This window comes from Oculina patagonica, chromosome 12, assembly GCF_052425735.1.
Source record: "Oculina patagonica isolate OP01 chromosome 12, crgOcupat, whole genome shotgun sequence".
Lineage (NCBI taxonomy): Eukaryota > Metazoa > Cnidaria > Anthozoa > Scleractinia > Oculinidae > Oculina > Oculina patagonica.
This window is the reverse complement of record NC_135769.1, coordinates 9,990,731-10,061,830: the sequence shown is the minus strand read 5'-3', so window position 1 is coordinate 10,061,830 and position 71,100 is coordinate 9,990,731. Positions and strand designations below refer to the sequence as shown.

At 38.7% G+C, this 71,100-nt stretch overlaps 5 protein-coding genes, 1 long non-coding RNA gene and 3 pseudogenes across 9 annotated transcripts in view; all 9 read left to right on the top strand.

The window, feature by feature from the left end:
- Nucleotides 1-1,379, top strand: part of LOC144633297 (isatin hydrolase-like) — a 2,554-nt pseudogene extending 1,175 nt beyond the window's left edge. Inside the window, exon 3 of the transcript XR_013567019.1 lies at nt 768-1,379. The product of XR_013567019.1 is annotated as an isatin hydrolase-like (transcript). The remainder of the gene's footprint in view (nt 1-767) is intronic.
- A 10,717-nt stretch (nt 1,380-12,096) lies between these two features.
- On the top strand, nt 12,097-13,287 carry LOC144633390 (uncharacterized). The gene has a single exon (XM_078492267.1). The coding sequence runs from the start codon at nt 12,097-12,099 to the stop codon at nt 13,285-13,287; it is 1,191 nt and encodes a 396-aa protein (XP_078348393.1).
- A 361-nt stretch (nt 13,288-13,648) lies between these two features.
- Nucleotides 13,649-14,266, top strand: LOC144633389 (uncharacterized). The gene has a single exon (XM_078492266.1). It carries the CDS (start codon nt 13,649-13,651, stop codon nt 14,264-14,266), a length of 618 nt encoding a protein of 205 aa, XP_078348392.1.
- Nucleotides 14,267-15,108: 842 nt separating this feature from the next.
- On the top strand, nt 15,109-18,925 carry LOC144633306 (isatin hydrolase-like). Its single transcript, XM_078492171.1, has 4 exons — nt 15,109-15,346; nt 15,677-16,026; nt 17,462-17,633; nt 18,320-18,925. The coding sequence occupies exons 2-4, from the start codon at nt 15,877-15,879 to the stop codon at nt 18,676-18,678; spliced, it is 681 nt and encodes a 226-aa protein (XP_078348297.1). The 5' UTR covers nt 15,109-15,346; nt 15,677-15,876; the 3' UTR covers nt 18,679-18,925.
- A 904-nt stretch (nt 18,926-19,829) lies between these two features.
- On the top strand, nt 19,830-34,540 carry LOC144631999 (beta-1,4-N-acetylgalactosaminyltransferase 3-like; annotated as a pseudogene). Its single transcript, XR_013566845.1, has 5 exons — nt 19,830-21,177; nt 21,676-21,816; nt 31,685-32,205; nt 33,730-33,874; nt 34,367-34,540. The product of XR_013566845.1 is annotated as a beta-1,4-N-acetylgalactosaminyltransferase 3-like (transcript).
- On the top strand, nt 24,707-25,570 carry LOC144632000 (uncharacterized). The gene is made up of 3 exons (XR_013566846.1): nt 24,707-24,801; nt 25,064-25,200; nt 25,337-25,570. It is a non-coding gene; the product is annotated as an uncharacterized LOC144632000 (long non-coding RNA).
- On the top strand, nt 25,687-30,253 carry LOC144632089 (uncharacterized). Its single transcript, XM_078490690.1, has 4 exons — nt 25,687-25,828; nt 26,241-26,380; nt 26,805-27,798; nt 28,325-30,253. The coding sequence occupies exons 1-4, from the start codon at nt 25,687-25,689 to the stop codon at nt 29,233-29,235; spliced, it is 2,187 nt and encodes a 728-aa protein (XP_078346816.1). The 3' UTR covers nt 29,236-30,253.
- Nucleotides 34,541-37,596: 3,056 nt separating the features above from the next.
- LOC144633388 (plasminogen pseudogene) lies at nt 37,597-40,124 on the top strand (annotated as a pseudogene). Its single transcript, XR_013567056.1, has 2 exons — nt 37,597-38,295; nt 39,856-40,124. The product of XR_013567056.1 is annotated as a plasminogen pseudogene (transcript).
- A 14,924-nt stretch (nt 40,125-55,048) lies between these two features.
- LOC144633387 (ovochymase-1-like) overlaps nt 55,049-71,100 on the top strand; it is a 30,534-nt gene continuing 14,482 nt past the window's right edge. The window contains exons 1-9 of the mRNA XM_078492265.1: nt 55,049-55,187; nt 57,138-57,375; nt 57,733-58,010; nt 58,310-58,547; nt 64,208-64,485; nt 67,014-67,220; nt 68,066-68,278; nt 69,628-69,954; nt 70,714-70,835. Coding sequence (XP_078348391.1) covers nt 55,097-55,187; nt 57,138-57,375; nt 57,733-58,010; nt 58,310-58,547; nt 64,208-64,485; nt 67,014-67,220; nt 68,066-68,278; nt 69,628-69,954; nt 70,714-70,835 — 1,992 coding nt within the window. The 5' untranslated portion in view covers nt 55,049-55,096. The remainder of the gene's footprint in view (nt 55,188-57,137; nt 57,376-57,732; nt 58,011-58,309; nt 58,548-64,207; nt 64,486-67,013; nt 67,221-68,065; nt 68,279-69,627; nt 69,955-70,713; nt 70,836-71,100) is intronic.

Sequence of the window (71,100 nt, the reverse complement as noted above, 5' to 3'; positions counted from 1 at the left end):
GTATGCTCTTGAAAGAATAAATGCAATTGATTGCTGATTATAAAACAGAACGGGTTGCGCAACTTTAAACTCATTTTTTGTTAAGAAAGTGACGGTATACTTGTATCCCGATGGGAAAATGGGCCGGGGGAAAATGACGGTACCAAGAAAATATTACTGAGAACAGAGATTTTTTTTTATCAGAAAATTATTATCAGGATCGGTTTCCCTTGTAAAGGATCATCTTTATTGACCACTTCTCAATGGGTCTTTTCAGGGTTAATGTAAACAAACCTAAAACTATTCAAAATAGATAAGATAGATAACTTTATTGCTTACTAAAAACAAATCTGAAGGCCTCAACAACCCGAAAGTAAACTTTACTTAATTTTAAGAATCCCAACTGGTAGGAGGCCATCCTAGGAGACCAAAGGGCGGTTAATCGGTGCGATGCGAAGTACGCCGAGAGGGAAAAAGGGTCGCCCACTTCCTTTCGGAACGAGTTAATTCATTGGTTCTTAAAACAATAGATAACAGGTGACAACAATGCTCCTAGCCCTGAATAACAATAGAGGTAGTGTTTACGGCGGGCGAATGAAAATAGAGATTCCAGAGGGGTAGTGTCTTACTGGGGAAAATTGGTGCGAACGGTGCTCGGTTTACATTTTCGTCGACTCCACTTAACGCCACTGGGTTCAGTCCTATTTTACAGGCATGACTCAGGACATTATAAAATATAAAAGAGTTTCTACGACTCATTTCTGATAGAGAGCTGTTTCTCTTCACAGGGATACACCCTAACGCTTCCCGCTGGTTGGTCAACAATCGTAAAGTTAAACTAGTGGGGATAGACACAGCATCCATCGATTACGGTCAGTCAACGATGTATGAAACTCATCAAGTACTCTTTAAAGAAAACATCCCTGCCCTGGAAAATGTCGCCCACATGGACAAGCTGCCTGCAAAAGGATTTACATTGTATGCGGCACCGATGTTCATCACTGACGGAAGTGGTGGGCCGTGCAGAATATTTGCCCGTTTGGATGAAAACGACAAGAAAGATTGCGTTGTGAGTGTTGCTGTCAGGTTCCAGAGCAAGGTTTTGGTATTGGGAATAGCTTTGCCCATGTTGTTCGTATTTCTGTAAACTAGAAAACACGTAAGCATCGCAAGTTTGCACACAAGATCCGGCTAGTAAAAGGATGGATAGTGCGATCCACTGCATTAAACCTTAATCCTTTGGATAGTGACTTTTCCAGTTGATATTGTCATCCATCCACGAATTTAGTTTTGTGTAACATTATTAAACTACTGTTAAACGTAGGAGTATCGCTCGTGGTTTCCATTCGCTTGCAACAAATTAAATGAATGCCGTTAACAGCTTTGCACCAAAATATCCATTCCAATAAAGTTATTGTATGGATGATTAATTTTGACTCTTATGCATTTAGTGTATGGAATTTTTACTCAAAGCGAATCTCCCTTTAACATAGTACTTTACACGCCGAAATAATGTCAGTCAACCATTTCAGTGTAACCGGAAGTTCTTAATATACCATATTCGTATTCTCGGTATTGGACTGTAACTAGCTTGCAATGGAGGATGATGTGTGTGTGTGTGTGTGTGTGTGTGTAGGGGGGGGGGGGGGATATCTTAAAAAAAGCTTTATGTCAATTTGCATTTGAAAAGATTACCCGCATTAGCCTCCATACACGACTTTCATAATGGCCGACGGCGCGCAGACCTGGTAACGATTTTGTATGAAAACGAGGCAGAAAGGCCTCTCGCTCACGAAAACTAAAACACGCTGCAGTAAATATTTGGGCTTTTAATATTTGATCGAACTACGACGGTCTACTATCATTATGTTTTAATACATCTAACAAATCACAGTTCTGAAGTAATTGTTTTAAAATAATTCACCACAGCTTTCATATCGATAGTTTCTCGATCACTACTGTCACTAGAATATTTAATACGAGAGTAGAGGTCAATAGGCACTTTCTCAGATTTGTTTGTTACGTAAACGGACACAATATTATATTACCATAGTGGGAAAGACGATCATGACATGTATTCCCCTAAAGCTTGGGCGCGATCCGCAGTGGCTAAATTCTCCTACAGAGGGGTATTCGGCAAGCGCACGTGTTGTTTATCACGCGTGGTCAAATCAGGTTTAAAAAATACAATATATATTCGTCGCACACTCATAAAAGGTCGAGCTGAAGGCCTAAATGTACTCCCAAAACATTTTATCTGATCGGTTAGAAGCAAAACATGAACGCTGTGTAATGTTGTAAAATATAAAAACAGTTAAACATACCTCGCGATCGAGCAATCCGTTTGAAGAGCAGCCGAGAAATTCGTCGTATATATCGACCTAAAAGCTGAAAAATACTCACGAAACCTTTCATCTGTTCGGTTAGAAACAAAATATGAAAGCTATGAGAAGTAAATGTTGTGAAATATAAAACACAGACCTCGCAATCGATCAACAGAAGCTCACAAAACCGTACCAAGTTGTTCGTTTGTCATCGTAGACCATCGGTAGGCCATCGTTGATACAAACTGTTACCGAAGAGACTCACATGTCTATATTTCTTTGCGCTGATTGGCTCCAAAGTAATATTCTATTTAACAATTAGACTACGAGCCCAAGTTTTCTATGAGCAAATAGTCAACGAGGCGCAGCCGAGTTGACTATCGCTCATAGAAAACGAGGGCGAGTAGTCTAATTGTTTTAGTAGAAACTCTATAGGATTGCAGTCCAAAACCTACAATATTGTGCACTTTGAAGACAAAAATCAAGAAAATTTACCGCTTAAAGAGCTACGCGAGCGCGCGACTGTCTTCTATCGGCGAATAAAAAATCAGTGGGAGAACCAATCAGATTCGCGGATTTCCATTAGAACACAGCTGAGTTTCTACTAAATGCGTAGTCACAAAAAATAAATACGTCAGTTATCTGGGATGGAATCAATCAAAGGCGTTTGATATATTTTCCGGTTTTTCCAAGTTCATTCAGGAAGGTTGGAATGGAAAACTGGCATGGTTGGTCTACGTTACTTGAGGTCAGTGGAAATTCAGATAAAATATGATTTAGTCCATGTCTTAACATGTCTTAAGGAAAACAACTCCCGAGTTGCGTGAGTAACGCTACCGTTGAACAAGTGGAGCACACGTACAGTTTACACTTTCGCTTAAAGGTGAGAAAACTTTCATTTTATTTCATTTTGAGTGATTTATTAACAAATGTAAGTGTATCCATGGCGTCTCGCATAAATAGTTTTAAGCGACAGACCTTCATTGTCTTCATTGTCTACAGAAATGCACAAATCCATTGCCTGTCAATGGTCAATGTTCGAGAGATACAGACCCGGGAATGGGACACGGCCAGTGCGGTACTACCATGCCACTATCCATACGAACTGAGAAAGTGTTTTATAAAAAAGTAAAGATGTTTGTTTATAATCAGGTTGTTTAAAGACAGATTTGGTCGGATCATAGTCTAGGAAAACGCTTTAGGACCTTTAGTACCGTATTTATTCGATGCGTGAGAGGGTGCATGTTGTGTTTCACCAATGACATGCAAATGTATGTAGGCGTTGGTGATTTAATTTATGTATTTCCGTCCGATGGAGGAGCTTGGTTTGTCTTCACGCATCAATCCATATCTAAACATACGTCTGCAGACCGCATATAAAATGATTGTGTCACGCAATCGGAGTTCATCATCTGCCAAGGGGAGGCGATTTCTCTAAAAAGAGTCACCTGGAAATGAATGTCCCCGAAATGAACCGCGGAGAGGCGGCTGTGATCCCTTTTAGATTTCACGGTAGTGTCAAGAAGTGTCACTTGACTTATGAGGTAAAAAAATGGCGAAATTTCGGCCATCCCCCGAACACGGCTTATGGTGCTTTTAAAACCAATTCCCGATACCCTTCATCCTAATGGAGTATATGAAAACACCAAGAAAGATTTATTGCTGACCGACATTTCGGGGTCATCGCAGGCCCGTAGGGTGGGGGGGGGGGGGGATGCGATGGATGCGTAGCTTGTTTTGCAAAGTAATCCCACAGTTTCCCCAAACAGTACTGCAGTAGTCAAAATGCGGTTGTATTAAAGCTCTATATATTAGGTGTAAGGTTGCTTGAGGGACCAGGTGCGTTACTCGTTTTAACCCTTTCAGTGCTAAATTTCTCCAAAAGCAAGGGGTTTTTTACCGTTAAACTGAATTTTTGATGCTACGATCCTGAATTTCCCTTACCTTTGCTTAAAAAGCACTTTTCCACGATGCAGCAAGATTTTGACGAAGATTCCATGGAAAATGTACAAAATTGTACTTTGACGCACGCGCATAAGCCATTTTGCAAAATCGTTTTTTTTTTCTTGCTCCTTTTCCTTTCGTTTTTTTCGGCTTTGTTATTTCCGCTTCTTTCTACTGTATCCGTCCTTCCTTTAGACCAAAAAAGTTTTGATTAAAACACTGGTAAACCCTGAAAAGTGGACCTCGATCTTTTACAGGTGTTTTGGCCTGTTTAAGCACCGATTTTGCACTAAAAAGTGATTGACTTTTTTTCTCGATTAGCTCTGTCAGGATGAGACCGATACGCAAAATGAATAGTTCTTTGAAAAGGTCAAACCTAGCTCTATCAGATGCTTATCGCCAAAATCTGCTGACTTTCAAATTGATGACGTCACAAGTGGTTCATTGACTGCTCCTTCAAATGTCGACAAAAGTCGACTTTGTATACGTAATTGGACTACATGCTGTCCAATTTGGAAATAATTTGATGAAAAAAATTCCGAGGGCAGCCAAAATTGGACGAGGCCGTAGGCTGCGTCCAATTTGGCTGTCAGAGGAATTTTTTTAATCTAATTATTTCCAAATCGGACAAGCATGTAGTCCGGTTACATATTAATTATATAGCTTGTAGTCAGTTAATCCCACACTGGAAAGTTCGTATTTGATACGCCGAAGTTCTGGAGTCAATCCAGCGTAAACAATAAACTTTTTTATATGTCCAGAACGGAAAAAACATTCAACAAGTAGGCATAACACAGCACATGCAACTCACTCAAAGCATTGTCTTCACAAATAAAACTTAAACAAAACAGTGCAATTTTATTCACCTGAGTTTGCGAAGCTTGCTACAAAGTGGTGAAAACACTGCATCCATCAATGAAAGTCGTAAACAAAGTGTCTGAAGAGCTTTACAACTTCTTGGATCTGACATACTCCTTTCCACTATTTCGTTCATACTTCATGGCCGTCTTTTCTTTTCGAATTTCAGCATAAACGACAAAGAATTGCATCTAGCTCGTGGCGATGAATATCTGACAGATGTCTTGCTTCGCTTCGCTGCACTTACGTTCACCCACTAGTTTTGTACTATTAGAGGCGTTTTGCTCTTAGTTTTTGCTTCTTAGTGTAGCTAGCTCCTCTTCTGACAACGTAGAAAATTTCTCTTTGTTGTTACTATTGCTGAAAAGCCCAAAAGGAATGGAAAAACGTAGCAAACTTGCCTTAAAATTTCCGCCATTGTCAACTAACAATGCGACAAGTTTACCGGGCTGACGCTTTGTTATGCTTAATGCCAATTGGCTGATATCCGTCACATGTCGTTTTTCCTTTGATTTGATTGGCTGGGACAAAACTGTCCAATTTTTCTTAAATTGGACAGTTTGAGCATTTTACCTGAAAGTCCTAATCGAAACTATCCAAATTTAATCCCAAATTGGACAGTTCTCAGAAATTAAGGAAAAATAGCTGCGCTGACAATATAGGATTTACTGACAGCTATATAATTAAGCACTGAAAGAGTTAAGGCCCCAATCCCAGAAGCAATTTTCTTTGTTAGTTTCTCGATATGACTACTCCAATCAAGTCTGTCGTCGATGATCACTCCAAGGACTCCAAGTGATTTTGCAGACTTGACCAAGTAACTTGAAAATCATTTATTGTAACTTTCGGGTAACCTGTAAGATTACTAAGCCTCTGCCTAGATCCAATAAGTATAAACTCGGTTTTAGTCATATTTAGAGTAAGTTTGCTTGCTCTCAGCCAGTTGTAAACGTTTTCTAGATCTTGGTTTAGGCGTAACTAAATATTACAATTTGTCTGTGTTGTCACTCGCGTATGTAAGGTGGGTGTCATCTGCGTACATCCTTGGCTCACAATTTGAGAGACAATTCGGAAGATCGTTTATATATAATAGAAATTGTAGTGGCCCTAAAATCGTTCCCTGGGAGACACCGCAACATAATAAACAACTATTGGAGAGCGAACCATTGATAGAGCACATCTGTGTGCGGTTTTCTAAATATGACTTAAACCATTGGTGTGAATTACCATATATACCGTAATGACTTAATTTAGACAAAAGGATCTCATGGTCAACTGTGTCGAAGGCCTTTTTAAGTCTAGGAAAACAACAGCATTGATTTTGTCGTGATCGATATTATCCCGAGAGGGGTGGTACTCCCATAAATTTCGGATAGGGGTGTGCCGCCAAGGTTCTTAAGAGTGTATCCATAAGAGGACCAGGCAACATGTGATACAGCTCATATCACCGATTTCGCCCAAACTTAGCATAAATGTTGGGTATGGTGAGCTATTTACTGTGACAAAACATCAGCTCAAATTATTTTATTCCCTTCAAGTTATGGCACCTTTTGCAAAAATGGCCATTTTTCACTAATTTATGCATATTTAATTAGCTGACTTTGATTAACCAGTTCCACAAGAAAAAAAGACTTCTGAAAATAAAATTCACTGCATTATATTCTGTGGTTATTAGGCTTTAAGTACAATAATTCACTTCAACCGTCTGATTTGATTTCTTCTCCTCAAACGGTCTTTTGGAAGGTACACATTTCGTACTGTTGGAAATAGCCTTTAACTAGTGCCCAATATCTCCCATGAGCAACAACTTATATACATTATTCTTACATGGGTAATGAAATCCATCATTAAACTTCACAAAAATGCCACAAAATGTCTGGGGAATTCCATATTCTATTATTATTGAGGAACTAAACACACGTGACTTAACGATTTCTTGCTATTTCATCAAAATTCACCGAAACACAGAAGCCATTTATTTGCCTCAATTTGGCACAAAATCGGTACGAAATAGCTAATCAAGCATAAATTTATAGATAACAATCAAAATATTGGCGAAGATTGGCAATTAGGACATTTTTCGGAGCGTTTGCAGAGCCATATAATTCGGCAATGTTGTGATAGTAAATGTAAAAATAGCAGCGACAGATTTTCTTCACAAGCTCGCTCAATTCAACATGTAGGCACATCAAAGTTAAGAAACAAGAAAGTAATACTACATACATGCCACTTATCGACACACAGATGCTTTCTTTTGAAGAATTTGTTCTTCCTCGCTGCACTTCGATCCTTCGATCGATCTCAATTGGCATGTACTGTTGCTTTGAGGCGCGATGAACTTAGCCAATACATCGTGGTTCATTCTTCGTGAAAGGTGTAAACAGGTTGTCAATAAAGTCATTCAAAGAGCTGTTAAAAGTTCACGGAAGGACACTTGTCTCAGCCAGTTTGAATGAAATAAATTTAACTGGAAAATAAACAGCCGCCATGTTGTATTTGTACCTTTGAGCCTGCCGTTTCAGTCAGCGGTAAAGCCGTACACTTAAGCAAGTACGTAGTGTAGTCATCATATAGTTGTTTGACTAAATCCTATATAGGGATATTCATAGAGGGGATACCACAGGTAACCAAAGCGTACTATGAGAGTTTGTATGGATGTACTATAAGAGCTTGTATGGATTTGAAATAAAGTTGAGAAAAATATCTCTTTTTACCGGGGAAAAGTTATAATGAAACTTTAAACCTTACCTGGTGTCACGTTTTTGTATTTCTAGTGCTTTAGAAAGTCATATGCATACGCGCGATTTTCGTCTTAACCCTCCTGTTGCGTACTAAAAGAAAGACTTTCTTTTATAGTACGCAACAGACGGTTGACTTTCTTTTAGTACGCAACAGACGGTTAAGACGAAAATCGCGCGTATGACTTTCTAAAGCACTAGAAATACAAAAACGTAACACCAGGTAAGGTTTAAAGTTTCATTATAACTTTTCACCGGTAAAAAGGGATATTTTTCTCAACTTTATTTCAAATCCGTACAAGCCTTCTTAGTACATCCACACAAACTCTCATAGTACGCTGTGGTTACCTGTGGGGATACATAGCCTAGCCCTACACAGCTATACACGCCTATACATAGCCCAACACAGCTATACACAGCTATACACAGCTATACACACGCGTGTTCATTTGCTTTTCCTCGGCAAATGTTTATTTTCGTCGGAATAAGTAGCGGATGGTGTTATCTACCCTCTGAACAACCGGGGCTTGATCTTAGCCTTATAAGTTGTGTGCGTTTCTTGTAAAAGTGAGAATTTTTTTCAACTTCTCCATTGAATTTTTTTGATAAATAGTTGAAGAGAAATACACTGGATGCAGTGTAATGTATGCGATGCAATCAGTTTTGATGCTCTGAAATTGAGCTCTGAAATGTCGGAAACCATTAAATAATCAGAGCAAGTTTTTCCATCTTATATCAAACTAGTATGTTTATTTTAAAGTGTCCCCATTTAGTGGTTTTATTACTGCTATTTTAGTTTTTGACACTCAAATAAAGGTTTTTGTTCGTCATTTTGGAACATAAACAATTATTTTGATTTGGTTGCCGTGCATGCCGACCGTTGAACAGAAAAATCAAGAACTCTGTTTCGGTGAAAATCAAATGGAACAGTATTTTTTCTGGAAAATCGCTTCGGAGATTGACGGAACGTCAGAAATTTTCTTACCATTTGTAAGGTTTCCCAGTTCTAGTCTCCCATCCTTCAGGTCTCCCACCAACGGAAAGAAATAACAGGAAACTGAGCTACAAATGGTAAGCGACATCTATTTCGGTTAGTTTGCTAATTTTGGAAAGAAGCCTTTCCATTTTTCAGTGGTCATTCCAACCGGTTCTCTCCAACAAATGGTAAGCACCCTAGAGTTCGTTCAGCATCACATTGCGGTAAACACGTCAAGCTGTAGCGGAGGAAATTGTTTTCCCTGCGACAATTTGAAAATATTCTCATTTTCATCACAAACTTATGATCGCGCGTGTGGTCACGCGTGATGGACGCGTGATGCCCAGTGAACGGCCGTACCGCTGACTGAAACGGCAGGCTCAAAGGTACAAATACAACATGGCGGCTGTTTATTTTCCAGTTAAATTTATTTCATGCAAACTGGCTGAGACAAGTGTCCTTCCGTGAACTTTTAACAGCCCTTTAAATGACTTTATTGACAACCTGTTTACACCTTTCACGAAGGATGAACCACGATGTATTGGCTAAGTTCATCGCGCCTCAAAGCAACAGTACGTCAATTGAGATCGATCGAAGAATCGAAGTGCAGCGAGGAAGAACAAATTCTTCAAAAGAAAGCATCTGTGTGTCGATAAGTGGCATGTATGTAGTATTACTTTCTTGTTTCTTAACTTTGATGTGCCTACATGTTGAATTGAGCGAGCTTGTGAAGAAAATCTTTCGCTGCTATTTTTACATTTGCTATCACAACATTGCCGAATTATATGGCTCTGCAAACGCTCCGAAAAATGTCCCAACTGCCTTTTCTTCGCCAATATTTTGATTGTTATCTATAGATTTATGCTTGATTAGCTATTTCGTACCGATTTTGTGCCAAATTGAGGCAAATAAATGGCTTCTGTGTTTCGGTGAATTTTGATGAAATAGCAAGAAATCGTTAAGTCACGTGTGTTTAGTTCCTCAATACTAATAAAATATTGAAGTCCCCAGACATTTTGTGGCATTTTTGTGAAGTTTAATGATGGACTTCATTACCCATGTAAGAATAATGTATATAAGTTGTTGCTCATGGGAGATATTGGGCACTAGTTAAAGGCTATTTCCAACAGTACGAAATGTGTATCTTTCAAAAGACCGTTTGAGGAGAAGAAATCAAATCAGACGGTTGAAGTGGATTATTGTAATTAAAGCCTAATAACCACAGAATATAATGCAGTGAATTTTATTTTCAGAAGTCTTTTTTTCTTGTGGAACTGGTTAATCAAAGTCAGCTAATTAAATATGCATAAATTAGTGAAAAATGGCCATTTTTGCAAAAGGTGCCATAACTTGAAGGGAATAAAATAATTTGAGTTGATGTTTTGCCACAGTAAATAGCTCACCATACCCAACATTTATGCTAAGTTTGGGCGAAATCGGTGACATGAGCTGTATCACCTGTTGCATGGTTCTGCCCTGTTCTCTCACGGGCACACTCTTAAACCCTGACCCTATTTAAGGATAAAAAAGCGAAAATTGATACCCTTTTTAAGGCCCAAAACCGAAAAATGACACCCTATTCAAGGGGAAGAGAAGCGTTCCGTGACGACCCAAATAACGGCTAACTGCGCACGGCAAGACACAAATCTTTATAAATTCGCTTTTCTAATACCTGAACAGAAATTTCAGTTTTAAGATATCTTTTTTTCGTTTAGCTGGGCGTTTATTTTAGCTAATAGAATTTAGGTACCCTATCTAAGGATCACACCGGGAACACATTGCCAAAAGGAGCAAAAATGATACCCTATTTAAAGACCGAGAACCTCAAAAACCATACCCTATCGGGCGGCACATACCTATATAGGCCACATATGGGAGTACCCCCCCCCCCCCCGGGGGGATATAATATGCCCAAGTGTCTGTGGCCTCGAGGAGAGCAGTTACAGTTGGGTGAATGGCACGAAAACCCGATTGGTGTTTACAAATGATATCGTGTTCTTGTAAATAAGCATATAGTTGGTCATAAATAATTCTTTCAAACACCTTGGCCACAATGGAGATCACAGAAATTGGGCGATAGTTGTTAAGGTCGTTTCGATCGCCTTGTTTAAATAGTGGGGTAACCCTCGCGCATTTCCGATCTACCCCGGAAGTCGTTGTTGAAGCTGAGAGTGGAACAGATAGGTCCCAGAGTAATATCAACCAGTCCAACACTGGGCAGAGAAGCGCGGATCACATTTGTGCCCTGACTACTATAGAAGGCTCCGTGACTGCGTTACCCATTGTTGCTGTTAAGATAAGAGTCGTAGGAAGTCCTCTATGCATCTAGACTTATGCTTTGTTGGATAACGGATCTAACGCCACCTATTGTTCGGCTAGCCTTTTGCAATTGGAACGCCATGGAATCAATGGCAAGAAAACGAGACTCAAGCTAACCACCATGGATAGCAGTAAAAATGTGGACAGTTTCATTGTTACGGACCTGTAGGTGACTGATTTGGACGAGAATGTTGTCATTACCTTACCGGAAGTTCTTTCCAGGCCAGCCTTGCCCGTAGCGAAGGACGAAATCCCTACATAGGAGGATGTGGAACGATAGCCGCACCTTCAAAGTTATGTGTACCTGTCTGAGTTGAATTCTGAAGTGGATCTGTTAATTGGAGCTAATGTTCCTGAAGCCCTGCAGCCCAGAGAAGTTATTCCTGCTTGTCATGGTGGTCCTTATGCAACTAGAGTTGACCTTGGCTGGGTCATCAATGGTCCAACAGGAAGGAAACAGAAGTATGTACCCTCCTCCAGTTTCCTCATCAAGTGTACGGAGACGCATCCTATGTGTGCAGCATGTGCTGATTTTGCGGATGCATCCCCGGCCCTTCAAATGGTTTAAGTATGTCAAGGGATGACTTTAAGTTTATGAACATTATGGAGGATTCAGTTGTACAGTGTGAAGATGGTCATTACCAGGTATCTCCACCGTTCAAGAATCCTAACTTACAGATGCCAGCAAACAGGAGTCAAGCAGAACGCAGGACACTCTACCTCAAACGTAAATTCGCCAAGGATGTAAATGTTCGTGAGGACTATGTCGGTTTTTTGGAAGAGGTAATAAGTAAAGGTTTTCCTGAAGAGGTCCCCCCGGATGTCCTTGAGAGATCGGATGGATTGTCCCGCCCAGTTTCACGGCACGTCGTTGAACAATGAATTGTTTCAAGGTCCAGACCTAACAAACAATCTGGTGGGTGTCTTGATTCGTTTTCGCCAGGAGCCAATTGCAGTGATGGGTGACGTACAAGCTATGTTCCATCAAGTGCGTGTCCCAGAGGTAGAACGAGACCTACTTCGTTTCCTTTGGTGGCCCAAGGGTGACTTTTCCAAGGAATTAGAAGAGTACCGAATGACCGTGCATCTGTTTGGCGCGGTTTCGTCGCCGAGCTGCGCCAATTTTGCCATGCGGCGAAATGCTGAGGACCACAAGCATTTTTTTCCCAATTTGGTTAGTACCGTCTATAAGAACTTTTACGTCGACGATTGTTTGAAGTATCTTCCTTCAGCTGCTGTTGCAGTGAGACATGTCGAAAAATTATGTGACCTAATGCTGCAAGGGGCCTTAAATTTAACCAAATGGACCAGCAACGATCGAGAAGTTTTGGAATCGATTCCAGTGGAAGCTAGAGCAAAGGATGTCAAAGAGTCTGATCTCGATAACGACGCGCTTCCCACAGAGAGAGCCTTAGGCGTATCGTGGTTTGTCGAGTCAGATACGTTCGGTTTTAAAGTGAAAATTAATGAGAAACCTTGTACGAGGCGTGGAATCTTATCTGTTGTGAGTTCAGTGTACGATCCTCTCGGTATGGCAGCGCCTTTCGTCCTTTCAGCGAAACTGCTTCTCCTGGATTTGTGCAGAAAGGGCCTGGGTTGGGTCGACGAGATTCCCAGTAATTACTTATCTCGGTGGCAAGTATGGCTTAACGGGTTGCCGAAGCTTTTCGAGGTCTCTGTTGATCGTTGCTTAAAGCGTGGAGTTGCCGGAAGAATTGTTTCGAGTGAGATCCACCATTTCTGCGATGCCTCACAGTCTGCTTATGGTGCTGTTTCATATCTTCGCGTGGTTGATTCTAATGGTCAGACTCACTACTCTTTCCTGCTAGGCAAGTCTCGTCTCGCCCCTATAAAACAAGTGACCATCAGGCGATTGGAGCTTGCAGCGGCCACTTTAGCCATCCGTCTAAACATGGTATTGAAACAAGAATTAAAGATTCCTATCGATAACATCACCTTTTGTTCTGACAGTATGACTGTGTTGCGTTACATTGGAAATGAATCCAAAAGTTTCCACACTTATGTTGCCAATCGTGTCGCCTTCATTAGAGATGATCCAAGCCCTTCACAGTGGAGATACATCGACACAAAGTCTAATCCTGCTGATGACGCGTCCCGAGGTGCTTCTGCAGTCTTTCATTTAGAATGACCGCTGGTTAAAGGGGCCGGCGTTCCTCTTGAAGCAGAAATCCGAATGGGAGAAATCTCCTCAATGCAGTGCAGAATTAGAAGAAGACGAGCCTGAGGTGAAGCGAGAACCGAAGTACTTGGTTGTTCATGTGAATAACGCGTATTGTGGTTTCACTTCTATCGTCCAGCGGATCTCGTACTGGTTCAAATTGCTGAAGTTTATCGCGCTGTGTCTTCGCTGTCAGTCGAGATTCCTAACAAGGAAGAAAGAGAGACGACAACGAGATATCCACCAAGATGACAAAATTGATGTAGAAGAATTGGAGAATGCAGAGCGATAATTTCTTAAGTTTTACTAGAATGACGCTTTCTCAGAAGAGATGGAAGCTGTTAAAAGCGGGAAATGCGTCAAGAAATCGAGTGCACTTGCAAGTCTTGATCCGATCCTTATTGATGGTCTTCTCCGTGTTGGTGGACGACTCAAGAGAGCGCCTTTACCTGAAGATTCAAAGCATCAGATTATCATTCCTAAAGGGTTCCACCTTGCTCGATTACTTATCATGCATTTTCATGAAAATAGTGGCCACTCAGGCAGAGAATATGTCCTATCCCTGTTGAGAGAAAGGTTCTGGTTGATTCGTGCCAATTTAAGTGTACGTGGTGTGCTTTCGACCTGCTTTGCGTGTAAACGGCGTCATAGTTCTGCTGGAGAACAAAAGATGGCGCAACTGCCATCTCCTCAAGTCACTCCAGGTCAACCTCCTTTTACATGCGTGGGAGTAGACTATTTCGATCCGTTCCTTGTTCGTCAGAAGAGAAGTCTCGTGAAACGTTACGGTGTAATCTTCACCTGTCTGGCTGTGCGAGCTGTGGATTTGAAAGTATCTCACACGCTGGACACTGATTCTTTCATTCTTGCTTTGAGGCGTTTCATCTCTCACAGAGGACAGGTCAAAGAAATACGCTCTGATAATGGCACAAATTTCGTAGGAGGTTAAAAGGAGTTGCGTACCTCGATTGAAGAGTAGAATCAAGCAAAGATTCACGAAGCCCTTTTGCAGAAAGGCATCAAATGGGTCTTCAATGCACCAGGAGCGTCTCACCATGGTAGTGTCTGGGAGAGACTCATCAGGTCTACACGTAAGGTCCTGGGAGCCTTGTGTAAAGACCAGAATTTAGATGATGAGAGCCTTCAAACCTTGCTATGCGAATCACAGAGCATAATCAACGGAAGACCTCTTACAACCGTTTCTGATGATCCTAAGAATTCTTTTCTCTCCCATACGCTCTTCCTCTGGTATGTTTGAAAAGGACGACCTGTACTCAAGAAGAAGATGGCGTCAGGTGTAATATTTATCTGATGTTTTCTGGTCTCGCTGGAAGAAGGAGTATCTTCCCCTGCTACAATCGCGCCAAAAGTGGCTTCGTCCAAAGAAGAATTTTGCCGTTGGAGATGCAGTTATAGCCGTCGATGAATGTACACCTAGGAATGTCTGGTCGATCGGTCGATTTACGGAGGTGTTTTCTGACAAATATGGTCTTGTCCGCCGTGTGAAAGTTAAAACGAAGACATCTACATTGGAACGACCTATCAGCAAACTGTGTTTGCTTGAGGAGCAGAGTACGGATGTTGAGAACTGAGATGTCGTGACTATTTTATTTGCGTGACAGCACAGGATTGCGTGTCTGACAGAAACATTGAGTGACAATCATGACTTTAATTGACAGTAACTTAAGTAATTCTGAGCCTTGAATCAATTTGTTAGTAAATACAAGGTTTTCACCCTCGTATTTAGGGGCCGGAATGTAGGCGTCAGAATTTTATTTTCGTTTATTTTTTTTGTGTCATAGTTTCGTGTTAGTTTTTTGTTAATTAGTTTTCTTTATTTTTTAGTCTATTTCTGTACATGTTACTTTTATTTGCATATTGGTATATATTCTGTTGCGTGTAATTTATTCAATCAGTTTTGTTTGCGAGTATTGAGTCCAGTATCGAGTTAACGGTTTATTTCGAGTCTACTGTGTCAAGTTCTAGTTCACGGTTCGTCTTTGGTTTTCCTGTCGTCACATTCGTCTTTGTAAGTTTCTTGTTCATTTCGCTTTGTCGCTTTCCTGTTTTCCTCATGTCGTTCGTTGTAGTTAACGCTATTTTTTATGCTCATTCCTGTGTTTGTAATTTCGTTATTTTCAGTTATCGTATCTATCTCGATATTTAATGTGTGTACTGCAAGATGGACTAGGTGTGATTTTGCAGTAGCTTGAAAGCGTTTGCGACTACATTATTAAAGCCCTTATTTGTAATATTTCAGTTAACTATATTACCAGTTGGTCAGTGCCAAAACTGCCTAAAATTGCGTGAAATAGCGCCTTTAATTGATCGTCTACATTTTTCTTTGGTATTCTTTCAGCAGGAAACATGAACACCATTGTGGTACGACTAGCGTTCTGTGCACTTGTTTGGTTTCCGTTGCTAGGAGAGTCGCTAGACTCACCATGGATTGAGCTCTCTTACCCATTTAACAACGAAACCATCTAATGGCCCATATCAGAGAATTTCAAACATATCAAACTGTTTGACAATTATACGGCTGATGGTTATTACCTCTTAATGTATGCCATCAGCGCTCCTGAACACGGAGGCACTCATCTTGATGCCCCGAGGCATGTTTCTGCGGGGAAATGGACAACTGATCAAATTCCTCTTGATCGCCTCATTGGACCTGCAATCAAGATAGATATATCCTCTAAAGCTGCCAAGGTAAAATGTATTTTCTTTAGTAGTAAAAAAACAGACCAAGTGTAATTAGCCAAACGGAATCAAACCAAAAGCAGAAAAAAAAGAAACATTAAAAAGAAGATAAAAAAAAACAATTTAACTTTAGAAGTAGCCTTTAATCTTCTTGTTAGTTAGCACTGGGATAGCCTGCATTACAGACGAACAAACCCCGGGGTTTTTTTCGTCTGCAACGCAGGCTAGCACGGGGATTATTGCAGCTGTTTTTGGCAAACTGAGGCGAACATATACGCTTAGACAACTTTCTCATTCCCGTCTTCAGAACTCTCTCCACCTGCACATCCATTAACGGTGTACAGCGCGCAGTTCCCGCCAAAACTGTTATTTTTATATAAAAAACGTCTGTTGTTCTTAAACTTTAGGAATATTTAACAATTATTCGCCGAAGGCGAAGTGATTATTGTAATAATCCCGGGGGGGAGGTGGGGGGGATTTTAACAATAATCACTGAGCCTGAGGCGAATAATTGTTTTAGTATAATTTTCAGAGGTGAATATCAAAAACTGCAAATAACAACAAAAAAACACGAAAACAACAAACACAAGTTCTCGCTTGCATACGTGTAAATCAGTTTAATTCATCGATTGAAATCGTAATTTACACTCAAGTTTTAGCAATAAAACGGAACAAAACAAACACTACGAAAACGATAGATATCTGGTACCTTTGTTTAATCCTTGGTGACTGCTGAGCAATTGTGTGAATCCTCTCGAAATTACTAGCTCCAGTGAGAAGAGAACCAAACAATGTTTTGCCAGTCGATCTGACTGAGTACATGGCCGTTTACGAACTCCAAAACCACCATGTTTACGATCAATTCTAATGCCTTGAAAACCATCTCTTGAAAATATTTTCGGTCCAAAAGCCTTGGTAGTCAATTTGCAAAATTCCCAATGTTTTAAATATCCAGGACTTGGAGTGATTTCTTTTAAATGAGAGAAATTTTCATTCAGCAAATGCCGCCATGTTCACTGGCCTGGATGGCAAACGAGGCATGGCTTAGTAGCCAAACCTTGGGATGCCATATTCACCGCCTAGCGCGGTGAATATTGCGACATAGTCCGAGCTTCTCGACCAATCAGAATTCAATTCACCTCTGGAAATTATACTAACAGACAATATAAGTTTTGTACGCCGTCGCTGCATAAAGATTTAATAACTGTTATCCACACAGTATATCAGCTCAGCCTAAATTTGTGTTATCGACTGCTTTCTACATACCTTTCACAAACGTCTTGCATAGTTTCGTATCGGGGGTTACGTATAGTTTTAGGGTTTAACAGCTGAAAACTCTGTGCGGAGTAGTGCTACGATTCAGCCTTGTACTAGGTCTAATTTAGCCTTATATCCAGAGACGGCCCGGAACCTTTATTTTTTATTGTCAATTTTTGTTTCAAAGAATCCTGACTACCAGATGACAATGAGTGATTTCCAAGCATGGGAAGAGAAAAACGGAAAGATCCCGGATGATGTGATACTGCTGGTATTTACTGGTTGGGGAAGACATTGGCCTAACAGGAAATCGTATTTGGGAACTGATACCAAGAACACTTCACTGCTACATTTCCCAGGTATGCTCTTGAAAGAATGAATGCAATATATTGCTCAGTGTGAAACAGAACGGGTTTTGCAACTTAAAACTCATTTTTCGTTAAGAAAACGACAGTATGCTTTTATGGCGATGGGGAAATGGGCCGGGAGAAGATGACGGTACCAAGAACCCATTGCTGATAACAAATATTTTTTTATCAGAAAATTACTGCCAGGATCGATTTTCCTTGTAAAGGATCATCTTTATTGACCACTTCTCAATGGGTCTTATATAAACAAACCTTAAACTATTAAAAGTGAACATAATTTAACTGGTAGGAGGCCCTCTAGCCGGCAAAGTAAACCCAACTGGTAGGAGGCCCTCTAGCCGGCAAAGTAAACCCAACTGGTAGGAGGCCCTCTAGCCGGCAAAGTAAACCCAACTGGTAGGAGGCCCTCTAGCTTGCGAAGTGGCCCTGTAGCCTGCGAGGAAAACCCAGCAGGAAAAATCGGTGCGAACGGAAGTTTACAGCTCGGTTTGCTTTTTGTCGCTCCGACTAACCGTCCGCGCCACTGGGCCTCTGAGAACGATAGAAAGCAAACCAGTTGACTAAGCGGCATTCAATTGCGTTTCGTAAGACCAAACCCAAAGTAATTACTACCGGATTACTTTCGATAAACAAGTTTCTAATACTCATCTCTGATGGGAAGCTGTTTTTGTTCACAGGGATACACCCTAACGCTTCTCGCTGGTTGGTCAACAATCGAAAGGTTAAGCTACTGGGGATAGACACAGCATCCATCGATTACGGTCAGTCAACGTTGTTTGAAACTCATCAGATTCTCTTCAAAGAAAACATCCCTGCCCTGGAAAATGTCGCCCACATGGACAAGCTGCCTGCAAAAGGGTTTACATTGTACGCAGCACCGATGTTTATCACTGACGGAAGTGGTGGGCCGTGCCGAATATTTGCTCGTTTGGATGAAGAAGAAAAGAAAGATTGCGTTGAGAGTGGTGCTGTCAGGTTTCAGAGTAAGGTTATGCTTTTTGGAATAGCTTTGGTCATGCTGTTCGTATTTCTGTAGTCTAGCAAGCATGTAAGCATCGAAAGCTAGGTTGTACACTAGATCCAGCTGTTAAAAAAGTTGAAAAGCGCTATCTACCGTATAAATCGCTATCCAGTGCACAGTGACTTTTCCAGTGGATAGGTGGATCCATATATAAAAAAACCGAGGCTTTTTGTTTAGTTTTGTGCAACATTATCAAACCACTGTTAAGCGTAGGAGCATCGGTGATAGTTATCACGTGCTTGAAACAAATGAATGTAACAACTTTGCACCCGGGTAAAATGTGGTAAAGATTCCAATAAAGCCACTCTATTGATGATAAATTCCGTCTCTTATTCATTTTGTGTTTGGAATTTTTACGCTGAAAGTGAATCTCCCTCTAATACCGTACTTCACACGTTAAAATAGTGCTAAGTACGCCATTTTAGGTTAAACTTAACGGGCGGGTTCTTAATTGTCGAGGTGAGTTAGTCTCGTGGTGGATTGGGAACAGCTTTAAAGGAATGCCAACTAACATTACCGTGGGTTAAAAACGGATGACGTGGCGCGAAACAAAAACGTGCTGTTGAACTCGTGTTTTTCCAGTGAGCTGAAACGTTTATTAAATCATGTCGGCATGGCAAGCGAAACTATATGTACCTCATACCTGCTATCTGCAAGTCACAATCTCACTTCATTTGCCTCTTTGAATGTTTTCTCTTTTTCATGGGAGTTGCGAAAATGAGTCATTGATAGCTTCTGCTTTCAGGCTTTGTAGAGTGTAATAACCTTTGATCTGCTTTTGTATTTAGAAAAATTACTTTGGAAGGTAATCAACCTCGTTCCCTGGAAGAGAGAGACCCTGGGAATAAGGTTGGAAAATAATTTGTTTCTGATTGACGGGTGCTAAATGTTTGTTAAGGACCTTTCTGTCAGCACGTTTACTGTTAAATGCATTAATTAATTGTGGTTTGATATCAGAATGAAGTGAGTGAAGTCAAGTATTTGGCGCCCCATTTGGAAACAGCTTTAAAGGAATGCCAATATTAAAAACAAATAGTAAAGCAATACAATATGGTGGATACTAATCATCAACTTTAGCTTTTATTTAAATAAAGTGTTGTATTGCCTTCATCTTTTCCACCCAAGCAATTTCGTTTTTATTCGTTCGCTGATGTCAACAGTATACGTTCAGTTGTGGTTTCGTCCGTTTTACGTTTCTGTTCATTGATTAGTGGATTTCAAGTAGACGATCGCGAACAAAGATAAGCTTCCGTCTTGTTTCTGTTCGGGAGGAATATTTACGTTAGTCTTTCGAGAACTCAATCGTTCCCAAAATATCTTGCCTCGTTTAATTTTTCGTGGTTTCCAAGTTACACTGGCAGTGATGGCTCTTTGGCGCATTCCTCCTTTCAGACGACGATTATTTCGCAAGCGACGTTTAACTTTTGGCATAGTGGTAGGAGTCTTGCCTTTCATTGCATATTTATTGCTTTTCACTCCTGATGAACAAATAGTGATCGAATACCCACACTCGATGAACACTACGCCAGATTGCCCTTGTGCAAAAAGGCAACAAACCGAGTATAACATCGAGGAACAAGCCAGAAGTTTCGTCGCACCGACAGCAAGAACGTTCGTAGCTCAGCGAAGGGTCGTTCACAATTCCTCAATGTCCTTGGGACGTTTGAACGTTCATTTGTGGTCCGAAATATGTGGAACTAAAGTTGTTAATTTAAGAAACTGGCCTCACTTTCCTTACTTTCCAGACAAGCGTTCTTTTATTTCTGAATTTTATAAAACTCAAGTTCCTAATTCAATGAATAACGGAGAAAGGATTTTTGGATTTATCCATCCAGAAAGAAGCGGAAATTATAAGTTTGCCATCACATCAGATGATACATCAGAGTTATGGCTGAGTCCGAACCAAGATCCCGCTTCCAGCGAGATGATTGCGCGTGTTTATTCTCCTGATGGATCGGCTTGGACTGAAGAAGGAGACTACAATAAATATCCTGATCAAATATCAAAAGAAATCACTCTTCACGCCGGGAAGAAATATTACATCGAGTCATTGAGTAAACAAGGTTCTGGATTGGCCCATGTGGCTGTATATTGGTCTTATAGCTCTTCCAATTCACCATTTAAAATTATTTCTTCAGAGTATTTATCGAGTGTTTCTGAAAATAATCGCCGTGTAGCCATCCCTCTTCACGCGGGCAAACAATCCAACATTTTAATTCAAAGCAAGAGAAAACAATATCATTTTAATCGTCTTCCATTTGTAAACAGAAAAGAATATATTGACCAGATTCCAACTTGTCTTTATATTCCGAGCTTTTTGGTGCGAAAACAGCTTCAACGATATCAGGGCATTTTGCTGACAACTGAGTCACAAGTCTTCCCACAGGATGGCACAGACATGTTTAAAAGTACCTGGAAACATCAATATTCAAAGCCTAATCCAAGTGCTGATAAGAACATAGTTGAATCCGCCGTGAATAAGCTCATCAACTATTTCAAGTCTCTGCAAGCTAGGTAGGTCCTTCTCAAGTTACAGTAAAGGTCGTGTTCACACTTAGTGCCCGAGCACTGGTAGCTGAACACCGGCAAAAAAAACGTCGTGTTCAGACACAGAAAACCAAAGTACCCAAATACCATTAAGTGCCCGAGTACAAGGTTCGAATTATGGCCCGAATTATGGCGTGGGTACTTGAAAAAAAAGTGTGTTCACATAAGTGCCCAGCGAGAATCGTACTCGGGCACCGTGCCCAGCACCAAGAAAAAAAAAAAAAATAAAGAAAAAAAAGAAAAAAAAAAGGGGGAGAAAGAAAAAAAAAAATTCCCAAAAAAAAAAAACCGCCCCCCGCCACAACCGGGGCACGGAGCAGCGCGCTAACCATTAGGCCACTGCGCCTCCTAAACCAAGTGTGAACACAACCTTAACCTTACTATTCCTAAACAAAGAATTCAGAAGCGATGTAATTATATAATGTGAGTAACTTGGGTTTTTCTCTCATCATCGTAAATAAACAGGTTACTATCCCTACAGCGTGAACTGAAAGACATGTTTGGCAAAAGAACCTGGAGATATCAATGGGCAAAACCTAATCCACCTGTTGATAGGAACCTAGCTGAATCCGTCGTGAACAAGCTCATGAACTGTTTGGGTTCTGGGTAAGTTTGAAAACGCTGATGTAAGAAAACAATACTGTTGTTGTTACGTTGTTGTTGTTGTTGTTGTTGTTGCTGTTGTTTGCAAAGAGGTTAACCTGAGTGAGGGCATTACGTTTAGCAATCGAATACACAACTTTTTTTTTCATCGATTTTTTTTTATTGTCATGGCAATCAATATCGATTTAAGATTGATATCAATCAGTCATCGCTTGTTGTCAATTAACGGATCATCGATTGGCATACGCCAGGATAATATCGTAGAAAACAATTTTAAATGGACGAAATCTCGATAACATTATTATTTGATAGAATAAGAAACTATATAAAGCTCCCAGGCTACATAAAAACCGGAGGCTTCTCACTTTGACAACGCACATTTGAAACAAGACATATAAGCATTCACTGCAAAGTTTTTACTTGCAATAGTCAAACTGTCTTTAATTTAACATAGAGTCGACAAAGGTCTCACATAATACTGCACAGGCATAACCATACACAGTTAGGCCAATCAAAAAAAAGCTTTTTTATCCAGTTGAAATCCAACATTACCATCGAACCAATATAGAATTTAAATTAACCTTGCTTGTAAAAAATAAAAATAAACATAAGTAGTTTACTCGTAAAGTAGACTTAATTGTAGTTTTGAATTTTACATTGCGTGACATGGAGATATTGAGTGGACCCTTAAAGTGCTAGTACTTATTGTTGAATTGGATATTACGCAGAGACCGAAATAATTTTTTCAGAGGTAACAAATAATGTGCAATGTTTAATTAGAGAAAGTTCAAGCATTTTATCAACTACTTTATAAAATACCCAGTTAGAAAAAGCACCCCCAAAAGCCGTGTTTCTATAAATTTAGATTTACATGTTGGTAATCGCAATATATGTTTTTCTGTTGTTGTTGTTGTTTTACTCAGGTAGTTTCTTAAGAGACAGATTCTGAATTTTTCGAGAATCGTCCGACAGAAAGGGAATTTCAATTTTATTTTTATTTGCCCCAAATAAACCTTTTAGTAAACTATTTTCGAAAATGACATTAAACGGTTCAGTTTCCTTTAACTTTTTTTAAAATTAAGAAAAGTTAAAAATTCGAAAAGCAAATCCACCGTGGCGACCATTTTGGATGAAATTTAAGGTGTTTTCACGACACTCGTGTATACATACCAAACAACTACTCAGTATACCCTTTACACAGCTGTTTGGGTATCTCTTGAAGTTTATTTTCAGATATATTTTGTTTGAAAATATCACGTTTAAGAAAAGTTACGATCTTCGACAACCGACCCATTTCTAGAACATAAACGACAGGGCGAATATTAGCTAACTTCAAGATTGTCAAAAGCGGTCTGGTATATTGTTTTGGAGTTAAAAAACAACACCAAATTGAAGCTAAACCTTTCTTCTCTCTGTCTGAAAAATATTACTGGTGGCCCGTAAAAACTGTTCCGCTGAGAGAATTAACCATAAAGGCTGTTTTTCGCTCTGACTCTCTCTATTTATAGTAACTATTTGTGAATTTGTCCCGAAATATAATTCTTCCTAGTGGCTTTTGTACCGTAAAGATCCCGATTAATGCCACGAAAGAACTTGAACGTTTAAACGGGTTTTAAAATTCAGTGTGCATCGGTCTTGGTAGTTGCCCTAGTATGAAAGAACAGCTTTCGTTGCGGGATTAGTAATTAGGAAGATGTACGTTTCGGTCTCGACATTCTGTCTGGATGTGAACGGCGTGGTATAAATTAAATTAAAGGCAAATCACGCTTCTCATAGATAGAACAAAATAAAACATAATCCGACCCAATTTACTTAAAACATGTTCATGCTACAAAATCCTTACTTGTGAGAGCGTGATATGATGGATAAATTTATAGAAAAGAGCCACAACTAATCATGAAACAGGAAATATTATCTGTTTGTTTATTTCCGCTTCAAGTCCTTCAATAACTTGAGAATTAGTTAAGGCATTTGATACTGCGAAGCCGTCCTGCTTTCTTTTCACATCGGTCAAAAGAATGATCATTTATGCTAAAAAAAAAGTTGAATCGATCGATTTTATATGAAGAAAAAGAAAGTGACAAAATCCTTCGATACAACGATTTTCCGTAAACATATTCATCACGCAAAATTTGTCATTCACAAACATCGTCTTCATTTCCTCGACTTTAATTTAAATACTTCATTTTCGGACACGAGATGATTATAAAGCTTTAACACGTACCTTAATTCTTCCGCAGTGTATAAAATGAAAAGGACCCGCTTCTCGCCGATTAATAATTAGAGAGAAGGGACTTTTACACCTAAAAGTTTTTTGTGTTGCGTGACAAAAACGCCAAAATACATGCATAGTTAATTAGATTCAGGAAAACAGTACGCAATGTTTTTACGCTGTGGTCACATTTCGCAGAATTTTTACTCTTTTTTGTGATCTACTTGTGAATGTTTTTTAACAACAAATACTTTTCGATATTATTTCTCGCTGGCTGCTGTCTCGAATTGGTGAGTGGGGATTGTGGATCAAGCCTTGATAACCCAACTAACATCAAATGTGTTACTTTACGCGAGTGCACGAAGGAAGTCTACAGTCACCTAGTTTTTTGCAAAGTTAGCGACGACAGCGAGATTGATACTGAATGGAAGTTATTGCTTGCAAGAGCAGGTAATGTGCAAAATTCGATGTATAATGAGACTCATTTTTACAATATTTCACACTAACAATAATTCCGCCGGCAACAACAAGGAAATAATACCAAGTTTGTTGTTGTTTAGGTGTATTTGAAGTTGATGAATCTCACCAAGCAATGAACATATGCCCTCGTCATCGGGACTTGTTTGGTGTGCGCTGGAGGTCTTCTAAGACAAACTGCACCATACCAGATGAAATAGCCTCCCACAAATCAAAAGCGAAAGGCCTTTGTGGTTTACGGAGAAAGCAGTCACAATTTGTCTACCACAGAACCCAAAAGCTTATTCCAGTAGGGTCCAGTGAGTACCATGATGTTTTAAAGAAAACCATATATACGTACTAATTCAGTGGTGTTGTTTTAAAGTTAACCATATACACGTGCTAATTCAGTGGTTCAGTTGACCTGTTGACGGTTTAATTAAAATCCGGACAACAGACGATACAGCGCCTGATCATTGTAGTCCAGTCTTAACTCCTGTCACCCTGGCAATGTTATTATCACACCAATAGGAGAATTTAAATATCCGTTATATATCTAAAATTGTTTTTGTACTCTATTAGAAATTTGCAAGCGATGTAAAGAGCATCTCACAGGAAGTTTGAGCATTGACGCAAGCTTTCAAAGTTTTCACGATCAGCCAGAGCTAGTGACACCAAATGTGATAGAGGAGCCCACTCCAAAGTCTTTAACAATTAAGGTAAGAATTTGAACAAACGGAATAATCATGCCTAACAGAATGATAGTTGTTATCTTAAGGCCATTTTCAGTGACACATTAATATATCAACCATGATAATAAAAAGAGGAGCTTAACGCGGTTTTCTTTCTTTGCAGGCACGTAAAGAAGTCTCAAGCTCGTCATCTGATGAATTAACCGAAGGCATCAGGGGCATTAAAATTACTGACGAGAGCTACTTACTTTCCTCTGATGCTGGAAGCGAGGTGTCATCAACAACCGATGCGAGTGGGGCCTCTTCTGACGATTGCGCTCGCCGTCAGAAATTAAACGTGTTCTTAGAGGAGTGTGGAATCCAACCACTTGGAAGGGCGTGGCTTGCATGGCGTGAAATTAGCGAGAGAACAAAAAAGAGATATCTGAAGCAGACATCAGAGATCGTGTTCTCAGTGCTTAGGGTAATTTCTTCAGAAAACTCTCCTAATCTGTGGAAAGAACTGCAATCTTCATGCATTGTGAACGATATGCTGGGCATAAGTCAAACAACTCTTCCCTCCGAGGTGGCCTACTTGGAAGCTCTTGCGGAGGCGTACAAATTGGCGAAGAGCTGGGATACCCGCCGACAAGTATTGTCTACCATGGCTGGTGTGGCAAGTTTTAAGTCTATTTCAGAATATATCCCAGGGCTCACACGATACCGTTTTACTATGGCTAACCTGCATGGCCTTCAGCATGGCCGGGGCGCCCAAGTCCCAAAGAAGAGCACTCCACATTTTCGAATAGACAGACAGCAGCTTGACCACTTTCTAAGTTTCATCACGAGCCCACATTTAATTCAGGATCTGCCTTTTGGGGAGAAGCACTTACAGCTGTCGAATGGGAAAGTGCTAACAGTGCCGAACGTAATCCGCACTATGATTCCCAATCGAATTGTGTTGCAGTATAAGCGTTTTTGCGCCGAAAGCAATTTCAAGCCATTTAGCGATAGCACTATGCTTCGAGTGTTATCCGAATGCAGTGCATAAGTGCGAAAGTCGCTACAGGGTCTCGATTATTTAGCAGCTGATGGTTCACGCGCCTTTGATACCCTGGCAGAGATAATAGAGGTAGTCTCCTCCAAAGCAGATGGGGGCAAAAAGTGGGCAGATGAGATGCGAGAGACTCTAAAAGAGGGAAAATTTTATTTGAAAGGAGATTATAAGGTAAGGTTTGGCCTAGTCAGTTCCGGACTCTTTCTAGTAAGGGCGAGCGAAAAAGCGAACTTTTCCCAACCTCGCATCTTCGCTCACCACCAACTATCGATAGCCTGGAATAGACTATTTTCCAGGTAAATACACATCTCATACATATATGTTTGGATTTATCAAAACCAGGTCAAGGAAATTTTCACCGTTTTAAGTGCAAATCGCTGTAAACGCGTTTTTTCTCGCCAGAATCTCCAAACTCGATGATATAAAAACTAAAGGGAATGTCAGTCTTTTTTTCTCTTCTCCTCTCTCTTCTCTACCTTTCAGCGCTGTATTTCTTTTTTCCCTTTCCTGTTGCGTTTTAAGCCAATTCCCGCAGTAACGTACTTTTTCAAGAATACTGACGTCAGACATATATATATCCATTGTTTGACTGTAGGTTCATGTTAATGATCAGGCACATGTGGCAGACCATTGTACTGTGTTCGCTTTGAGTGACAAATCTGATGCAGACTTCAGAAAGGAGTGTGACCACAGTCACGACGAGGTATGTGACCAATGTGAGGCCCTCAGTGCTGCAATAGAAGATGTCAAGAAAGTTGTTCAGAATGCTGCTTTTGATTCAATTGACGACAAAGAGGAGTATTTATACCTGTGTCACACCGCTGCGCATGCAATACAAGCGTGGAAATGCCACCAGTTAAGATCCGTCCGTCAAGACCAGGCTCGCCTAGATGTAATTGAAAGTTTAAATGAAGAAAGAGTGTTTATAGTGAGTGATTGGGCGATGAAATTTCTTCCACAAATGTTTCGAGAATCCCAGCAAGATTGGTTTGGTAAAAGGGGGATATCTTGGCATATCTCTGTTGTGTTTCGTCGCCTAAGTGGTGTTCTACAGTCACAAGCGTTTGTTCATGTAATCCAATCTTGTTCACAAGAAAGCCACGCTGCTGTGATGATAATGCAGCACGTTCTGCAAACGCTGAAAAGTGAACACCCAGAGGTAACCCAGGCATTCTTCCGCCAAGATAATGCCGGGTGTTACCACTGCTCCAACACAGTCTCGTCTCTAGCACAAATGGAAAGGGAGGTTGGCATCAAAGTTATAGGCGTGGATTTCAGCGATCCTCAGGGTGGCAAGGGGCCAGCTGACAGGCTTGCTGCCACCTGCAAATGCCACATCAGAATTCATATTAACGAGGGTCACAATGTAACAACCGCACAAGAAATGAAAGAAGCTTTGCTCTCACATGGAGGAATTGCAGGCGTAAGAGTAGCTGTAATACCTTGTATAGAGGAGCCCTCGGTGCTGGAGCAGAAGATACCTGGGATAAACAAGCTTAACAATTTTGCATTCACTGACGATGGGCTCCTGGTCTATCGCGCTTACGGCATTGGGCCAGGTAAAAGCCTCAGTTTGCACACCGACTCAGGTAAATGGTTTACATAGTTCGTATTATTATTTAAAGAACAAGGACGGCAGCAATCATTTTACATTTATTCTGTAACAAATTAGATACACATTTACGGCACTGTGGACAGTCGTTTTTCACCCTTGTGTAAACACGTGTTCTTACGCAGGGACCGCGCAAGAAAAATTTGAGGTGGGGGGGGGGGGGGTGGCTGAAGGTCGAACCCTGGAGTGACTCAACTTAGGGGAGTCGGTTGGAGGACAGGGGCATGCTCCCCCGGGAAAAAAATAAAAAAAATAACGCTACTCACTGACCTTCAGGGTCAGCATTAACTTTTTTTTATGTTAGTAACTGCTGTTACTTTCGTCCTTCACAAACTAAATCAATAATATGGCTTCCAGAAACAAAATATTTTCAGTGATTTTTCGTTTGTTTTTTATTCATTATATTTTTTTTCTGTTACTGTAAAAAAGTGGGGGGGGGGGGGAAGCCCCCTAGCCCCTCCCTTTGAGCGGTCCCTGTTACGTTTGCTGTTCTTTGTTGACAGGCGCTGTTACATCCATCTCCACTCCATTTTCTGCTGGTGACTTCAAAGAAGTGGCGCAGAAGCCAGTTAATACGCAAACCCATTGCTCTACATCTGAGGCGGCCGAAAATGTCCAGGAGTCAGATTCAGAAGGATCTGGAGAAGCTGCTGTGTTTTCCTGCCCGCAAGAGGGGTGTGTTCGCGTTTTTCAGCGACTTTCCTCGCTTGAAAAACATCTTTCACTTGAATCTTGCACCAAAACACTGGAGAGACAGTCTTTATCAGACATCGCTAAGATAACGTATGCTTCTCTGCTGCAAGAAGGCGCGGCACCAATTCCAAGTACGTGTCCCACGTCTACTGAACACCGCGTTGTTTCCTCGTCTATTCTTTCAGAAGGTTGGGCCCTTAGAGCCCCCAAAAAATCCTACAGATTTAATACAAAACAGAAGGAATATTTGGAGGCCAAGTTCAATGTTGGTCAAGTTACTGGAAGAAAAGTGAATCCCGATGTTGTCGCTAAAGACATGCGACGCGCAAGAGACGAGGGCGGAGAGAAACTTTTTTCTAGTTCCGAATTCCTAACGTTCCAACAAGTCACTTCGTTCTTTTCCCGTCTTGCTGCAAAAAGGCGACAGCAATTAGCCACTGAAGAAGACGTATGTGCAGCAACAGAAGAGGAAAACTTTTGTACGGCAAGAGAATCTGTTCTGTCGTCCTTAGATCTGCAACATCCGATAACATATGACCAATTCAACATTTGTGCATTGGTCCGGGAGAGCAAGCTCAATAAGTTAAAAGTTGCTATGCTTCAAGTAATTTGCGAAGCTCTCAATTTGGAAACACCTGTACCAGCCGTCAAGAGAAAAGCTCCTTACACAGCTTTGCTGGTTGATGCCGTAAGCAAGTGTTCCTGTAGCGACACTGGTTGAGTTGACGTCATCCATGTCATGATTGTTATCATAATAGTCGTCCCTAGAAATTAACTGTTTTGTTGTGTTATATGACACTGTGTCATCTGACAAGATTTAGTAGAATACGTGTTTGCATATTATGAGGCCCGAAGTATTACTTTTTCAAACCTATTTTATACCCCACCTGTTTCTCCACGGATCTGCCTATTTTTATGCCTTATTTTTATCGAGAAGGTGGTGGTGAGAGTGGAGGGTGATCGCCTTTTGTATGAATTTTACCAACTGGTGCACCCTCTCATTGGGAGATTAAAATGTAATTTAGATTCCAATCGCTTTGCCCCGCCGCACCTCCCCTGAGGGAAGTTTGTAGGGTGATCAGACGCAAGGGAAATTACCGTGACTGGGGCTGTGTCACGTAATTGCATTCCGTGAGTTTGCGCGCGAACAAACGGTTGGTAACAATATCACACACCAGGTGCTGTTTATAGAAATGTTATATAGTGCAGAATCGTTTCACTTGTTAAAACGTCGAGTTTGGAAACATTTCTGCCGCCCAGTTGATCATTTCTAGCGGTTGTTTAGTTTGGTTGGTTAGGAACATTGTAGACATTTATGTAAGTATATTGTGTGTACATTTAAGAAGTAATATTTATAATTTATGATCACAAACAAGCCGCAGTTTCGTTACTATTTATGTTAACACCGAGGTTATCTTTGCAACTATCGTGATGGTTAATTCAGTTATTTTTAAACAGCAAAGGTTCAGGACGAGACAAATGCAAATATTAGCCGTCACGAAACTGGAAGTTTTAAATTCGTTTGAGTCACTTCCAGTAGGGTCAGCAATGTTCAAATAAATACGTTCCCCCTTAAAGAAAATAATGTTAAACATTAATAGATTTAAGCACATAAAAGGTGATTTTAACATCACACAACCGTAGTTTTGCACAATAAGACAACCTGAACTATCATTGAAGGGACGCAAATGTTTACTTTTCTCTTTTCCTTCTGTAAACACGCCGACGGTTTGATTTATTCCCGGGTAGTTTTTCTGTGATTTAATAAAGATAAAGAAATACTTACGCTCCCATCATTAAGGACTTTATACCATGAACATGTTTTAAGTAAATTGGGTCGGATTATGTTTTATTTTGTTCTATCTATGAGAAGCGTGATTTGCCTTTAATTTAATTTATACCACGCCGTTCACATCCAGACAGAATGTCGAGACCGAAACGTACATCTTCCTAATTACTAATCCCGCAACGAAAGCTGTTCTTTCATGCTAGGGCAACTACCAAGACCGATGCACACTGAATTTTAAAACCTGTTTAAACGTTCAAGTTCTTTCGTGGCATTAATCGGGATCTTTACGGTACAAAAGCCGCTAGGAAGAATTATATTTCGGGACAAATTCACAAATAGTTACTATAAATAGAGAGAGTCAGAGCGAAAAACAGCCTTTATGGTTAATTCTCTCAGCGGAACAGTTTTTACGGGCCACCAGTAATATTTTTCAGACAGAGAGAAGAAAGGTTTAGCTTCAATTTGGTGTTGTTTTTTAACTCCAAAACAATATACCAGACCGCTTTTGACAATCTTGAAGTTAGCTAATATTCGCCCTGTCGTTTATGTTCTAGAAATGGGTCGGTTGTCGAAGATCGTAACTTTTCTTAAACGTGATATTTTCAAACAAAATATATCTGAAAATAAACTTCAAGAGATACCCAAACAGCTGTGTAAAGGGTATACTGAGTAGTTGTTTGGTATGTATACACGAGTGTCGTGAAAACACCTTAAATTTCATCCAAAATGGTCGCCACGGTGGATGTGCTTTTCGAATTTTTAACTTTTCTTAATTTTAAAAAAAGTTAAAGGAAACTGAACCGTTTAATGTCATTTTTGAAAATAGTTTACTAAAAGGTTTATTTGGGGCAAATAAAAATAAAATTGAAATTCCCTTTCTGTCGGACGATTCTCGAAAAATTCAGAATCTGTCTCTTAAAGGACTGAGAAAACCTTTTCCCGTTCAGGTATCTTTATAATCAGTCGTGAAAGTTTGGGAGTACTCGAAAAAGCTGTGAAAATACTATTCTCCGACTTGTGCTTCCACAGCATTTTCCGTTGTCCTAAATTCACAGGAAATGCTTTCAATTTCAAACATTGAGACAACAATTTTTACACTGTCCATTTGTTACCCAACAGATTTTTTGATGTTTTCGGATTTTTTTGGACAAGGTCCAACTGCTTAAAGACCTTTAGTTACTTATCGGAATCACAGTTGTGTTCATTAGGGCTGTCCATAATTCATATTGTAGTTAGATCGTAGGCAGTTTACTGGCTTAATATGAAGAGTGTCGCAAGGAGAGTTCAATGTATCATAGTCTATTGTTTTAGCCACTTTCAGATCTTGACCACTTAAGATACTTTGCTTTATTGTAGTTAAACCTGTTCTTGTTCTTTTAAGGAAATACTTCTTAAAGAAAATTCACAAAGTGATTCGCAAGCCAGACCCCAAGTATGGCGATCGCTTTCTGGTGAACCTTGAACTCGGCTTGGAAAATACAAGTCAATCATATCGGCTGTCAGAACACGTGTATCTTAAAAAACGAAATGACACCTTGTGCCTTCCTGAGGGAATCAACTGGAATAGCAGCGCCACGGTGTACTTCATTCTCCCTGTCAAGGATCAAGGAAAATGGGTGCATCATTTTATCAATCAGCTCACTGATGCCAGCTTATTAACTGGTGATACGAACTTTCACGTCATAATTGTTGATTTTCAAAGTAAAGATATCGATATGAAGAAGGCGTTTAACACAACCCTTCTTCAGAAATAGACATACCGTTGTCTCATTAACAGGTAAATTCTACAAGACCCTCGCTTTAAACAAGGCCACTAAACTTGTCCCAAATGCGCATGACATAATCTTCCTATTTGATTTGCATATTGATGTGCCAGCAGACATCATGGACAGCGTTCGTATGGTAAGTAATCTTTCCCCCCCCCCCTTTTCCCCCTAAAAAAAAAAAAAAATTAATTAAAAAAACCATTCTAAATGTTCCACGAGACCTTTTAAACAGAGCAAAGGTTAACTCGAAATGCCTATTCAAATGATTTAATATAGATACAGTTGAATCCCGAAAACTCGAACCCTCAATAACTCGAACCTCCCGCTAACTCGAACCTTTTTCGATTCCCCTTCAGGTCATTGTCTTACTAATTTTACTCTCGACAACTCTAACCCCCGATACCTCGAACCTTATCGGGATTCAACTGTAGTTACAATAGTATACAGGCATAACAGAAAAGATTCTAAAAGCGCGTCGAAAAAAATGTTTATTATATAATTAAGTTGTGAAATTTCTAAAACTAAAAATCTTGCTAGGACTAGCACGTATTGTTCTCATGTTCCTTTTAGTCTTTCCTCGCTGCGTCTTTTTTCTTTTATACCTGTATTTTTCTTCTCTCTATTTTTTGTATATCTTAAGTCGATATTGTGCAGTGAAAATACATTAAATTAAATAAAAGATAGTGAAAGGCTCCGGGGACCTAGAATCCTCTGCCTACTGCACTGTCGTTCTCTGTAGGGCCCCAGACACAAGGCCTTCCAGGCGATTGAAAACAGCTTTCCGTCCCTTTGTATTTTCCTTCGATCATTTGATGATTCTGATAGGCCAAACATAACCCAAAATGGTATGTGAGAACAACAATGCTTTTTTGGTGTCAAGTAGACGTACAGTGTAATACAAGTCTTGAAACACTTTCGTCGATTACTCATTTTTGTCTTCCTCTAATTACAATGTTGGGTTATACAGTTTCAACCTACTCACAATATTTCAATGTTGTTACTTGCTTTTTGTATTTTACTTCTTTTAATAATGGTCTTATCCTTAATAAAATTAACTGGATGCTAATAAGCACTTGCCTGGTCTGGGTACTCTTCTCACAATTTACCTATCAGCTTGTACTAAGTTTACGTCATGCGTTGCTTATGACGTCAATGGGACGTCATTGTCCTGCACTGCTCGTCCCCGTCGTCTTCATACAGCGCAGGGAGAGATGGGAACCGAGATAGGGAGCGCAAGGTGAGGTGGGAAGGGAGAAGACATCATCACCTGCTCCCCCAACTCGCGTGCTTCTCCCTTTGCCGCGTGCTATATGAAGACGACTGGGGACGAATCAGGTCCTGCAAGTTCATTACCTCGTTGATTGGCGAATGATTGCTATGTGAAGAAAGGCTTCTTTAAAATTTCTCTTTCATCGTGGCTGTCGACTTTTAACATAATGATTACTTTCCGTTCCACGGAACAAAAAGGCAATTTTGGTACTGTTTTGCAAAGGACACTGAAGGACATAAAATTTTGTTATCAAGCAACCGACTTGTATTGCACGAGCCAACTTTGGTTACAAATAAGAAAATTTCATTCTTATTAACGAGTGTGTAAAACACATACTAATGTAGACAAAAGAATGCTCATCGTCATAATTTTACTTATTCTTCCCCTCAGAACACCATAGCTGGTCGAATGGCTTATTTCCCTATAGTTGGTCGCCTGGAATGTGGAAGTTCCTCTGTGGAACGCGAAGGCTTTTGGGAAAAGAATGGCTATGGAATTTTGTCGATTTACAAATCAGACTGGGACAAATTTGGTGGTAAGTTTAGGATTTGGGCAAATTTTCGCCTAAAAAAGTGGGATTTTTTTACAAATACATTACAATACACGACCTATCTTACCTTACCAACATACACAAATATTTAAATAGCAGACAGAACATTTAAGACTAAAGTAAGACGAGATATAAAATGAAAAAAATGAGAAAAAAAAAAAAAAAAAAAAAAGAGCTAACACCCTGTTTGACTAGGACCCAGTTTGCGGATTTGGGATTTGGGTCACTGAGACTAGAAATCACAACAAAATAATTGGGACTGGGACTGGGATTTGGGCAAAAAATAGGAAAATATTTGGGCAAAATCTGGCACAGGAAATGAGATTTGCACCTCCGCGCCCAAATAGTGACCCCTAAAGGGCTTAAAACCAGACGGTTTTATGCACTGTATCCTAGCTACTATAGACCGCAACCGGCGGGGTCTCCTTTATCCTACGTGGTTCTGTTCTTATTAAATTTCTCTTTTAACTCCGCCAGGAATGAACACGGAAGAATTCAAATACAACTGGGGCGGGGAAGACTGGGATCTACTTGACCGAGTGCTGATGTTACCTTTGGAAGTGGAACGAATTAGGCATCCAGGCCTCTATCATCATTATCACAACAAACAAAATATGTGGGATTAGAGTTTCATAATCCGGGTTACCGCCGCCGGAAAAAATTGCCAGCATCTAGTTTCGCATTTGATTTCGGTTTATTATAAACTGTTTTATAGGTAAACAACCCTAACTCAGCTACAAAGCTCGTTCTAAATCCGGTTTCTTATGGACTAGTTGTTTTCTTTTGCTTTTTCCCTGACTAAGACAAGACTAAATAATCTCCCCAAACCGATCGTTAGACTGAATAATCCTTATACTGGTGGAAAGAAATATATAAAAGTTAAGTACAAACAAAAAGAAATACTCTAAAAACTACGCATTTGCCATTAAGACGATTGATCAAACAAGACGATTTTAGCAAGCTTCTTTTTTGTCAATAAATTAAAAGAATTTTATAGTTTTTGGCCGGCCACTATGTAAAGGGAACGCGAAAAGGGCGTCATCTACGATGAGCTATAGGCTAAGTTGATTTCAACAAAATAAAAGCAAATAACTTACAATAAAGTCGTCGTTTTACTTTTTCGCGTTCAAACAACACTTGGGCTACACTTCGCGCTATAACACCAAATACAAATCAGTTTAGCATCCAGGACTTCACGGTTCAAAGCTTGGTTACCCATGCGAGTGTTGTGTACCTTCGTAACCTTTGTCGATTTTTTTTTATGCATTTCTTTTTTTTATCGTTCAGCAATTTTTCAATTTCTTGCTTGGTTTAAAGGAGAATCGACGAGCCATATTTTTACTTCGCTGTGTGCAAGACCCATCAGTGAACTTGGTTTTGTTCTTGGAATCCGAAAATCGTGCATGACGCGCGCAACCTACAGATTATTGAAGATAGTGAATAATCTGTAGTAGCTGTCTGACTGGGTGAGCCGATTGACAAGTTAACCATTCAGCGATAACATAGTTTTTTTCGCGACAGAAATTCTGCTTTGGCGCTCTCACGCCTGAAAAATACAGCTAAATTGTGAAACCGCAGTGCAAATGTAATATTTAAAGAAAAAAAACCTCAATTTCTTTGCCTTTACACTGTGATAAACACGTCATTTCATTTTCATTTCGCTCCTGAGATGACTGAAAGAACCTGAGCCACGTGCACAGCCGAGAGTTCTATTCGCCATAAGGAAAACGGGAAATAATTTGTGGAACACATTCAAAATACGAATAAACTGCAAACTTAAAAAAATTTATCCAGTGCAATGCAGTAACCAATAACCCCCCTTACCCCCCCCCCCCCCTTTACATCAATAGTGTTAATAAACACAAACTACTTAAAAAGCTAAACAAATACCCTCCACTGATTGGCGATGAAATCTAACACGTTTTCAAATACTGACTCTATACCTCGTTTATACACAAGCACCCTTACAAGTTATAACCCAGAGTCAGGTTACGTAATCCACTAGAGAATAATACAATTATATATAAAAAAGAAAAAAATAGAGAGAGAAAAAAAAAAATATAACATAAAAAAAAAAAAATTTAATATAAAAAAAAAAAAAAAAAATATAAAAAAATGCATTTTTTAATTAAAAAAAAAAAAAAAAAAAAAAAAAAAAAAAAACCCCCCGCCCCCCCCCCCCCCACCGGCAAACACAAAAAAAAAAAAAAAAAAAAACCACACACAAAAAAAAAAAAAAAAAAAAAAAAAAAAAAAAAAAAAAAAAAAAAAAAAAATATTTATAAAAAAAAAAAAAAAAAAAATTAAAAAAAAATATTTTTTCTTCTCAAAAAAAAAACCCCCCCCCCCCCCCCCCCCCCCCCTAATAAAAATTTAACACACAAAAAAAAATACATTTCTCCGCGCAACCATGTAATATCCTCTATGACATAATGGGCGCTCGAGTACAATTAAAATCACAGTAAAAAGAAGGTAAGCTGTTATAATACGACAACACCCAGCACTCGATCTTAAAACAATAATGCAAAATAGCAGGAAAACATGTATTCAAGATGAGATGATATTTTAGATAAATAGTTTATTCAAAATCACAACAAGCAACTGATAGCTGAATTCAGTGTGTTATGTACATTTGGATTAATGTCAAAGGGTTAGGGTTAAAAAATTCCTAACTATATCATAATAAAAAAAACTATTATATTCAAAAAAACTCTAGTTATTTCAAGTTTAAAACCTTGGAATATTCATAAAAAAAAATCAGTATTTGGTGAGAGCGAAACAAGGGTGATTTTATTCAATCTGCGAAATAGTCACTATGCAATTAGTTACTATTGCACACTGATTGCATTGTTTTCTTTTGTTTAGTTTTGGCTATTTTACTCTAATTGTTAGATATTGTTTCTTTGGTTAAATAAAACACGAAACAAAGTAAATCAGTTCGGTTCTTATTTAAATAAATTTTGATTGAATAAAAGGAATTGGATGCAAAGTAAAGCCGACTGCTTCGCACCTCTGAGCTGAATTGGATCATTTTTGTATAAAGTGCGAACGCAGTTTTACCAAATTCATTTCATCAATTGGAAGCCATGTTGCTCGTTTTCGTTGTAGCTGCTGTGCTTTGTGTCGCTTCCCTTACTGAAGGTATGGTGTTATTCCTGTGTTTCTTACAACATTACATTGAGTAAATTGTTAACTTGGTGTGGTGTTACAGATGCATTTGTCCGAACCTTTTACACATCAAGGTTCTTCGTCAAATTTTTCATTATAATTGCCTTTTTATTTGAAAACGCGGGTCCTTTTTCTCTTTACTTAAAAACCTCATTAATAATTCATAAAAAACGATGTGGGTCTTGCCGCTCTCGTCTTCCCACCCATCGTGTACTCATCGGGATGCGTTCATAAGTCCGTCCTCGCTGCCCTATCACTCTCATATAAACATTACTTATTTCGTGTTTCCTCTGGTAGTAATAAGGAGATGCCGATACAATTCTATTTGCATATCAAGTTACGTTTTTGCTCGCAGCGATGCATCATTTAAAATGAATGCCGCTTCGCTTAAAACAGTAAGCATTACAAAATTTGCAGCATTTTCTACTCAAAGTACACTGTATTAATTTGTTTCGACTGATAAATAGAGATAAAATAGATTTACGACGGCTTTGTAAAATTCGCTATCTGTATGGAAAATTTTGCATGGTATTGTTTCGCGTAAGCAACATTTTGTGTAGAAAGAAATTCAACGTACTCGTAACTAATCCTGAATGTGAATGGCTTACAGACCAAATATTGACCATGGGTGTGTACATAAAGGCTAATATACGCAAATGAACGTCCATTTTCGAACAAGGGAATTAGTGATTCCTCTGTATTAGGTGGCAAGTACGATGTAAAGAGCATTTTTTTAAATACTTACAATGATGGGAATGGATCCAATCAAAAGGGTTTATTCAGGTCACATGAATGCGCTGTCAGGGTGTAAATCCCAAAACAGAATAGGCATTTTGTCGGACCGATTAATTACATCGGCTTACTGTTTTAAATCGTTAAAGTAATGAAAAAAAAATCATATTCATTTTTCAAATCTGGTACAATATGCACTGTCTCACCTTTTGGCTCACTTTTTGAGGTTCTAGGTTGAACTTGGCAAGATTTTAATTTCAAAAGAGATTTATTGTGTGGCATGTCAATTTTGTTTTCTTCCATGTTAGGATGTGGTACCCGTACCGTTAGAACCCGTGTAGTTGGTGGTGTTAATGCCTCTCCTCATTCATGGCCCTGGCAGATCAGTCTTAGGGTTAACGGACGGCATATTTGTGGAGGCTCGCTGTTCAAATCCAACTGGGTAATAACCGCTGCCCACTGTGTTGACCGTAACTCAAACCCCAGTGGATACACGGTTGTTGTTGGTGAGTAAAACAACATAAAACTGTTCGTTATTTAAACTGCAGTTTTTACAAGGATTTCCAGCCCTTAAAAAAAACTTCGTTATAGGGCGATCTATGCTGACGTCATTGTTTACATTTTGCCTCATCAGCATACGACTTTGCAAAGAGAAGGCATCATGCCACATACAAAGTGACTCCAGATATTTAACGAGCTTGTGAAACGTAATTATTGGTAAAATTTTCAGCTTTTTGTGCGCAATATTCAAGGAGAAATAAGCGTGAAAATCTGCTGCAAAACTTATGGGCCGGGTGACAAAACCACTAATGAGCCCATACATTTTTTTGTAAAATATGTAATGTTTAATAAATGAGCAGCAGTGTTTTATCAAATTTAAAACACGAGGCGCAGCCGAGTGTTTTAGACTTGATAAAACACGAACTGCGAATTTATTGAACGACTTAAAAATCTTCTGATGTAGATCAACTCATTCTTGCACTAATATTTAAAATTGGGGTTATTTTGGCCTAGAAAATTGGACGTAAAGTTAAGCCGTGTCTTTATCAGATATAAAGTCACTCATTAAATATTAATTTCTTTTGTATTGTCTTTATGAATTATTAATGAGTTTTTTTAAAGTTTTCAAACATGTGTCACAGAAAAAAAGTATTTGATACATCGGACTCAAATTTATAGCGAAAGTTAATCGTTCCATGTAATATTCTAAATTGATGTTTCTGTAGCTCGATCAGAAAGTGAAGCACTTATGCTAATGAGGTAAATATTGTAAACAAATTATTCCACTATAAGGGTGTTTATAAAACAAACAAAATAATGCATGGTTGCTTGGAGATATTAAATTAATCTTCTCGTGTTTAACATAATATCTTGAAGATAAATTTTTTCCCCTTTTCATGTATAAAGGTAGATTTCCACTGATGCGTAATTTTTTACTTGTGTTGAAAAAATTTAGAGTCAATGTATGAACGACTTGCGTACACGTTAACACAAATCGTTCATATACCGGTATTCTCTTTTTTTTTTTTTCACGCACGTAAACATAGCCTTTAAATTTTTTTCACGCACGTTAACGCACGTTAAATATTATGCGTCAGAAGAAATCCATAACTTCTCTAAACCAAACTGAATAAAAATTAATGAATTACAATTCCTTGGACAATTTAATTTGCTTGTAGCGATTTCTATTTCGAAATATACCCGAATTGTAATGACTTTTTTAACTGAGGTGATATGACGCGGGTTTTATTGGAAATTCGCGAATCTGATTGGTTTCTCCATTGTTTCCTTTTCGCGGATATAACACAAACGCCTGTGCTTTGTTCTTAAGAGGGAAATTATTTATGATTCTTGGCTTAAAACTACCTTAAATTGTTGAGTGTCTGCTAAGACGTCTGACATCGTTGACTACTTGCTCTTTGAAACCTCGCTCTATACTCCTTGGTAAGTTTGACAAAGGCGACAACATACAATATTACAAACGTACAACAAGGGCACTCAAAAAAATTATGAAAAGAGTAATACCAAAGTGTTAAAACTCTTGTCTTGCTTTGTGTTGTTTTTAGGTGCTCATACTAGAACTGGGACTACTGCTGTTCAACAATCGCTCAGAGTCAAAAAGATCATTAAACATGCTGGATTCAGCATGAGGAACTTGAGAAACGACATCGCTCTTTTGGAGTTGGAACGACCTGCTACGCTTAGCGACAAAGTGAACCTGGTCTGCTTGCCACAGAAGGGAACTAAAATAGCGGCGGGCACGAGATGTTATATCACAGACTATTTTTATGTTATTTTACTGTTTTCTTTTTCATTTCATCTTTTCTCATCTTAGTTTATTAGTTCATTTCATGTTATGTAATTTTCATGTGGATATCAGAGGGAAAGAGGGGAAGGTTTCTTAAAAAATATTCTCAAATAAAAATTTAAACAACGCTTTATAGATCGAGAATTCTATTATATTAGGAAACTAACATTTCGGTACGCATTAATTTTAGATTGTTCTTCGTTATCATTGGCTTGATTTTACATATTATTTTCAGTTTCCCATGGTCCCTGACTATTATAGTTTTTAGAAAGGCCATTGGAAATACTCGCACTGTTAAAATAAGTATGACCTCATTAGTCCGGCGGCTTAGCTCGAAATTTTAGTTGAATTGTGCACTTTTTGATACAAGCATGAAACTTGGCACAATGAAAGTGGTCACCAACAGAAGTTTTTTCAGATATAGTGCCAAGTCCGAAAACCACCGGTTACCATGGAAACCGTAATTTAATAAAATCAATGAAATTTCGTGAAATATTTGTTTGTCTATCAACTTTATTGATCTCAAAATTAACAAAAAAAATTAAAAAAAAGAAAAGGACCAAAAAGGAATTGCGCGAGCGGGAAAATAATGTTACCCATGCGAGGCGCAACCCTAAAAACTAGTAAGAATGGCGATAAAAATCTTAAATGTTTTTAAAAAAAATACAATAAATCTAATTAATTACTTATAGTTAAAAATTATGGTTAAAAATTTAATTGATTACTTATAGCTATAGTTAGAAAACAAGAAGCAGATAATATAAGTCACCAAAATTAAGAGCGGTGGCAAGGGCAGTTACGGAAGAGGAACTAGGTGCAAGGCATGTCAATATCACAGGTAGTGTCCAGTAAAGTAAAATAAGTGGCGCGCAGAAAATATTTAAATAAACTAAGGCTTGAAAATTTGTCGTGAGGGGCGAGATTACAGATAGTGTTCCAAGGTTTTACAATTCTATTGAAAAAGAAGCTTGAAAAGATGCAGTTTTACAGTAAGCAGGTTTAAGTACGAGGGTGGGGGTTCTTAGAGCGGGACCGGCCATGCGTGACAAAAGTAACATATCGATCAATATTTAGGTAAGTGTATCCAGAAATACAGTTATAGAGAAATAAAAGATCTCTCAGTTCCCTGTCATATGTTAGTGGTAGCAAGCGAAGAGTCAGCAGTCGTTGTTTGTAGGACATCTCGCCGATTCTAGTTCTTAGTATCCAGCGAGTGGCGTGCCTCTGGACTCTTTCTAGGATCGTTCTCAAATTGACACTAGCAGGAGCAGCTGGTTTATAGACAAATACTATTATGTCAGGTAGTGATACCAAATCGCGTGTACAAAATTTACAATGAAATGCTGTAATTTAGACTGTTCACAGCCCTATATTTTCCTATTTTTCTTCTGTTAGCGAACGGTTCACCGATCGCGAGAGACCTGGACGCTAGCGCAAAACGAAAGACGCAAGGGAGCGGAGGGCGGGGAAGGAAAAATCTTTTCCCATGCAATAATTTCCAACTAAATTATTGGTATAAAACAGATGGTAAAAAATAACAATTGTAAGCCTAATTTAAAGCATTCATATCTGTATTTATGATTAAAAATTTACAATAAAATGTTTATAAAAGTACAGAAGAAGTACTTCGTGGGGGAGGGGCCTCTCGGCTGAAAATTTCATTGCTGTTTACTAGCTGAAAATTGGAAATTGGCGTTGGCACTATATCAAGAATTGATTAGTATGCGAATGCTTGTAATCCTGCAAAGTTTGGTGCTTGTATCAAAAATCGCACAATTCAGGAGCTAAGCCGCCGGACTAATATCATATATACTAATGAAATGAAATATAAATAAAGCACTTCGACACAAGCCTACAATATAAGTAGCAGTTACAACACTGAAGGGTTTAGATAAAATAATGTTGTTTTCCCAATTCCCCCTGACACTCTTCAACCCCTTTTAAGGACCGGTCACAAAAACTGGTGCAAAGTGGGGATGGGGGGTCAATGATTTTTCTGCAGGGAAAAAGGACGCAACATAAATTTATGTACGCATATTAAATAGTGCAGTACTGGAAGGGGGGAGGGAGGTAGAGGGTCTGCAAAAAACAATCCTTCACAAAGGGGAGGGTCAGGAGAGTTTGAGCATGGCCTATCTTCATTTGCACCAGCCCCCCACTCTGCCCGCGCCCAAATATTAACTGGTCCCTAAGTATAAATATTCACACTTTTGTACCAAACATTTTCAATAGGCTGGGGACGAACTGTTGGAGGCGGATCTGCAGCCGACACATTACAACAAGCGATGCTCCCAGTCGTGTCACACAGCCAGTGTCATCAAAGGAACTCCCGCCTGGTACCAGTTGATGAGAGGAGCATGGTATGTGCCGGAAGTGGAACAGCTAATCAAGCTGGAGGTCTCCAAGGCGACAGTGGTGGCCCGTTCGTGTGCCAAGAAGGCGGCAAATGGGTGTTGCGTGGTGCAGTTAGCTGGGGCAATTCGATGTGCCGCACTGATTATTACACGGTCTTCGCTCGCATCAGCAGTTTCATTGACTGGATTTCTCAAAACATGGCTGGTAAAGATTTGTATATGTCTTTATATCTTCTCCTTTCAAAAAAATTGGTAGTGTATGTTAAGCATGCATGGGTGAGAAGTGTGATATGTTATTCAGTCAACGACATGGGCTACTGGTCGGACGCTCTTTTACCCATCTACAGCAGACTAGTGGAAACAAGGTCATATAACAAGGTTCAATATTTTCACAAACCACCGCATACTGCTAGTTAATTTGTCCTTGATTTAAATCCGAATTTACGGGATGACACAATATTTTTTATCCATTTACCGCCATAAAATCATTATTTTTATCATTTAAATGTGAGAGTCGTCATTCATTTTCTTCTTTTGCATTTTTAAGCGATGACGTCAGGAAATCGCTTATTGTCATCGCAAGACCGACCCGATCTTTTTGTCTGTTTCGGTCGAACAGAAATCAACTTTAACTTGATAACAAGAAATCGCCGCGTAGAACACAAAAGCAAAATACTCCCGTGCAGTTAGAATGGAACACTACAATGTATAAACGAAAGAGACTAATTACATATGATGGGATCTATTAGAATTAGTAGACAGAAATCTCTAACTCTTATAATAATACGGGCCGCGGTGGGCAAGAGACCATTTTGACCTTTCTCGCAGCTTAAAAGCTAGCTCCCGCGTATCGTATGTCGTTTATCGGAAGTCACACACTACAATATAACGCAATCTACTGTTGTTCAATTGAGCAAATCTACGAAGAAAATGTATTATGAACTTTGCATCCTTGGCCTGTGAATTTATAACTACTGTTAATTCTGTATTTATTTGAATTCCATCATATCCTAACTATGCTATTTAGACATTCACCAACATTGCTTCTTAGGTTTAAAAAATGTACACTGCAATTGGATAACAGTCTTTGTCACGCCCTCAATTATGTTAGATCCTTTGTGAAACGTCATCGCTTCTGCATGCACTACATGCCGTTTATTTTAGGTGGCGGTGGTGTTAGTCCTCCAAGCTGTGTGGACAAGCACATATACTGCAAACACTGGACTAGATACTGCTCTTGGCACAGTTACGTAAGAACCTACTGCAAGAAAACATGCAAACTTTGTTGAAGGTGTGTTCCCAACAATGTTGCCTCGAATGAAAGTGGGCAAATACTTGTCATATAGACGCGAGTGTTTTACTGGAAAATAGACCACTAATATAATAGGTTTCTTTCGATATATTAAAATTCAGCTTGGCAGCGAGCCTAGAGGACACAAACAAAAGAAATTTTACAAGCATGTTTATTCATTTATTTTGTGTGTGTCCTTTAGGCCTCGCTACCAAGCTGAATTTTAATATAGCGAAAGAAGCCTATTTACGTCCGGGCTCTTAGTGGCATATTTTAAATATCCTCACTAGTGAGGATATTGATGACGTTATTTTCCGCCATTGCACGGCTGCCAAACTTTTCCAAACGCCGATGAACGATAGCGACTGGTAGAGAAATTAAGTTCACTGAAGCCTACCTAAAATCGTTCACTAAGGGGAAGTAAAGTACAAACATGAAGAAGAAAACATCACATGACTAAAAACTATTCAAGGAGTTTCTTACAAAGTATCGCACTGCAAGAGTTTAGACATTAAAGGTTTGTGCTAGGGTGTGTTAGAACATGGCCCTTCTCGTGGGCATCGTAACTCGCCATTTTGTCAGGTGGTCCCCACCGGGAGGGTTGGAGTGTCATTCCGGGGTGGTGGGGGGGGGTGGGGGGGGGGGGGGGGGGGGGGGGGGGTGGGGGGGCCCCGTCGCGGCTCGTCCGTCCGCGTCGCGTCGTCGTCATTGTCTGGTGGCCCGCTCTTCTGTGGACATCTCCCTCTTCTGCGTGGGGTCCGCATGGACCGGGCCCAGGGTGGCGCGTGAGTGGTGGTGTGCTCAGACTGGGGCCCCTCCCATTTATTTGTCTTCTTAGACCAAACCGCAATTAAGGTAATGCAGGATTTGCATTTCTTTTCCTGTTGCAGTTTTTAACTTTTTCAGTTTGGTTTTCTGTTCATTCTTTCTCTCTCTCAAGTTTGGCTTCAGCAAATCTCAAACTCGACAAAACAATACTAATAAAACACTTTTGTTCAACTCTGTATTACGGACAGTTCACCCCATAATACGGACACCTGGTTCAGTCCATTTGGTGTCCGTATTGAAGAGATTTGACTGTATTTTTGGTCCAAAGTCAAAAGGCACATTTTAAGACCCTCTCACATAACTTTGTCAACCAATAAAAGGAGGTGAAATAATTGTAGAAAATAAAAAAGGAGTGATAAGGGTGCGAATTGGCTGGAACGTGATGTCTACAGCGTGACATGGTTCTGCAAAGAACCTGGCTGATTCGCTTCACTCGGTGGCGCCCTGACATATAGAATTGCAAAATAATAAATTGATGTCAAAACTTCCATGGTCAAAGCACAATGAAGCTTACAATATGCAGAATTTGCGTTAATTTTGCTATTTCAGTTTTAGTGTTACTTTTCGGTGAGGTTTTTCTTTTCAAACTTTCTGTCCATCAAGTTTGCCTTTAACCTTATCTTGAACCCAACAAGACAATACTAATAAAGACGGCTCTTGTACAACTCCAATTTACGGACAGTTCACTTTGCTTCATGCAAACTACAGCTCATATAAATTATCATTGCATGTGCTTACTTTGCAGATGAATATGATTTTTAAAATTGAGTTGAACTGAACTTTATTTATTTGTTTTTAAAAAGGTTAAAAACTTGCTTGCTGATGAGCAATGGACGATAAGCAACGGAGCTTGAAACGGACAAAAAATAAAGGAAAAATAGATTGCAGTTTATTTCATGAAAGTGAATTGCGTGCTGGTTTTTAGTTAATAGCTTTGTTTTTTGCATTAGAAAGGGAAACTACTCTCCCAGCTACAATACATAATTATTTTTTTGGGCACGGTTGGTCAAAACCATTAAGGTAATGCCATATTTACGTTTATTTTGCTATTTCAGTTTTGTACCTTTTCGGTGAGGTTTTCTTTTCCTAATTTATGTCCATCAAGATTGACTTAAACTAATCCCTCGGACCCTCGTTTAACTCAACTTCATGTACAAACACTTCCACAATACACATTTTTAAGGTTGACACGAAGGCCCGACTCCATGATGATGCACCCTCTCTATTTTGATTCACGCCAAATGAATCCAGCTGTTTCTTTTGTATCGCTTCGTTGAATTGACTTTAATATGAGTCATGCCTCATAGTCTTTGGGTTTGTTCGATTGCGTACTGGAATCAAATTCGTGTCCTTCGTCACTTACATGGTCGGCTGAAGTATAAAGTCAGTTTCCTGTTCTACCATTAATTGTGTTAGGAGAAAGAACCATTATCAGACCAAAGCTCAGATCGCACCTCACGTACCCCCAGAGTGTATCCCAGTTTCTGTAAAATAAAAAAGACTAGGAAAATAAAAAATATTTAGTTTTGAGCCAGGTTTCTACTAACAGTTCGCCCTTATTACGTGTTTATTTTACTGGGTGGAAAGAGCGTAAGGATCTTTTAAAGGAGAAGTGTTAAGACATTAGAAGTCATCTTCCAGATGGAAGAGCGATTATCATTATAAGTAAATTGTAGGAAACTTCAGAATGATAGTTTTCTAACATAGAAAACCAAAAAATAAGTAATAAAAACCTGAAAATAAACGAGGATGGTTTTTAAAGACGAAGATTAAGACGGATTACGAGCCACAAACTTGCAAAATCTTTCCAATTTTTTCAAGATGCTTGTTCCGTGACTTTGCTCGCCAAAGATCGCAAACAGTGACCCCTGAAGGGCTTGATGACAGACCGCTCTGTGCACTGTGTCCTATCCATCGGTCCGCAGCGTCTTCTTTATCCTACGTGGTTCGGTTCTAATTAAATTTCTATTTACACAGAAGAATTTTAATACAAATGGGGCGGTGAAGACTGGGATCTACTTGACCGCGTGCTGACGTTACCGGTTGAAGTGGAACGAATCAGGCATCCAGGCCTCTATCATCATTAACACGACACACAAAATAGGTGGGATTAGGGGGTGATGATGTTATAACCCGGGTGGTTTTTGTGTTTTTTTTTTACTAATTAAGATAAGACAATAACCTTTCTTAACTAGTGCAACCCCCAAACTGATCGTTAGTCTGATCAATCCTTCTTAAACTAGTAGAACGAAATATTAAAATACAAAGAAAAAAATCTGTAAAGCCAAAAAATGTCCATTTTCCTTTGTGGCGATGTTTCAAATGCGACGATTTTCACAAGCTCCTTGTTGTCAAGAAATGAAATAAATTTTATGACTTTTGGCTGGCCATTGTATAGTCTATTTTCTTACTTAAATCTGTGTAAAGGAAACGCGGAAAGGGCGCCATCTACCATGAGCTATAGGACAAGTTGAATTCGACAAAATAAAAGCAAATTACTTACAATAAAGTCATCCTTTTACTTTTTCGCGTTCGAATTGGCTCCACCAGAAATGGAAACAAGCTTTCATTGAACTGAGAAGTCCTGCCCTTTGCTTTTTCTAATGTTTTTTTTTTATTGATTTAAGTTACAAGATATAAAGATTACAAAATACGAAAGTTACATTGTGCTAGTGTAATTAATAACAATGTGCTTATAGACAAGAAAAATAAGTTAAAAACAAAAACAAATCAAAGAGGTCTATGACCTACTCGTGAATGCGTTAGATATATTTGAATCGTTCCTTTGAACAGTATAGTATCGATGGAAAATATTCATTTTGTTATAAAATTTAGCGATATAAAATCACGACGTTTCGACCTCTCCGAGGTCATTTTCAAGTGCGAATAAAAATATAAAATTAGCATAAATATATTAAAATAGTAAAATAGGCAAAATTGTCACGAACGCTGAAATGCGATAAAATATGTAAAAATAAGTGACAAAATATTAATGAAGTTAATCATTATTAATGAAGTTAAACAGTCATCCTTCTATCAACTTCACAATGGAGCTTGAAGAAAATGGCAGACTCCCCTTCTTGGGAATGGATATCATCAGGAATGGATGCCATTTAGACACGAAGGTGTACCGAAAGCCTACGGACACCGGGCTATTGTTACACTATCATAGCCATGTGGATGTAAGATATAAACGATCACTATTGAACACCATGCTCAACCGTGCATTCAAGCTCTCTTCTTCGTGGAAATTGTTTCATCAAGAGTGTGAACGCCTCGAAGTGACCTTTTCCCGTCTGTGCTACCCAGAAGAACTTGTACAGTCTACCATCCGTCAATTTATTGAGTCTAAAGTGTCCGAGGGTGCACCTACCCAACAAAACGATCTTGAGAAGCAAGACCCAATCAGAATCGTGCTGCCTTTCAAAGACCAGAAATCTGCAAATTCGGTCCGCAGACAACTTGGAGACCTCAGCCGGAAGATCAAGGTAGACATCAGCCCCGTGTACACAAGTCGTAAAATCAAGGATGAAATCAAAGTGAGGGAAGACAAGCCACCTCTTGTGAATCAACAATGCGTTGTGTATAATTTTCAGTGTAACCTGTGTGATGCAGGGTATGTCGGATACACGTGCCGACATCTTCACCAACATATTGAAGAACACAAGGGATCGGCCATTGGCAAACACCTCAAGGAACAGCAGGATATGGCCCCAGATGACATTGCGCAGTTTTTTAGAATTTTGAAAAAGTGTCAGAGCAAGTTTGACTGCCTTATTTATGAAATGTTTTTCATCAAAGAACTGAAACCAACTCTGAACAAACAATGCGATTCCATCCGCGCAAAACTATTTGTTTAGGTCGGTTCTTCTTTTTAATTACTCTTATTGTTCTGTATTTTTAAGTTTTTTAACCCCTTTTAACTTCATTAATATTTTGTCACTTATTTTTACATATTTTATCGCATTTCAGCGTTCGTGACAATTTTGCCTATTTTACTATTTTAATATATTTATGCTAATTTTATATTTTTATTCGCACTTGAAAATGACCTCGGAGAGGTCGAAACGTCGTGATTTTATATCGCTAAATTTCATAACAAAATCTATATCCAAGAAACTACTTATCAAAATATTCATTATAGTGATTAATAATATTAATCAACTTTATTTAGAGAGGGTGAACATATAACAAGTTGCTTAGGTATAAGAATTACTTTTTTCATTATTTTAATTGCTCAGTAAACTGATGGCTCAGTGGTACTGCTCTGCGTTCTGAAGCGTGTGACCCGGGATCGACTCTCATACCCTGTGGCTAAAATTCTTTTTTTCTTCTTATTTTTTTTCACAGATATTTTATACACATCTGTCTTGTATAGAGTTTCGTTACTCTTTTACTGATTATCTTTTAATAAATCGTGCCGTGATTTAACCTTCCCAGTCTTTTAATAACACATACATAAAGTTACTGGTCGTTTCCGAATGTTCGCGATTATGATATACGAAAAGGCAATATTTCATCGTTTGGGAAACGATTGTTTCTCACGTACAGGGTGAAGTATTTTCTACACTTATTTCTTTGAAATGATACCTTTGTAAAGCTGTATTTTTATCCACAGCCGAGGGAAACGAAATTTAGAAAGCGCCCGTGAGCATACCTAATTTGCATAATGTTAACAACGATGGAAGGAAGGACGGATGGCTCAACTTCCCCCACTATACTCGTTCATTATGCATTCACGAGTAAAAAAGGAGAAAAAGAAAAGAAACAACAGAGAATAACAAAAAACTGAAAACTAAAAGAAAATTGTAACAACTCAAAAACAAATCCTAGATTTACATATAGCACAATGCGTACACCCACTCCCGTAACCATATATTTCAAATATCACACTAAGTTAACGTAAGTACTTTAATTAGTTTCTCCCATTTCTTAAGATGTTTGTCTAATTTGTTATTCTCCCTAGCAATATGAAGCTCAATACAATATATACGTCGGGCTCTTGCAATAAAACCTGAGAGATTTGGCAAGTTCTTTTGGCACCTCATAGAATAGATATAATGTTTACCCAACAATAACAATAATTAATCATATGTCATATGATTAATTACAGTAAAGTCATCTGCACTGTAAAATTTCCCAAAAATTAAGTCTGTCTCTTTCAATGTATCAATGCGGATGCCATTGTCTCTTACCCAGGGCAACACAGATTTCCAGAATTCGGAAGATTTTGCACAGGAGAAAAGTAAATGCTCGACGGATTCTGCTTCCATTTGCCGGCAAAAAGTACACTTAGATGAGTCCAATATGCTAAGACGAAAAAGCTTTTCATTTGTTAGAGGATTGTCATCTAACGTAGCAGAGTTGTCTTCAGCCACCGAACGTCATAAAAAGAGTGGAAAGCGAGTAAGTCGACGTGTAGTTTCGTACGAAGTTCGGTCGTAGGTAAACCAGCAAGTTTTCCTGCAATTATATGTTGCACAAAACTAGAAATTGTCAGCATTACATACAATGAGAGTGGGTATAACATGGATCAAAATTGTTTTATCACTTCTTTAAATTTGTGATGTATCGTTATTCCTAGAAACACTAGACGTTTTGACGAGGAAATCGTTGTATATTGAACGTTACATGCGTGTATATATGTTATTCACCGGCCGAGAGAGCCGTTTTGGGAAAAACTGTGCCCGAGGTCTCGGATACCGCCCGAGGCCGCAGGCCGAGGGCGGTTCCAAGACCGAGGGCACAGTTTTTTTCCAATACGGACCAACCTAGGCTGGTGAATGACATTTTTATTTTTTTCCCACTTTATTTGTCTTGAAAAGATCCCTAGAAAGATTGTGTCACAAAATCTTTGTTTGTATACGCGCGCCATTTCAATGTTGAATCAATCGACGTGTTGGCAAGAGTGTAAAATGCTGCTTGTTATTTAGTTCGAAAAATTAATAAATAGTCGCTTCGCTTAAATGAACCGTATTCATAGAAAGGTTCAGCATATTAAATTTACACTGAAGAGATTCAATAAGAAAATGAAGTAGTAAATATATCATAAATTTAAAATCGAGCCAAAGCATTATCATTGACAAAACTAAACGTCGATTCCGGCTTCCCGATGAATGTTTTGATAAATAACTCTGTTCGCAGGACATTAAGTTCGAGAATTTCTCTGACTAAAAAATACTATCTGATTGAAAGACAGTTTCGGTATAGCTATACACACTTGTATTTAAAGAATTAATTAGCTCTGCGTTGATTCCCAGCATAATTTCTTTGTAATAAACAGTGCGAAAGTGAAACTGAATGAAATATGATTGCGAAATGCACAAACAACCACAAACTCAACAAACTATTAAACTAGAATGAAACTAGAACTTGATTTTGTCGATAAAGAAATAAATACTCGCCTTAAGAAGAACTTCGGGGCCTTTAATTCCACTTCTATTCTGTCTTTTCACATTTAAAACAGTTGGTGAGCGGCTATTTCGATTTTGCAGAGCAAATCTTTCATGTGTTCGTTCGTACATCGCTGCTAAATGATTTCACGCGGAAAGTACACTCGACGATTCATCTCGCAACGGATACCGCCCGCTGTGAGCGGGCCGGATTGGAGAATACCGCCCACTCCCGGAACCAATCAGATCGCAGGATTTGTAGAATACTGCCCGCTCACGAACAAAGAAAAAAATAAAGTGGATTACTGTGTGAATTATGTCAGTATTTTGAAGTACTTTGTGGAATTTTGAATTGAAGTGAAACTATTTCCAAAAGTTTGTGGAAATATAAATCTGGTTTAGTGCCAAACGATAATAAGTCAAGTGAAATAAATAATTATTTTTGTGGTTTCAAACATTCTATGTTCTTTTGGCTCGTCACGTGTACAATCTTTCTCACACTTATCCTAACTTTGGTATAAGGCATACTACTAGTAAGCCGACCATCTCGTTTTTTGCCACTGCCTGCCTACCTTGGGTTTTACTTGTAGGTCGAGCGCACTCCCCTAATCTCTGATTACTACTAGTTGTTAAATACAAATCAGTTTAGCATCCAGGACTTCACCAAACGCATTGATGAGCCATGTTTTTACTTCGCTGTGTGCAAGACTCGCCATCAGTAAACTTGGTGCTGCTCTTTTAAATCATGCATTGCGCGCGCAACCTACAACCGTCTGACTGGGTTAACCGTATTACGAGTAAACTATACAGCGATAATACAGGTTTATCTTTTTTTTACGGCATAAATTCTGACTTTAAACCAAGCTGCTTTGGCGCTCTCGCGCTCGAGGACTACGGATAAATTGTTAAACAACAGTGCAAATATAACACCTAAATAAAAATAACCTCAATTTTTGTTTTCACACTCTGATAAAGATTACAATAACGTCATCTTATTGCCATTTCGCTACCGAGATGAGCCACAGGCGAGAGTTATATTCGCCATTACGAAAAACGGAAATAATTTGTGGAACAAATTTAAGTTACGAATAAACTGCAAACTTAAAAAAATAATCTTATACAACGCAGTAACGAAACCCCTCCACATTCCCCCAATTATACATCAACAGTGATAGTTAACACGAACTAGTAAAATAAGCAAAAATCAAATACCCTCCACTGATTAGCGATGAAATCTAACACGTAATTAAATACTGACGATACCTTGTTTATACACAAGCGCACTAGGCCTCGTCAGTAATAATCCAAAGTCATGTTACGTAATCGACTAGAGAATAATACAGTGGCATAATAAACAGTTTAGTGCGATTAAAATTAAATCACAGTAAAAAGAAGGTAAACTGGAAAAATTCCTTTAACACCCAACACTTCATCTTAAAACAATAAGCAAATTACGTAATCGCCTAGAGAATGATACAATAGCAGGAAAACATGTATTCAAAAAAGGTAATTAAGGTTTGAAACATTGGAATACTCCGAAAAAAAAATCAGTATTTCGTGAGTGCGAAACAAGGGTGATTTTTTCAATCTGTGAAATATTTACTACACAATTAGATACTATTGCATACTGATTGCATTCTTTTCTTTTGTTTAGTTTTGGCTATTTTTCTCAAATTGTTAGATATTGTTTCTCTGGTTAAATAAAACTGCACGAAACAAAGTAAATCAGTTCGGTTCTTATTTAAATAAATTTTGATTGAATAAAAGTAATTGGATGCAAAGTAAAGCCAACTGCTTCGCACCTCTGAGCTGAATTGGATAATTTTTGAATAAAATGCGAACGCAGTTTCACCGAAATTCATTTCGTCAACTGTTGCATGTTTTCCTTGTAGTTGCTGTGCATTGTACTGCTTCCTTTACTGAAGGTATGGTGTTATTCGTGTTTTCTAATAACATTACAGTTCAATATATTATTGTCTTGGTGCGGTATGACAGAAACATTGGTCCGTCTTTCTCTGAACTCTTTACCGATCAAAAATTCGTCGTCATATTTTCCTTCTGATTTTTTTTTTTGTTCTTTTGCACACGGCAGCACTTGCTGTGGTGATGACGAAACAATTCCACCTGCATTGCCTCAAGTTTGAGCTCAGAAATAATACGTTTGAATGCATGTGCCTTCGTTTACAACAGTTAGCATTACAAAATTGCAGCATTTTTTCTTTACTTAAAGTACACTGTAATTAAGATGGAATCCGCCAGGACTTCGAGTAGTTATTGGACAGAGTTTTGCGCCAAAATTATTATACCTTAAGCTTATTGCAAGCTTTTGTGTTACTGCTTCAAATATCTTATCAAAAGAAATCATTACTAACAACACCAATTATTGAAAACAAATTTCGAAGTTCCACTGAACTCCACTGAATCACTCGATGTAGCTTTTTTTAGCCGAGGTGTAGTTTTTTTGAAAATTAAAATTATCTCGGAAGCCAATGTTCGATTTTTGCCAAAATACACAATAATGATCAAATATGGCCAAATTTTAATTTTTTACCCGTCATTTGTCACAAAAGTTACCATAGCAACCACTGACGATTTCTTTTGTTCTCAAACAAGCTTGATTTTCTCGAAATCTAGATTGACTCTTGGTGAACATTTTTTGATATGTTGAAATAAAGAAGATTGACTACCTGTACACAAAATTTTAGGAAAATCTGTAAGGGCGTTTTAGGGTAAATCTAGAATGAAGTTCTTGGTATTTTCTTATAATTTCCTACAATCGGCACTCGATATATTTGAACAAATTAAAGCAAAAAGTCTTTCGCTTTTAGTTAATGGTCTTTGATGGTGTAAGTATTTCTATTTCAGTGAGAGTAACTGTTCTCAAATAATACGAAACAATTTTAAAGCGCCTATTTTATATATTAAAACGGTGTTTTCTGAAAATTTCATTCTTGATTTACTTGAAAACGCCCTTACAGATTGTTCTAAAATTTCGTCAACAGTTAGTCAATCTACTAAACTTTAATATATCAAAAAATAAACACCAAGAGTCAATCTAGATTTCGAGAAAATCAAGCTTGTTTGAGAACAAAAGAAAACGTCAATCGTTGCTTTATGTCTAAGTGACGGGTAAAAAATTAAAATTTGGTCATATTTGATCATTATGGTGTATTTTGGCAAAAATTGAACTTTGGCTTCCTAGATAATTTTAATTTTCAAAACAACCACCCTTCGGCTAAAAAAACTACATCGAGCTTCCTTAAAACACGTGAGCTTTTGCCTTTAGCTTGTGAGTTTGAATTTCGTTTTCTCCGACTCTGATAAGAAACTGTTGTTCTAAAATTATTTACACATTTTTGGACACGTTTTTGTTACTGCTTCAAATATCTTACCAAACGAAATCTTTTCTAACAACACCAATTAACCACTGAATTGCTTAAAGATGATTTTACGAAATTGCTACACGTGAGATTTTGCCGATAGGTTGTGAACTTTGAAATTCATTTTCTCAGACTCTGATAGGAAATTGTTGTTGGCCGGTGTTATCTAGGATAACACTTACATCTTTACCTTCTATTTAGGGTTGGAAATAACGCAATAGGATTTAAATTATTCTGGTACTCGATTTTTATCCAACTTAAAAAAATATTACTCGATTTCCTGATAGATTCCGGCTCTTTTTGTTTCGACTGATAGAGATCATATAGATCTACATAGATGGGGTACACACCGCCTCCGCACCCCACCCCAAATTACGTAGTCGCCTAGAGAATGATACAATAGCAGGAAAACATGTATTTAAAAAAGGTATTTAAGGTTTAAAACATTGGAATACTCCGAAAAAAAATCAGTATTTCGTGAGTGCGAAACAAGGGTGATATTTTCAATCTGTGAAATATTTACTACACAATTAGATACTATTGCATACTGATTGCATTATTTTCTTTTGTTTAGTTTTGGCTATTTTTCTCAAATTGTTAGATATTGTTTCTCTGGTTAAATAAAACTGCACGAAACAAAGTAAATCAGTTCGGTTCTTATTTAAATAAATTTTGATTGAATAAAAGTAATTGGATGCAAAGTAAAGCCAACTGCTTCGCACCTCTGAGCTGAATTGGATAATTTTTGAATAAAATGCGAACGCAGTTTCACCGAAATTCATTTCGTCAACTGTTGCATGTTTTCCTTGTAGTTGCTGTGCTTTGTGCTGCTTCCTTTACTGAAGGTATGGTGTTATTCGTGTTTTCTAATAACATTACAGTTCAATATACTATTGTCTTGGTGCGGTATGACAGAAACATTGGTCCGTCTTTCTCTGAACTCTTTACCGATCAAAAATTCGTCGTCATATTTTCCTTCTGATTTCTTTTTTGTTCTTTTGCACACGGCAGCACTTGCTGTGGTGATGACGAAACAATTCCACCTGCATTGCCTCAAGTTTGAGCTCAGAAATAATACGTTTGAATGCATGTGCCTTCGTTTACAACAGTTAGCATTACAAAATTGCAGCATTTTTTTTTACTTAAAGTACACTGTAATTAAGATGGAATCCGCCAGGACTTCGAGTAGTTATTGGACAGAGTTATGCGCCAAAATTATTATACCTTAAGCTTATTGCAAGCTTTTGTGTTACTGCTTCAAATATCTTATCAAAAGAAATCATTACTAACAACACCAATTATTGAAAACAAATTTCGAAGTTCCACTGAATTCCACTGAATCACTTAAGGAGACTCGATGTAGTTTTTTTTAGCCGAGGTGTAGTTTTTTTGAAAATTAAAATTATCTCGGAAGCCAATGTTCGATTTTTGCCAAAATACACAATAATGATCAAATATGGCCAAATTTTAATTTTTTACCCGTCATTTGTCACAAAAGTTACCATAGCAACCACTAACGATTTCTTTTGTTCTCAAACAAGCTTGATTTTCTCGAAATCTAGATTGACTCTTGGTATTCATTTTTTAATATGTTCAAATAAAGAAGATTGACTACCTGTACACAAAATTTTAGGAAAATCTGTAAGGGCGTTTTAGAGTAAATCTAGAATGAAGTTCTTGGTATTTTCTTATAATTTCCTACAATCGGCACTCGATATATTTGAACAAATTAAAGCAAAAAGTCTTTCGCTTTTAGTTAATGGTCTTTGATGGTGTAAGTATTTCTATTTCAGTGAGAGTAACTGTGCTCAAATAATACGAAACAATTTTAAAGCGCCTATTTTATATATTAAAACGGTGTTTTCTGAAAATTTCATTCTTGATTTACTTGAAAACGCCCTTACAGATTGTTCTAAAATTTCGTCAACAGTTAGTCAATCTACTAAACTTTAATATATCAAAAAATAAACACCAAAAGTTAATCTAGATTTCGAGAAAATCAAGCTTGTTTGAGAACAAAAGAAAACGTCAATCTTTGCTTTGTGACTACGTGACGGGTAAAAAATTAAAATTTGTTCATATTTGATCATTATGGTGTATTTTGGCAAAAATCGAACATTGGCTTCCTAGATAATTTTATTTTTCAAAACAACCACCCTTCGGCTAAAAAAACTACATCGAGCTTCCTTAAAACACGTAAGCTTTTGCCTTTAGCTTGTGAGTTTGAATTTCGTTTTCTCCGACTCTGATAAGAAACTGTTGTTCTAAAATTATTTACACATTTTTGGACACGTTTTTGTTACTGCTTCAAATATCTTACCAAACGAAATCTTTTATAACAACACCAATTAACCACTGAATTGCTTAAAGATGATTTTACGAAATTGCTACACGTGAGATTTTGCCGATAGGTTGTGAACTTTGAAATTCATTTTCTCAGACTCTGATAGGAAATTGTTGTTGGCCGGTGTTATCTAGGATAACACTTACATCTTTACCTTTTATTTAGGGTAGGAAATAACGCAATAGGATTTAAATTATTCTGGTACTCGATTTTTGTCCAACTTAAAAAAATATTACTCGATTTCCTGATAGATTCCGGCTCTTTTTGTTTCGACTGATAAATAGAGATCATATAGATCTACATAGATGGGGTACACACCGCCTCCGCACCCCACCTTTTACATTAAAACGAAAAGAAAAGTACTAAGGAATACACAAAGAAATGCACGAAAAGTAAAATAGAAACAAAATATCACTGAAAGCGTTTTGTTTCTGAATTTTTTTTCCATTAGCTGATGACAAAAGCCAGTGTGACCAAGCTGATTGGCAGGCAAGCCTTGACAGGGCTGGGTGGTCTGTGTGCCCACAAAAGAACACTTATCTCAAGGGATTGTGGAGAGATGACCGAGTACCGGGAGATGAAAGAGTTGGACGTATCGAGTTTGGAAGGTGCTGCCCAGCCTGGGAAAAAGCTTTTGTTGACCAGCCTGCACTTTGTACTAAAGCAAACTGGTGGAGGACGCTAGACGGGTGAGCAGTTAAAATTCTACTAAACCTTACAACCCCCCTCCCGTGGGGGGAGGAACTCTAGTAAATTCAGGATAGGCGTCACCGTGTGCCTCAAACATTCGTTAACCCTGACCCTGTTTTAGGATAGGGAATCAGTTCCAAACCCTAACAGTGAATTATACTCTTTGTTAAGAGAGACTGCTTGCAATCTAGGGTTAAGTACAAAAAAAATGACAAACCGAATACCCAATTTGTACACCAGGATAAATGACGTAAATTGTATTTTTTGAACAGGGAGTTTCTGAGGGAAGAACCTGATTGATCCTTTGAACTGATCACTTACGTGTAAGGTTTCAATTATTTTTTTGTTTTTTACAGGAATAATGTCTGGGCTTTATGCCCCGACGGTTATTTCTTGAACGGCCTCTATAAAACAGATGGAACAAATCTGTATAACATTGAAGAAGGACAGTGTTGCCGACCACTTAATGGAGATGGTTATGACGGCTGTTACGACGAAGATGTTACCATTTCATTCGACAATAGGGGCTGGAGCGATTGCCAACGGACGGGATATTACATGACCGGCATCTACAAAAGCATTTGCGAGAAAATTTACTGCATTGAAAAGTTTAAATGCTGGAGGATGAAAACAAGTCATTATTGCTCTACATCTTCACTGGCACAATAGCCACTCATTGCCCAAATGTGATTAAGTTATGAGAGAAAAAATTTTGCCGGGAGTTGAGCAGTTTGATCTATTAGATCTTATGAGCATCTGAATTTCCCTAGGCTGTGGAGGTAGCTCCTATTTCCTACACCGCCTCCCCACCCCACCTTTCAAAGTAAAACGAAAAAAAAATAGTACTAAGGACTACACAAAGAAATGAACGAAAAGTAAAATAGAAACAAAACATCACTGAAAACGTTTTGTTCCTGAATGTCTTTCCATTAGCTAGTGACAAAAGCCAGTGTGACCTAGCTGATTGGCAGGTAAGCCTTGACAGGGCTGGATGGTCTGTGTGCCCACAAAAGAACATTTATCTCAAGGGACTGTGGAGAGATGACCGAGTACCGGGAGATGAAAGTGTTGGACGTATCGAGTTTGGAAGGTGCTGCCCAGCCTGGGAAAAAGCTTTTGTTGACCAGCGTGCAGTTTGTACTAATGCAAACTGGTGGAGGACGCTAGACGGGTGAGCAGTTAAAATAATAATAAACCTTACAACCCCTCTCCCGTGGGGGAGGAACACCAGTACATTTAGGATAGGCGTCACCGTGTGCCTCAAACGTTCGTTAACCCTGACCCTGTTTTGGGATAGAGAATCGAGACCCAAACCCTAATACTGAATTATACTCTTTGTTAAAAAAGACTGCTTGCAGTCTAGGGTTACGTACAAATATAACCATGAGCTATAGGATAAGTGGAGTTTGTCTAAGTTAAAAGCTAATATCTTACCACTAAAGTCTTTTCTTTACTACTCTGTTTACTTCTGTCGTTGTTCGATCACAATACATGGGTAACCAGGCTTTTATTCAACCGACAAGACGTGGATGCTAAACTAATTTGCATTTGGAGTGCCCCTGGCCACTCCCCGAAAAAAGCACCATTTCATGCCTTTGGGGGTAGGTATTCCTACATGTGGACCACTAAGCTAATTTGCATTTGGGACTATGTGTATAATACCATGGGTAGGAAGATAATCCTTTCTTTCGTGTGAAGCTCGTAAGATCCAAAGGTGGCCATTTTCCTTATAAGGAATGTAAAGGTGGCCCACCTGGGGGTTATACAAAGGAAACCATTCATTCACACAGGGAGTGGGATGAGGTGAACATGGGTTTACCCGAAGTCGTTGGAGTCTTGCTTTAAAATTAAATGGTTGAATTTTGCGACTATGAATTGGAGTTAAGAACTATTTTCACCTTTGAAGTAAATTGAAATAATACGGGCTCGCCCGCTCTTACTACTTTTCTTTATTTTACTGTCATAATCTGACGTTCTTATGTTGAGAGAAGTAGTGAGTGGAGGAATAAAGTTTTATCGGCTACATTCCAGAAACAGTAGTGGATTCTCCGACGACAATAAATTGCACGCCGCAGGTAAATAATTGTATTATATATACGAGTCGAAAACATTAAACAAAGAAGCGCTCTTACAAGCTTAAATTCGTCAAAAAACCTGCATAAAAACTAACTCACCCTATGCGGAAATTTTTCTTATTTATTTTATTTCAAAACCTCAGTCGTAAAAGCCGATTTTTCGAAGCTTAAATATTCACAACAACAATTAGTGAATAGATTTGAATATTCATATTTGTAAGTTGTGACCACACAAACACACGTGTTGAGTTCAACGCCTGTGTTTTCCCGTTCATGCTGCACCGGTTAAAAGTCACTCGTTGCTTGTTTAGGCAATTTAAGACAACTCCAGCTTACTCCATAGCGAAAACCTTCAAAAATAACGACAACGACCACAAAACTATCCGAAATTTACATTTTTTTCCACCGTTGAGTTGCGAACATCTCCAAAATAAACCAAAATTAATTTCCGGTTGCCAAACCTTTCTTCGTCCATGTGGGGAAAGGCTCAAGTTTGTCGCCTTTTTCATACCTCACTAGGGGATTGAGAGTGCTCGTTGATCTTACGAGCTCAACACGAAATTAAAAAACAATACCCATTGTTTGTCCGGTTTAGTGATTGGCCAAAAACCAAAATCTCCTAGCAACAGTAAAAGTTTTTCCTACCCAGTGTTTTTATTATTCGCCGTAACACCAAATGCAAATTAGTTTAGCATCCAGGTCTTCTCGGTTGAATAAAAGCCTGGTTACCCATGTGTTGCGATCGAACCACAGGGAGCCCAGACAAACTGTTTGTGAATGGACTGTGCACATTTACATTTTTATAGAGAATGTATGAAATTTACCGAATGGTTTGTAGAATTGCGTATATTGCTGCAAAACATTAACAATTTTGAGCTGAATAAATGTTAAGTTTCCTACCTTTTGTGTAGTGACGTTCTTTTGGCTTGAAATGGCGAATTTGAGTCGATTGAAGGGTAATTTGGTTTCGCTGTTTACTATACATCTAATTATATGGAAAGGGTGGAAACTCCAACAACTCCAAAGTAGAACACTTCCAGCGTCGAGCCGAATTTCGACCTGATAATCCTATCGCACAGCTTTCAAACTACGCACCAGAAATGAGGAAGGCTTGACGAATCTTCTCGTATCATTTGATCGAAAATTTACCTAAACCGTCCGGAACAAGCCCTCGAACGAAATCGGGTATCCAAAATTTTTAAGCCGTCCGAATGCGTAGCACCAAAATGTGGTGCCGAAGGGAAAACGCTATTCCCCTGCCTCTTTTTGATTGGATACAACTGAACAATGGTCGTTCAAAAATTTGTTTTGTGGATAGGGAGGCAAAGGCAAAAACCAATACTCAGTAGTATAGGGAGTGATGTCAATAGTGCGACACAACCTTAGCACCCTCGCGCAAATGCCAATTACGACGGCGATGCCAAAAGCGACACATTATTATTTAAATATGCGTCGTAATAACTTGTTTGCGTCAAAGTCAAAGGAGTCCGCCGTTGACGTCTGTTTATTTGTTTCAAAATACACACTTCCCAGAAACACCGCTGGCACAATCAATGGAATACTTTTCCCCTTGCTTTAGCCGTCGACTGTTGATAGCCTCTAGCTACAAGAATATTGTGCCCAGCCTCGGCTGTGTGTAGATTTTGAAATTGTTCAGAAGTCAAGGTTTCCGAGTGATTGCAGCCAAAAATGTAAAAATCAAAAGGAAAGAAAAAAAATAAAGGAACTCAAATCCGAGTATCTTGCCATGTTTAGACCTATTTTTTTGTCCCGAAAATAGCCCACTTTCCGCAAACTCGCGATCGCCTACATTTTTAACGGCTACGAAAGTCGTGACGGAGCTCGCGAGGGTTTTCCCAATCAGTCGGACCTTAATTTAAGAATAGCAAATCACAACAACTGTTTTGCACGAGAGTTTCACATGTGGATGAATTGTTTTGCAGTCTCTGTAAAACAATTAGGTGGGATGCCTAAAGTCTCATATTTTTTTTTGTAGGGCTGTAGAATTTTTCTTTGAAAAATTGAAACTGTCTTTTATTAGAAGCTAGCTAGATTTAAAAATGAAACTCATAACAACTAGATCTAGATACTTACTCGTTTATTTTAAGTCGGTATGAATATTTATAATTAGTTTGACGCATACAAGTTACTACGACGCATATTTAAATAATAATTGTCGCTTTTGGCATCGCCGTCGTAATTGGCATTTGCGCGAGGGTGCTAAGGTTGTGTCGCACTATTGACATCACTCCCTATACTACTGAGTATTGGTTTTTGCCTTTGCCTCCCTATCCACAAAACAAATTTTTGAACGACCATTGTTCAGTTGTATCCAATCAAAAAGAGGCAGGGGAATAGCGTTTTCCCTTCGGCACCACATTTTGGTGCTACGCATTCGGACGGCTTAAAAATTTTGGATACCCGATTTCGTTCGAGGGCTTGTTCCGGACGGTTTAGGTAAATTTTCGATCAAATGATACGAGAAGATTCGTCAAGCCTTCCTCATTTCTGGTGCGTAGTTTGAAAGCTGTGCGATAGGATTATCAGGTCGAAATTCGGCTCGACGCTGGAAGTGTTCTACTTTGGAGTTGTTGGAGTTTCCACCCTTTCCATATAATTAGATGTATAGTAAACAGCGAAACCAAATTACCCTTCAATCGACTCAAATTCGCCATTTCAAGCCAAAAGAACGTCACTACACAAAAGGTAGGAAACTTAACATTTATTCAGCTCAAAATTGTTAATGTTTTGCAGCAATATACGCAATTCTACAAACCATTCGGTAAATTTCATACATTCTCTATAAAAATGTAAATGTGCACAGTCCATTCACAAACAGTTTGTCTGGGCCCCCTGTGATCGAACAACCAAAGTAGTAAACAGAGTAGTAAAAAGACTTTAGTGGTAATATATTGGCTTTTAATTGAGAAAAAAACTCCACTTATCCTATAGCTCATGATATAACAGTGAAATCCCTCTAAGAGGGCATTTGGTTACTGTCTGCAGTAAATAAATGTAGAATTTATTACAATTTATCTAAGCTTCCAATCTCGAGCCCAGAGTCCGTCTATGTCGGTCAGCGGTACGGGACGGACTCTGGGAAACTGGAATTGATCAGATCAATTTATGGTTGATTTCAGGTAGAACCTTGGTCTTCCGGTTTTTATTGCGCATGCTCTCAGGTCTAAGCGGAAGTGAATTTCCCAGAACGGAAGTAAATCGAGAAAGTTGAACTATTTCTAACACAGTATCGACAGAACTGGTGTTTATCGAAGCAACAAAAGTAACAAAAACGTTCTGCAGTTAAGAGAGTCAACAAAAGAGCGTCTGGTGTTTGATTTCCGTTAGTCTCTTTCTTGAGCATACTGCTATATTGGTTTTAAATCAAAGATCTTGTTTGCCTTCCAAGATTCCGCCTGACTGTGTGCATGTGTTCGTTGTTGTTTTGCGGACGACAGTGGAGAAATTTACATAATGCACAACGCACGGACAAGCTATTGTTTTGTTAATAAAAATTTTTGTTTGGCGACTTTCGTATATTTCAAAGGCTTCTCGCTGACAACGCATCTTTTCATGATAGATTGCATGTTTTCGAGCAAATAATTTTTTCCTTGTCGAATGGCGGTAATATTAATAAAGACGTTAAAGGCCACACCGGTCAACGCTATTCAAAAGGTATAATTTCGGCGACTCAGCTCGTGCACACATTCACGTGCACACAATTGTACAATTCCTTTTTTTTTTTCAGCAAACAACAACGCGTAATGTTCAAATTCTGCGTTATTAGTTGTTATTTTGAATCGAGCACTGTCTGCGATATTCAGTTTTTCAACCGTCACGGAGATTTGAAAGAAAACAGTAGTTCTAGCGAGATTTGTAAGTCAACTATAAATTGAGTTTTCAATCGACCTTGTCCTTGGTGACGCTGACGTTGTTGTTTTAAAACTCCGCTCAGAATTGACGTTTAAGGGAAGTCCTATTCAAGGTATCTTTTGAGTTCAAAAAGAATGGTAGAATTAGAAAATACTTCATTTATGTAGCGCCATATCACGAGTTCTTAGGTGTTTTACAAAATTAAGGTGATGCACCTGAACATTTGACCATGGAAAACAAAAAATGATTTTCCAGGGTTTCCGGTTTGGTTTACTTCCGGAGAAGATTTTCAGACTTCCGTGTTGATTTCTATTGTTCTGTGAGGACCAGTAAGACACTGAATTATTATTCAGTTTCCCAGAGTGAGTCCCGGCGACCCTACCGCTGACCAACCGCTGACGGATCGCGGTTCCGGGGGTCACTCTGGGCTCGAGATTGCTAAGCTTCACGAATAATCTAATTTGCATACCTTAGCATATATTTTTCGGCCAAGTAGCGTCGCAGAATTTCGAATATTTTTTTTTACTACTGTTGTCCCAAAGACCCTTTTCTGCAAAATATAACGATCTCACTATACTCAGAGATAAATTCAGACATTCATTCCAAGCAAGTCTTAGAACACATAAAGTAAATATGAATAACACGTAACGTGTAGGCGACATTCAAATTTGCGGGGGGTGGGGGGATTGTTGTTAGTGTTAAAATGCATAAAATTTTACTGTTTCATGTTACAGAGCCAAAAAAATTAAGTGTTTAGTGTTATCGAGGTACCCCCATTCATACCCTCCAGGATAAATGACGTAAATTGTATTTTTTTGAACAGGGAGTTTCTGATCCTTTGTACTGATCACTTTTGTGTAAGTTTTTTTTATATTCTTTACAGGAATCATGTTTGGGCTTTATGCCCCGACGGTTATTTCTTGAACGGCCTCTATAAAACAGATGGAAAAAATCTGTATAACATTGAAGAAGGACAGTGTTGCCGACCACTTAATGGAGATGGTTATGACGGCTGTTACGACGAAGATGTTACCATTTCATTCGACAATAGGGGTTGGAGCGATTGTCAACGGACGGGATATTACATGACCGGCATCTACAAAAGCGTCTGCGAGAAAATTTACTGCATTGAAAAGTTTAAATGCTGCAGGATGAAAACAAGTAATTATTGCTCTACATCTTCACTGGCACAATAGCCACTCATTGCCCGAATGTGATTGAGTTATAATAGAATTTTTTTTTTCCGGGAGTTGAGAAGTATGATTTAACATAGGAATTCGTCGCCGAATGTGAAGAGGGTGGGCAAACGTGACATCGGCCTTCATTGGGGGCAAATAGAAAACGAGAAAGCACAAAACATGCCATTTAAATAGGAGATAGGCCATTTTCAAAAATACCATAATACTCTTTGTTGTCCCTCCAAAACTTTGCATAAGCAATTGAAAACAAGGCTTATGCAAAATTTTGGAGGAACAACAAAGAGTTTTATGGTACTTTTGAAAATCGCCTATCGAATGCCCTGGGGATTCTGAGTGACAATGGAAACGTAATCACATTAAAGCGAGGCAAGATTTGTGACTATCGTGTCAGTGAAAATACTGCTGTTATTCGGCTCTAATAGCTAAAACAAGTTATTTTACATTGCAATTTGTGCATTTTTAATAATGGGTGCCAACGTATAACGGGCTGTAACGGAATTGTGTCACTAAACCCTCGGGCGTACAAGGGGGGTTTTGTTTTCGTTGTATATAAATTTAGGCAAGCCTCAAAGCGGGACCCCCATCTATTTTATTTTCACTGGAGCTAACAATGTTTTCATTCTGGTCAATAAACGGCCAAAGCACTAATGTATACGGTGGATCGTAGATGCAAGACAAATTTAAATTGCTCAGGGTTAAACTGTATGTCTGTGGTACGACAGAAATAACAATCTAAAGCAGGAAACATGTAACTCGTGGCACGAAAAATTACTTAACAGTCCAGTAAATTCCCTGTTTTCTAGCAATTTTCGTGGTAAAGTATCCCCGTCTCACATTTCCGGCCTGTGATTGTCGAAATTAATTGACATCGCTCGACTTAACTGGGTTGCTCACGTACGCATCAAAAACTATAAACTTTTATCTCTTGCCTTTTGTATAGTTTGAACAACTTTTACTGTATACTTAATCATCTCACGGATTATTCAGTGTAAAAGTAAACTTCATTGAGGTAAAGAAATTTGTTTGCAATTACTTCAAAATCTCTGACTCAGTTTGTATTCACAGCTCGCGTACGAGCTACATGTAGATGGGGCACACATTATTTTCAGAACAACTTCAGTTTAAATAATTTTGGTCGAGCTTTCTGCTTTGTCGTCGATAAGCACTTTGGAAAACTTTAAAAAATATATACTTTATGGCTTTAAGTCGGAATAAACTTACAACAATATGAAATAAACTCACATCTGAGGGGACATCATGGTAAGGAATCAAAAAATCAAAGTACGACCAAAGAAAATCAACTTACGGCAATAGATAATCGGTAAACCAATAGCAAAATAAAACCAACTCAGGGTAAGAAAAATAATCAGCTCGTGTAAGCGTGAATGTGCCACGGAAGCGCCGACTAAATGAAGGCAAAAGTGGCAACGTATTTACGAAAAGATTCAATTCTAGCCGATACAAAACATCTCGAAACTGCGTCCAGAAAATAAAATCATTTGTTGTCGTAAAATTAGGCTTAGCAATTTAGTAGAGTTTGTTACCTTACATCTGGGACTTGTTCTAAACTTCAGGGAGCTTGATCCATGCGATCCACACATGCTTCGTTTCAATCCAATCATTTTAGCTTATTTCTTTAGTCTTGATAATGACAACTGCAGATTCAACCTTAGACAAACAAAACTGGACTTGCACAGGGAATATATCTTTCAACAACACAATTATTAGACGACTTCTGAGTCTTCTGAGCACATCGTACAATAAATAGTTTGGGAAAAAAGTCCTGTGTCGCTCTTTTTACTCGCGATTCATTCAGCCTCGGCACAGTTAACACCGCGCAACAAACTTTGCCGCGCTTTCATACCATGACATCGTTTAGATCTAATTGAAACGTCCACATTATCCAGTTGATAAAAAATAAGGCATTTGCTTGTTTTAAAACTCCGAAAAATGCGACCAGAAACCAATTAAATTTACCTGTTCAGCTGTCGAAAGAGAGCAACAGTTTTTTTTTTTGCCTAAACACCAAATTTACACACTGCCGAGTCACCCACTTTAAAGGTAAACAAAATAAAGCAGTTGGATAATAAACCTCTCAGATGTTTTTCTGGGTAGTCGCTGAGTAATCTTTTCCGTTCTCTGTATTTTGACTTACCCCGCGAGCTTTATTTGCAGTTTCTTATTTCCTTACTTTCCTTAAGCCACGGGCGACCTAGTCCCCAAGCCTAATCCGGACGTACGGTCGGACTATCGGACGGACAGTCACGTGACAACCAAATTTTTTTGGCTCGATACCATCGAGCCTTCGGCGCGCGCGGGAGCTCCGCTATTATTGAAAAGGGGATTTACTCTATGATGCTGGAACTTTCAGCAGCTGTATTTTCATTTCTTCGTCTCACCTTTTGGCTCACTTTTTGAGGTTCAAGGTTAAATTTGGCGAAGCTTAAAAAAAAAATTAATGTATGGCATGTCAATTATGTTTTCTTCCAGGCACGCTAGGATGCGGTACCCGTACCGTTAGAACCCGTGTAGTTGGTGGTGTCAATGCCTCTCCTCATTCATGGCCCTGGCAGATCAGTCTCAGGGATAACGGACAGCATATTTGTGGAGGCTCGCTGTTCAAATCCAACTGGGTGATAACCGCTGCCCACTGTGTTCACCAAAACACAAACCCCAGTGGATACACAGTGGTTGTTGGTGAGTGAAACGTGATAAAACTTTGTATTATTTAACTGCAGTGCTTTACAAGGATTTCCATCCCGGGGGAAAACCATGATTGACCACACGAAAAACTTCGGAAATCTTCGATGATCTTTGGCAATTTTCGGAAATGTCCGGAAGCGTTCGTTTGACCTTGGCACGTCATTGCGAGAATCTTCGGAAGTCTTCGGAAAATGATCGGAAATATTCACAAAGTCGCCAAAAACTTTGTTATTAGAATGTTTCTAAAATAAACCGCAAAATAATGCATGGTTGCTTGGAGATAGGAAATTTATCTTCTTTGTCAATAACTTGAAGAGAAATTCCATATCTTTGCGAAACCGTGTATTACTTTAAAACTTAACTGAAAAAAATAGTTAATTATAATTAGTCAACTTAATTTGCTTGTAACGATTCCTATTTCGAAATATAACCCAAATTTTAATTATGTTTTATTAACTGAGTGTAATAAGCTCCCAGTACGGTACAGACTGAGCTAATGAGAGTTAATAAGAAGTATCGTATGCCTCTCTTTGTTACGTTGTTTCCTGCATTTTGCCAGCCAGTCGGGCATTAACATTGCTCATAATGCCTGGGGGTATTACGGAAAAATCTGGCCCGTCTCCTTAGCCAATCACAGCGTGCGTCATATCTTAACAGGTTTTAGCAATATAATGAGACATGTTCTATTGGAAATTCACGAATCTGATTGCTTCTCCCAATGTTTTCTATTCGGGAATAGAACGCGAATGCCTGCGCGTTGCCCTTAAAACTGGAAAATTATTGACTTAAAATTACATTAAAAAAACATCCGTCTTGCAATTGCTTTGTGTTGTTTTTAGGTGCTCATGATAGAACTGGCACTACTGCTGTTCAACAATCGCTCAGAGTCAAAAAAATCATTAAACATGCTGGATTCAGCACGAGGAACTTGACAAACGACATCGCCCTTTTGGAGTTGGAAAGTCCTGCTACGCTTAGCGATAAAGTGAACCTTGTCTGCTTGCCACAGAAGGGAACTAAAGTAGAGGCGGGCACGAGATGTTATATCACAGGTATTTTTTTCATGTTTTTTTTTTGTCTCATTTTAACCTTTTTCATCTTAGTTTATTAGTTTTTTATTTCATGTTATGTAATAAATATTTTCATATGGAAATCAGAGGGAAAGGGTTTCAAAAAAATAAATTTGTCTCAAATAAAAATTTCGTTCAAACAACGCTTAGAGAATTTGACTGTTAGCTGAAAAGTAAATCAGTATTCCATATTTTAGAATTCTATTATATCATATCATACTAATATCAAAGAGGTCTATGACCTACTCGTGAATGCGTTAGATTTAATTGAATCGTTCCTTTGAACAGCATAGTACCGATGGAAAATATTCATTATTAGGGATTAATAATAATAAGCAACTTTATTTATAAAGGATGAACACATAACAGGTCGCTTAGGTATAAGATTTACCTTTTTCATCGTTATAATTACTTAGTAAACCGATGGCTCAGTGGTACAGCCCTGCGTTCTGAAGCGTGTGACCCGGGATCAACTCTTATACCCTGCGGCCAAAATTCTTTTTTGCTTCTTATTTTCTTTCCACGGATATCATATACATATCTGTCTTGTATAGAGTTTCGTCACACTTTTACTGATTATCCTTTAATAAATTGTGCCGTGATCTAACCTTCCCAATCTTTTAACACATACATAAAGTCACTGTTCATATATCGTTTCCGAATGTTCGCGATTATTAAAGAAAAGGCAATATTTCATCGTTTGGGAAACGATTGTTTCTCATTTACAGAGGTTAAGTATTTTCTACACTTATTTCTTTGAACTAATACCTTTGTAAAGCTGTATTTTTATTCACAGCTGAGGGAAAAGAAATTTAGAAAGCGCCCGTGAGCATACCTAATTTGCATAATGTTTACAACACATGGATGGAAGGATGGACGGATGGCTACACTTCCCCACTATACTCGTTCATTACGCATTCATGAGTAAAAATGAAATTTGAATAAAGCAAAACACACTTCGTGTGGAAATGCTATAAGCCTAGAATATAAGCAACAGTTGCAACACTGAAGGGTTTAGATAAAATAATAATTTCCTAACTGACCTTCAAACAAGTCACCTTGTACTTGTTGTCATAATTAATTACTTTTCCAGTTCACCCTGATACTCTTCAACTCCTTTAGGGACCGGTCATTATTAAATGAGGGGGGGGGGGGAGGGTAGGGAGGCCAGAAAAATTTATATACGTCTATTGAAAAGTCAATTAAGGGGAGGGTCAAGAGAATTTGAACATGGCCTCTATTCATCAACCGACGCTTCACCTCCTACCTCTTAACAATAATTACCGGTCCCTTTGAAAAATATTCATCTTTGTACAAAACATTTTCAACAGGCTGGGGAAGAACTGTTGGTGGTGGATCTTTAGCCGACACATTGCAGCAAGCGATACTTCCTGTCGTGTCACACAGCCAGTGTAATCAGAGAAACTCCCGCGTGTTTCCAGTTGATGAGAGGAGCATGGTTTGTGCCGGAAGTGGAACAGCTAATCAAACTGGCGGTTGCCAAGGCGACAGTGGTGGCCCGTTCGTATGCCAAGAAGGCGGCAAATGGGTGTTGCGTGGTGCAGTTAGCTGGGGCCATTTGATGTGCCGCACTGATTATTACTCGGTCTTCGCTCGAATCAGCAGCTTCATTGACTGGATTTCTCAAAACATGGCTGGTAAAGATTTGTATATGTCTCTATATCTTCTCCTATCAAAAAAATTTGGTAGTGTATGTTAAGCATGCATGGCTGAGAAGTATGATATGTTATTCAGTCAACGACACAGGCTGCTCAAAACGATCTGTTCTCCCAACCGGTCGGACGCTCTTTTACCCATCTACAGCAGACTAGTGGGAACTAGGTCATATAACTAGGTTCAATATTTTCACAAGCCACCGCATACTGCAAGTTAAGAGGACAGGGCGCAAAAAAAGGTGGCGACAAAGTTATCGCCATTTTCTGAAGAAAATCCAGTATGTCATTGGTCAAGTCATTGATGTTTTTCTTTATTTTTTCTTTATTTTTTCGTGTATTTTACATGGAATATCGAGTGCGGTAACAAATAAAGTTTGCGTTGCATGAGCCTTGGCTCGCAATTAGATAGTGTGTACAAATAGTATCTCGACTTGAAGATTTGCAATGTGTTATTTATGTGGTGGTCCAATTTTGTCCTTAATGCATTTACGTTTTTCTTACTCATCCTTTTCCTTCACAAAGAAAATTTATCCAATTTCTATGGAGTCTACAAAATATAATGACGAATCTTCTATAAGCTGATTTAGCCCAGCGGAGCTCCCCGTTTATTTACTTTGTCCTTGATTTAAATCCAAATTTACGGGATGAAACAATTTTCATTTATTTACTTTTATCATTTATTTTTACTATTTAAACGTGAAAGTCATCATTCATTTACTTCTTTTGCATTTTCCTTTTTAGGTGGCGGTGGTGTTAGTCCTCCAAGCTGTGTGGACAAGCACGTAAACTGCAAATACTGGACTGGATTCTGCTCTTGGCACAGTTACGTAAGGGCGTACTGCAAGAAAACATGCAGTCTTTGTTGAAGGTGTGTTCTAAACAGTGTTGCTTTTCTCGAATGAAAGTGGGCAAACACTTATCATATAGACACGAGTGTTTTACTGGAAAATAGACCACTGATATAATTCATAGGAAACTATATTACGTCAGGGCCAGTAGTAGAGTATTTTCCATATCCTCACTAGTGAGGATATCGATGACAACATTTCACGCCATTGCACGGATGCCAATCTTTGCCAAACGCTGATGAAGATAGCAAGAGATAGAGAAGTTAAGTTCACTGAAGCC

Excerpts from the sequence above, each read along its gene's own strand:
- LOC144633390 (XM_078492267.1), top strand. The coding sequence starts at position 12,097 with ATGGGTGACGTACAAGCTATGTTCCATCAAGTGCGTGTCCCAGAGGTA.
- LOC144633389 (XM_078492266.1), top strand. The coding sequence starts at position 13,649 with ATGGAAGCTGTTAAAAGCGGGAAATGCGTCAAGAAATCGAGTGCACTT.
- LOC144633306 (XM_078492171.1), top strand. The coding sequence starts at position 15,877 with ATGTATGCCATCAGCGCTCCTGAACACGGAGGCACTCATCTTGATGCC. Across the intron at positions 16,027-17,461 it reads TATCCTCTAAAGCTGCCAAG|AATCCTGACTACCAGATGAC; the intron begins GTAAAATGTATT and ends TTTGTTTCAAAG. Across the intron at positions 17,634-18,319 it reads TTCACTGCTACATTTCCCAG|GGATACACCCTAACGCTTCT; the intron begins GTATGCTCTTGA and ends TTTTGTTCACAG.
- LOC144632089 (XM_078490690.1), top strand. The coding sequence starts at position 25,687 with ATGCATTGTGAACGATATGCTGGGCATAAGTCAAACAACTCTTCCCTC. Across the intron at positions 26,381-26,804 it reads ATTTGAAAGGAGATTATAAG|GTTCATGTTAATGATCAGGC; the intron begins GTAAGGTTTGGC and ends GTTTGACTGTAG. Across the intron at positions 27,799-28,324 it reads CAGTTTGCACACCGACTCAG|GCGCTGTTACATCCATCTCC; the intron begins GTAAATGGTTTA and ends CTTTGTTGACAG.